Source organism: Solanum stenotomum, chromosome 8 (genome assembly GCF_019186545.1).
Source record: "Solanum stenotomum isolate F172 chromosome 8, ASM1918654v1, whole genome shotgun sequence".
Lineage (NCBI taxonomy): Eukaryota > Viridiplantae > Streptophyta > Magnoliopsida > Solanales > Solanaceae > Solanum > Solanum stenotomum.
The window spans coordinates 13,695,229-13,767,317 of NC_064289.1; the positions used below are offsets into that span (position 1 = coordinate 13,695,229).

General features: G+C 32.2%; 8 protein-coding genes and 1 pseudogene across 8 annotated transcripts; 4 read left to right on the plus strand and 5 right to left on the minus strand.

Moving 5' to 3' along the window:
• The first annotated feature begins 7,943 nt into the window (after window positions 1-7,943).
• On the plus strand, window positions 7,944-12,988 carry LOC125873507 (uncharacterized). Its single transcript, XM_049554433.1, has 7 exons — window positions 7,944-8,000; window positions 10,177-10,262; window positions 10,984-11,345; window positions 11,584-11,698; window positions 12,352-12,576; window positions 12,696-12,817; window positions 12,897-12,988. Exons 1-7 carry the CDS (start codon window positions 7,944-7,946, stop codon window positions 12,986-12,988), a joined length of 1,059 nt encoding a protein of 352 aa, XP_049410390.1.
• A 2,141-nt stretch (window positions 12,989-15,129) lies between these two features.
• LOC125874034 (mitogen-activated protein kinase kinase kinase 20-like) lies at window positions 15,130-16,234 on the minus strand. Its single transcript, XM_049554844.1, has one exon. The coding sequence runs from the start codon at window positions 16,150-16,152 to the stop codon at window positions 15,130-15,132; it is 1,023 nt and encodes a 340-aa protein (XP_049410801.1). The 5' UTR covers window positions 16,153-16,234.
• Window positions 16,235-19,071: 2,837 nt separating this feature from the next.
• Window positions 19,072-20,634, minus strand: LOC125872045 (uncharacterized). The gene is made up of 2 exons (XM_049552705.1): window positions 19,822-20,634; window positions 19,072-19,791 (listed from the first exon to the last, which is right to left on the minus strand). The coding sequence occupies exons 1-2, from the start codon at window positions 20,632-20,634 to the stop codon at window positions 19,072-19,074; spliced, it is 1,533 nt and encodes a 510-aa protein (XP_049408662.1).
• Window positions 20,635-24,315: 3,681 nt separating this feature from the next.
• LOC125873254 (bifunctional pinoresinol-lariciresinol reductase 2-like) lies at window positions 24,316-26,426 on the minus strand. Its single transcript, XM_049554154.1, has 4 exons — window positions 26,036-26,426; window positions 25,271-25,511; window positions 24,746-24,949; window positions 24,316-24,592 (listed from the first exon to the last, which is right to left on the minus strand). Exons 1-4 carry the CDS (start codon window positions 26,363-26,365, stop codon window positions 24,429-24,431), a joined length of 939 nt encoding a protein of 312 aa, XP_049410111.1. The 5' UTR covers window positions 26,366-26,426; the 3' UTR covers window positions 24,316-24,428.
• A 5,195-nt stretch (window positions 26,427-31,621) lies between these two features.
• On the plus strand, window positions 31,622-36,700 carry LOC125874732 (isoflavone reductase homolog). The gene is made up of 4 exons (XM_049555743.1): window positions 31,622-31,996; window positions 33,363-33,603; window positions 34,392-34,595; window positions 36,531-36,700. Exons 1-4 carry the CDS (start codon window positions 31,667-31,669, stop codon window positions 36,695-36,697), a joined length of 942 nt encoding a protein of 313 aa, XP_049411700.1. The 5' UTR covers window positions 31,622-31,666; the 3' UTR covers window positions 36,698-36,700.
• Window positions 36,701-36,795: 95 nt separating this feature from the next.
• Window positions 36,796-39,057, minus strand: LOC125874733 (myb family transcription factor PHL11-like). The gene is made up of 6 exons (XM_049555745.1): window positions 38,808-39,057; window positions 37,867-37,943; window positions 37,717-37,780; window positions 37,455-37,530; window positions 37,261-37,330; window positions 36,796-37,087 (listed from the first exon to the last, which is right to left on the minus strand). Exons 1-6 carry the CDS (start codon window positions 38,962-38,964, stop codon window positions 36,800-36,802), a joined length of 732 nt encoding a protein of 243 aa, XP_049411702.1. The 5' UTR covers window positions 38,965-39,057; the 3' UTR covers window positions 36,796-36,799.
• Window positions 39,058-48,846: 9,789 nt separating this feature from the next.
• On the plus strand, window positions 48,847-55,201 carry LOC125875017 (uncharacterized). The gene is made up of 4 exons (XM_049556070.1): window positions 48,847-49,148; window positions 49,571-49,683; window positions 49,766-49,850; window positions 54,710-55,201. The coding sequence occupies exons 1-4, from the start codon at window positions 48,930-48,932 to the stop codon at window positions 54,797-54,799; spliced, it is 507 nt and encodes a 168-aa protein (XP_049412027.1). The 5' UTR covers window positions 48,847-48,929; the 3' UTR covers window positions 54,800-55,201.
• A 1,192-nt stretch (window positions 55,202-56,393) lies between these two features.
• Window positions 56,394-57,197, plus strand: LOC125873508 (mitogen-activated protein kinase kinase kinase 20-like). Its single transcript, XM_049554434.1, has one exon. It carries the CDS (start codon window positions 56,394-56,396, stop codon window positions 57,195-57,197), a length of 804 nt encoding a protein of 267 aa, XP_049410391.1.
• Window positions 57,198-57,583: 386 nt separating this feature from the next.
• On the minus strand, window positions 57,584-64,088 carry LOC125873509 (uncharacterized; annotated as a pseudogene).
• Between the last annotated feature and the right edge of the window lie 8,001 nt (window positions 64,089-72,089).

Genomic DNA, 72,089 nt, shown 5'->3' on the forward strand with positions numbered 1-72,089 from the left:
CCTCTTTTAGTACCACGCCCAATAATCTCCTTGCTGTTGAGGTCCTGAAAGATGCAGAAATGAGGATACATTAATACTAGACAATTTAATTGTTGAGTTACTTGAGACACAGATAACAAATTATTGGATAGTGAAGGAACAAATAATGTATGCTCTAAAGACAAGGAGGGAGTCAGAACGACAGTTCCAGCACTAGTAACTGGGGATGATACACCATTTGCGTTGGACACATGTGAGCGATGTGATTTATTAGGAGCTTGTAGCAAGGACTGATCAAATGTCATATGATCAGTAGCTCCGGAATCAATAACCCATCCAGTGTCTTTATCAGAATCCATTTTAATCAAATTTGATCCAATATTACCTGATGAGTGTCTAGGTATCGCTAAATCAGAATCACCAATTTCAGTTGAAACTAAAGCCGTTCCAGTAGTTGGCAGTGATGTGCTAGTTGAAACCATAGCAGCAACTTTCCCATCATTTTTATCACCATCCTTTCGATTTCTCCGTTCCCTGGACTTTTTTTCATTTAAACCATCCCACCAATCTGGATATCCATGTAACTTAAAACAATTCTCAACTGCATGTTTGGGATTACCGCAGTGAGTACAGCCCTTTTCACCATTGCTACGAGCTTTTGAATGGTAATCTCGATTCTGGACAAAAGAAACCTTTGCTGCCATAGCCATGCTGGAATTTGAATTATTATTTAGCATTGCATTCCTCCGTTGTTCTTCACTTCGAACCATAGCAAAAGCCGATTCTGGATTGGGAAAAGGGTTTGCGCGAAGAATATCACTTCGGACACGATCATAAATATCATCCAAACCAGCCAGAAAGAAATACACACGCTCTTCTTCAATTTCCTTCTGTCGAGTCTGGACAACATCAGGTTGTGTGAAAGGGATGGGCTTACGATGATCCAGTTCCTGCCATATTTTGCGCAAATCTGCAAAGTATGTAGAAACTGTTTTCCCCTCTTGTTTCATATGCATTGCTTGACAAGAGAGATCGTAAATAACTGATCGATCAGCCCCTTCATAATATGTTTGAGACACGGTGTCCCAAATACTCTTGGCCGTCGGAAGACGTACAAATAAGCACATAATGTCGGGTTCCATGGCACAGACGAGCCAACTTTTAACAATAGCATTATCCATACTCCACTTTTCATAAGTGGCATCAGTAGCGAGAGGCTCTTTAACTATTCCTGATAAGTATCCCATTTTTCCACGACTTGCAACAAACATCTCAACAACTTGAGACCAAAGAGAATAATTCTTTCCATTGAGTTTTACACCAAAGGGAATGGCTATAGGTTCTAGAATGGTGTTTGTATTTTTAGAGGATTCTCCCATGGTAGAATTATAGGCTAGGATAAAGAAAAGAAATTTTGCTTTGATACCAACTCAAAATAGATGGAAAAGATACATTCATTATGTATCAACTATACATTATATAGAATTACAAATATATGGGAAGATATTTACAATCCCAAAGAATATGCTACTACAATCCCAAATGATATACTACACAATCAATAAGATATTCTAATTGATCTTCAATAATTAGGAACAAATCTACCTATTAACTACTTTTCCTAACTCATGCTAACACATATTACCAAGAATCATAGCAGAGGCCACAATTCTAAAAAAAATCATCTGCTCTCTTTTGCCAAGCCAAAAAATTGTCATTCTCTCTTTTATATTAACAGAGTTTTGAGCAGAGGTAATACATGCTATTTTATAGCAATAAGATTGCCGGAGATAGAAAAATGATTCAGGATCCCTCAATCTACACTTCTTGTTTACCTCCATGGGTGTCTCACAGAGAAGGAAGAGATAATGATGTTTATGTTCCAGAATTATAACAAGATGGGCTCGAGAGCTTGCAAGGAGAGAGGTTCTCATGGCTGCACCAGATGCTTTTTCAAGTTCTGCAAGTTGAATCTGTTGTGCTACGGTGCGCTCTTCAACACTTCTATGGCCACCGAAATGGGAAAGGTAACACATAAGCCTTGTTATAGTTTTAAACTTTCCACAACTAACCAAGATAGAAGTGTTTTTACTCTTAACGAGCACTGACTTGTGAACAACATAAGCATCAGCAATTGAAGCACCTTTAACCAGCTCAACCTCACTATAAATCATAGCCAAATTCCGATGATTATTTTCACAAGCTTGTAGTGCAGCAAATTCATACAGTGAAAAATTGGGAGGGAAGTCAATAGTTTTATCACCCAATTCCAAAGTGTCATGCATTATCAAAATAATGAATTCATCAGCACCATATCCAACAAGAATATGCTCAAATTTAAGGGTAGGACCTGTAGCATAACTAGCTAGTACACCTGAGCGCCAAAGAAAATCGTGATATCCTCAAGCGTAGAGAAATTACGCAACAGATGCTCAATCAACTTCATCATGGACTTGATGCAACCTTGTAACCCTCCTGTGAGTTGTGCCAATAGTCGTAGAAATTGAAATAACTTTGGAAGACATATAATATCCAAAGGTACAAGTATCTCCCGTGACGCAACTCTTACAGAGCTGTCATCACACAAACGATTCACCTCAGAGTATATATCATGCACTTCTGATTCCATCATTACCATCTCATCTGCAACATCCCACTTAGCAACACTTTGTTGTCCGAGATCCCACACTTGAGTCAGAAAGTTAGCATAAGCAATGAAGCAAAACTTGTTAGTATATCCCAACAACTGTAATGGATTCACATTCGTTGTATATGTATAACCTGTTGGATCCATGAAGTTGAAACTAATTCCCGGATCCCATACACAACGATTCGTCACAGTTCCATGAACAAAAACAATAGAGGAATTCATATTAGGATTGAATGAAAATTGACACAAAATATTGTGAGCATTGAATTCTTCAGTAGATATTCCATGCTCCACAACAAGCATCATTTCATTCGAAGGCATGTTACTTGGTGGAATGTTATCCTCAATTTTTAGAAAAAAATTATCGAGATGTAGATCATTAATAGTCTCAAGCTCCAAGGGAAACTTTGGAAGATATTTGTCACCAAATGTCTCAAATGCTTTATGTTTACTAGAGCTATGATCCAGCGAAGTAGCAGTAGTATTGTACCTCTTTGACATCTCTTTTGGGGAGCATTTTTCGAACACTTGGACTTTGCTGCATTCAGGGCCTACAGATTCTTCATCAAGCCTTTTGATTGGAGTCTCGGTTTGCACCTCTGCAACTACCTTAGGGCAGCAACTATGATAAAATTCTTTGAGAGACTTGAGTGGCTGAATATCTTCCAAATCAGCTACAAATCTAGAGGCGGAAGAAGTTTCCTGTACTTCTTTGGTGAATACTCTGGTAGACAGATTGTCCCCAAGACTTGAATGTTCCACGATAGAAATGCCAAACAATTCTGGATGACTCTCGACATTATCAACACGACTTGAGTTTTCTTCAGCCAAAGGAGAAGCAATCTCATTGTTAAGGACTGTAGCAGCACTAATCCCGGCATCTTCTACTAGATACTGTACATATATAAATGAATATTTGTCCTCGATCTTCTGTAGCAAGGCAAGAATTCTGGTAATTTGAACGTCCACCACAGGGCACTTTGCACAGTTGGTTTCCAAAAACGCAGGGATAACTTCTTCTTAAAATGATTCCAATCAAAAAATTGTTTGTTGCAAAACATCCAATGGAACCACTCAAGGGCCTCACCATCAAGATAGAAGGAAGGAAGAGGCAGCCAGTGTTCCTCAGAGAAGCCTAGGAAAGTGAAGTACCGCTCCGCCCTATAAATCCAATCCTCTGGATCAGCGTCGCCACTAAATCGATCTAAAACCACCACTTCCATTAGAGTACGATGAAATACAATGGAAATATTGAAATAACAAGTACCTAAAGATAGAGATAAGAATGGGGATGAGAAACTTAGATTCTAGAAGAAAAGGAGAGGACAATCATTTTCTTCAATCGATATCATCCCTAAATCAGTGACCGCTGCTCCTTTTGATTGAACCATTCTCACATCCACTACTCGGCCCGGATCCCAAATTAACCTGGCCCTATTGCTTGTTCTCGGCCCAATAGCTCTTTCCAGCCCAATAACTACTTGTGTGACCTTGGTATTCATATTGGGTTGGACTTGGTTCATAACATATTCTTATAAAAACAAAGCAATTAGCATATACATAAGTGAAAGGAATGACAGATTCTTCAATGTCTTTCTACGAATCGCCACCATTTCATCATCAAATGTGACTCTATCTGGATCCATTGCATTTCCCATTCATGCTGGATCTGTACCAAACTCAGATGGAAAAAAATTCTGTACATTTTATATGTCTGTGAGTAAGCATATCAAAATTCTTCGATCTAATAGAGTGACGGGCTTAATTATTCAGAAACGTCACTCAACTAGTAGAAATTATCTTATCGGATAGGCTAGGGACTCCAAAGCTAGTACTCTCAAGCGCTAGAGAGAGCACAGTGTGATAGGAGTGACCAATTAAGTTCAAAAAAAGGTTTGTTAAACAAAGGTAAAACAGGATTGTCAATCTGAGTACTGCTTCAATGTAGACTAGGTAGCAACAATCTCGCATATCAAAAACTCATTACATCAATGGGATAATCATGTTTTATAACACAAATTTCAAATTGATTCAAGATAATTTTGAAATTTAAATGAGATAAGGCAAACTTTGAAATTGAAAGAGTAGCAAATGGATCATCATACAAATGAATCTGCAACAGAGTTTGCAGTTATTTGAAATTGAACTAGCACACCTAACACTAATAGATAACATAAATGAGAGCTGTGCAATCATTTTACTGTGGCAAAATATAGATAACAACTCCCCTAATTTCTTCATAAAGAATGTTGATCAACTATACAACTTTTTTTTAAAGGGGCTGCACATGAGATCATCTTCATCACACGCTGTCTACATATAATTCACTACAAAAAAAAAAAAACGGTGTAATTACGGCGGTTCTAATGGTGTATAACAGCGGTTTTGAACCACCCCAATATGCATTTTTAACGATTTATGGCGTCTTCTGAAACCGTCGTTATCCTGTCTGTCACAAATGTTAAACTGACGGTTTTCACTAAACCGCAATAATCTTAAATGATTTAATATGGTGGTTTCATTTTACATATTATGACAGTTTTAAAAACCGCCATTTTAATACATGATGATAAATTACGACAGTTATAACAACCGCCAGTTTTAACTGCCACTATTACAACAGATATGTTAACCAAGAAACTACTTCTGTTTTGATACAACAACACCCTGTTTTGATCAATTTCTTGAGTTTCATTAACAACTCGTGTTAATTTTTAACTACTAAAGTAACCTATTGAATTTGACATAAACACCTGACGCGGATTAATTTTTAACATCCCTCTTACTATCATCTTCTGTTTTCAGAAAAGTTGAATGACAAACTAAAAGATAGCTAGTTCTATCACACAACAACAAAGAGGACTTTAGGTCTTGGTACTTTGTAGCAGAAAGTTCTAGGAAGTACAAGCTTGTACTCTTGAATTCTTCGAAATTTTTTATTATGTATGAGTCACAACCAGTAATAGTTGTATGAGGAGATTATTTTATTGATATTATATTCTGACGTGTGGGATCCATGCTTTATTTTCCTAGGTGGCCTTTGTTTCTCTTTGTTACTTTTCTCTTTCCTCCTTTTTCTCATTTTTTGTTTTCTCTAAATCTAATTTGAAACAAATTTAATTACTCCCTCGGTTTATATAATGAAAATAATTTATCTTTTTACTTATTTATTTTAACAAAAAATATTTTTTAAAAATATTTATTATTATCATTAAATACTACATAATATAAGATATTAATGATAAAATTTTAAATTTCAAAATATAATTAATAAAACTAAATTAGTAAAATGATTCTCTAATATAAATACAATTGAATATAAAATGAAACACTTATTATTGTATTTACCACATTAAATACTTAGATGTTATCAACACATAAATCATGGTTATGATCATTATTATTAGGCATTTGACTATAGAATTCATATATATATATATTTTTATTGTATTTGAAATATTTGGAGTTAGAGTTGAAAATAGAGTTATGTTTTATTTTTGAAAGAAATTTATTCAAAATAATTTTCATGTTATACTTATATAAAACTTCAAAAGTAAAAAATGAGGTGAACGGCATACTATACTAACATATTTCCAAATTTAAAATATACCTTCAGAAACAAAAGGTTGTGTTTCAAATGTTCATGGTAAAAATATATTTTCAAATAAAATAAAAATTATTTTATAAATAAATAAATATTTTTTTATGTTTAAATGGGTCCGAAAAGTAGAAGTTACAAAGACATGAAATATAAAGGAATTTTTTTTTTTGAAGTACAATAAATGAAAAATGGGAGGAAAAGAAACAAAAATAATTTTAGTGGTCAATTTTCAAGAGATAAGTAACCATTTAAAGAAATAACTTGAATTTATTTATGCTCACAACCTTTAATTATATAATAATAAAAATTATAATTTGAAAAACATTTTCTGTTAAAACAAATAAGTAAAAAAATAATAAGTATTTTCATCCGAACAAATTAAGGGAACAATCAAATTGTTTTCCAAATAAGATTTAAATTTTAAAAAAATCAAAGGAAAATGAGGAACAACTAGTACTAGTTGTGCCTCACACACAATAAAAATTTTCAAATAGTTCCTGTATTGACATATGTCTGTGTATATATAGATAAACATATATATAGTATATACAAAAATATATTTTAGACTAACAAATTATGTTTGAAATCATATTTTTTATTATTATTTTTTTGAACGCAAATATAAGCTCTATATATAAATACATTAGTCAATATATAAGACCTATCGTATTTATAAAAATAATATGCGATAAATAGCTAAGAACATAAAGTCAATAATGTACAAATTTTATAATGTGGTAAGATACAGAGACTAGTAAAAGAAAAAATTACTTAAAATGTTGGATTTAGCTTTGATTTTCATGTTGTGTGTTGATATGAGTTAGACATTGTATTTATGCATTGTTGATGCATTTGTGCTAGTTATACCCCTAACAACATGTTCTATCTATGTATCTATTGAAATTCATGATCAAATATAATGTGTTAAAGACCGAGTGATTTTCTCATATGTGATGTTGTGGAGTTGAGTTGTGAAGGATTGAAGATTGAAATATGATATATTGATATGGACTACGTAAGTCTGAGATTGAAATATGAATGAGGATCATATGTGTCCACTTTGATACAAAAACGATTATTGAGTCGGACAACTATGACGATATATGAGGACCATTTCATGAACTTATTGATATGACCAATTACTGATATGCATTTTTAATAAAATATTTTTTGTGGAGCTTATTTTCCTTAATACCAAACACACCCCAACTTTTTCCTCATAAGTTTTGGCTTTGACTTCTTAATCATATAAATCAACAATTATGTACTAACATATAGAATACATAAACTCCTCATATTTAGAGCTAAAATGCCAAAATATGAGTCATCTTTTATTTTATTTTTTGAGACCCACAACGATATTGCCCAAAGTTTATTATGTTTTCACTTTGTTTATATTTGTTTAATATTTCAAAAATAAATTTTTATTTTATTTTTTTACTTTTAACAAATAAAGAAAAACAATAACATTTTTATATGTCTTAATTTCAGCATTAATTCTTCGTTGACCAAATTATTTTTCAAAATCTGATACTCCACTAAACATTAATTAGTTGAAAAAATCTGGTAAAATAATGAGTTTGAATATTTCAAATTCATATGTAATTGGTAAACGTGAGTAGAAAATAATAGCAAAACGTACAAATTGAGTGTTGAGTAGGACCATTTGGGACATTTTTTCTCTGTTTGCAGGTGTGCCGCCGTGGAACTCAAATGAACACTCTTTCTCCGATGCAAAAGGAATCAAACAACATTCATCAGCCCAACATGGTAAAACAACCAATGATTGTATTTTTTCATAGCTAATGTTTATGCGATTCTACAGTCATTTTTATTTTTATAGCATTTTTTTTCTCTCCCTAAAAATGTCTGAAAGAATTGATCTGTTTTTTTTTTTGGGGCGCCCGGGGGGGGGGGGGGGNGGTATGACTTGAGTCAGTGTTGCTAAAACTTTACTTCTGTGTAGCATTTTAAAAAATGGTTTTTTCTAGTTTTGAGTTGAAATTAAAGGATATCTGAAAAAGCTGTGTATTATAAAAAAATTGATAATTGTCGTTTCATCAAATTTAATTTATTGCAAAATATCCTTATTGTTCAAATTGATAGAGTATTAGCTAATTAAAATGCTTAAAGAGGTGTATAAAGTAATTTAGATTAATGCTCTATTGAATATCTTTTTGAAGGATGGATAAAACTCAATACTTAGCTTGTTTAAGTTGGTTGAGACACTATGATTATAAAATACAAATGAAAGAGTGTTAAACACTTAAAATGAAGGATAATATGGAACATCAGAGTAGAAGTAAATATCTACACAGATAGAAAGTTTCACAGGATATATATATAGATATATACACCACAGTGACACATTATAAATTCATGGGGGCCTAGGCCCAAAAGCGAACAATATCACTAGCGGACTGAGCCATTATATGCCTCCTCTCCTTGACAACAGGCCCCTCATTACACTTTCATTTCATTCTTGAGTCTCATGCCTTACTAACAAACACTTCACAATCTTACCCAATGGGCGGTATCATCATTGCTCGAGTCTTCAATTTCTTGCTCATCACTTACTTATTTGATACATATGAAATTTAATAGGAATTGGAACAAACATATAAGTTCTTATAGGTATGTATAGCCTCTCAATTGTATATATGAACACCAACAAATCCTAGTTCTCTAATACCACTTATGAACATGATAGGTACATAGAAGAGAAAGACAAAGCATCTCATAAAGTATTGAGTGATTCATTTAGTGGAAAGTTGAAATAAAAAAACAATACCGTCATAAAAAAACCATGCGAGGCTACATTAAGAATTTTACAAAATAAAACATGACATGTATGATATTTATGGAACTTCTAAATCACACATGATACAAGTCCCTAACTATACCCAAAATATAGAAAATGTTACTTCATAAGCAAAAGTGCCTCAATAATAAATAGGGTTCACCACAAGCCAATGGAATGATCAGCGTGCCTAGCGAGGATTCGTGCCACCTTGAGAGTCCATACATGCATCACAAAAGAGATGCAGTAATTGACAAAAGAGAAGTAAGTACATGTGAGATAGTACTTTTGTGATGAGGTGAATCCAAATATGAATAATATAAGTTGTACTAGCACCAACTTATTCAACATACTTCGAATAGGCAATATTAACTTCTAAAGTTCTCAACTCTAAAGTAAGTTTGTCTAGTATGGTTTCCTTTTATAAGAAGGTTGAATTCTGTACAAGTTTTATTTATAATAATATCTTCTATATCATTAAGAGACATATATATCACCGTCTCATAACTATTAATAACTTCGATTTTATCTCCATTAAGCAATTGGAATCAATACATTGTTGTTTGTTTGGTGTTTTTTCCTAATTATTTTGTGTGCAGTTTTATTGTCTCAAGTCCTTAATTTTTTCACTCTATACTTGCCCCGTATTAGGATATTGTGTTTCTCTTTCAGTACTAAGGATGTTTGCTTTACTCCAAAGTCACCTTACTGATTTGTTAAAATTATAGGTTGAAAATAGTTTTACATCAATGCAGATTGCACTATGGTTGTGCTTTTTTCTTTTTCATTTTTCTGCAAAGATAAAGATTATATGATCACATTGCTTAAGATGGACAAATAGTCTGGAGAGATTTATTTTGTGCATCAAGATTTATGCTTTAACTACAACAAGTTGTGTTTGTTGCTCTAAAGTCCATAAGAAGATGTCGAGGATAATACTTCGAATGTATTGGATATATGTCCGTTGCAAAAGTGGATTTATTACATATGTAAGCATGTGAGCTAATGAAAAAAGGGGATGAAACATGATTTTTCTTATTATGATTTACCTTTGTGTAACTGATGACATTTTGTTTCCTTATTCTTCATTCTATTCATATGGTAATGTTGGTTATGAATTTCTTGTCTTTTCTTATGAACTTGCAGAAAAAAATTTGTGAAGTTTGTGGTGATTTTGGTATTCAAGAAGCAATTATTACATGCTATCAGTGTAAGAATGTTGATGTGCACCAGTAAGTTCTCTCTCTCTTTAATATGACAGGGCAGTCAAGTGAGCTGAAAGTCATGACTCTCTGATTCGTACTTGCTTTATCACCTTGTGCATGTGTGTGTGTGTGTGTTCTTTGAAAATTGTAAACATTGTCCCAATCCTAAACCCCTTCTGTTTTGGTTGACTTGCCATTTCTAAGGGAAAAAGTGATCTTTTCACACAAAGGGCTACTTATCTCGAAGAAAATTGCTAGTTGATTACCAACTTTGTCCCCTTTTTTGGTAATTAATTAGGAATAAAAAGTAGAATAGAATTAAAAGACTATATTGAAGTGATGTTACCTCTTAGGGAGAGTAAGGACTTCTTCGAGTTGTCTAATCTTTCTGGCATTTTTCACAACTGTCGAACGCTAATAGTATTGGATATTGGGTTCCACCTAAAGGATACACTTTTTTTTTTGTTTAGGTTTCAAAAGGTAATTTATTTATAAAAGCTTAAGTAGTCATAGGTTGTAAGTTGCTAGCTCCTGCTATAAGCATCTGATTAGTAGTAGCGTTTATACGTAGGTTGTCAGTTCCTGCTACAGGCATACATGTAGAACTAGTTCTAATGCAAATATTAGTATAATCTATTATTTTATTAGCATGTTGTGGCATTTAATTCTTTTAAATATTGTGTGTATCTTTTATGCATACATAGTCATCTTCTTGTTCTAATTTTTTTTGTTTTTCTCTTCCTTTAAGATATTGTGTTGTGGGCTATTGGGAAAATGCACCAGTGGATTGGCGTTGTGAAGAATGTGATATTCGCAAGGGGGTAATGTTTTCACTGCATGGACTAGAAAATGAGCGTTTTAAGGGACCCAAGTCACATGCCTCTACAAAAATTTGTCAGAGTACTGTACAACCAAAGAAACATAGTAAGTTTCCTCGGAGGCAACATATTAACTGGGAAAAGGAGGTACAAACTGGAAAAACAAGATATCTACCGGTTGAAGAAGCACTTGGTTTGCCATCACGTATCAAGAAATATGGATCTGCACCGATAAATACTATCTCCTCAAGAGTTGTGTCAGTCAAATCCCGAAAATTTAGCAAGCCTAAAGGTTAAGTATTCACCACCATATTTCGTATTCATTTACTTGGTTTGATTTGTCCTCTTCTTATACCTATATTCTTTAGAAATTTCATTTTCTATCATATACTCTAATTAAAAAAAATTCAATGATGTTGATATTATCTTTCAAAATGATTTTCGTTACATTGTCAACATTTGTAAAGCTTTCATAGCAAAATTAATTTACTTCTATACTTCTATTCAATTTGATGTAGCCTATTTTTTAGGTCCGGGTGCCTCTACCATTCTTGAGCATAGGACTCGCGATGTTGTTAACGAGAGTCGCATGATGAATTCACCTATGACACACCCTTGTGATCCTGCTCTAGTTCCTTCCTGGAAGTAAGTACCCTTCATGAATGCACATTAATTACTGACATAGGTTAACACAGGGTACACTGAGCTCCAAAAATGTTTAAATTCAGCTTATCTCTGTTTTTGCATGCTAGCTTTTTGGATTACCCATCTTTGCTAGGTTGCCCATAGAATTAATGGTTACCCAGGGATGCTATTAGTATCACTAAAAATTGAATAGGACACTGTAGAATATATGTCTAGCTATGAAAAAGAGTTCTGCTCATTCATAGTTGTGAGCCATGACATAATGATACTCTGAATATATAATGTTTAATGAGATGGTAGTGAACTTGATTCCTATTATGTATAAATTCCTTGAGTAGGTTATATGTGAACCATACATTGTTTGTTTTCTATTTTTTCAGCTCTGTAACTTAATGAGATTTAGAGTGAAAAACAACGTTTAGCTTTATGTGAAACTTTCTCTGTATGTTGTTATGTCTGATAAATTGCTTCATGGATCTTTTTGTGTGCTTGAAACTCGAATATGCTTTTGTTATGCGTCAAAAAGCAGAGAAGTTTCCATTTGATTATTTTATAGACTATATATATATTGAAGATTCTTTTTTTACTTGAAGAATTTGCACCACTCAACTTCGCTTCCCTATAATAATTAGTCTTTTTTTGTTGCATTTTAGGGGAAGTTTTGACATCTTAGGTGCTCTAGAACTTGCACCTGGGATATTCCAGGCTCATCCTCCTTGCAGAGTTAGTCGTAAAGTGTATGAGTTCTTGGGACTATTGCCCGATACTCTTAAACTTGAACTAGTTCCGCGTGGGGATATCTGGCCAAGTTTATTCGACAATCATTGTCCGGGTAAAAAAGACATTGGACTGTATTTCTTCGAAAGTGAGAAAAAAAGGTCAGATTTACCCTATATATCTATCTTAAAAGGGATAAGGGTTGCAAAGTAGGAGTGCACCCTTGCCCAGGATTGTTTTTAATTACTAGAAATTGATTTGCATTTCCCATTATATGTAGATTTGAGGGATATATCGCTTTGGTGGAGTTCATGCGCAACAAGGATTTGGTGATGACAACTCTTATCAATGATGTTGAGTTGATCATACTTGCATCCACAGCCTTGTGCAGTGATTCTCAAAGTACATTTATAATCTCTATGTTCTTTTATCATTTTCTTGTACTCTTTCAATGCATCTCACCTTGTGGATGTTTTTGTAGGATGGAACAACGAGCATTTCCTGTGGGGATTATTTTACCGCTCGAGACTGGATACAGACAAACGTGCTGAAGGGGGAAGCCGTGATATCTGAAGGAATGTTGAACATTGTTGTCTCGACAACTACCAAATTAGTATAAGATGGCAAAAAACAATAACAAGGGAATTTGTGGCCAATGCAATTTTCGAGTTGTTCATTATCATAGTTAACCATATAAAATCATTACAAATCTTGATAAATGAGTTCCCCTTTCTGCTTTTACAATGAATTAATGCTGCTATTCATTTTTATGAATGAGACCCACCTTTCTATTTTGAATGAAATCACTTTACAATGTAAGTATATGCTTTGTTGACATTTAAGTATGTATCTTCATAATAGTTGGTTGAAATAATTAATTACCTCTCATGACGTCTGGAGGGGGTACTCAAATAGAGAGGCAAAAACATGTTTTCGGATATCTTACAACTTATGTTTCCCTCACAGATTCAGGTGCCATATATCTTTTTATTCCCTTGATAAGTCCCTGATAGCCCAAAATCAGCAATCTTGACAGTTTTGGCGCCTACAGGGAGAATATCGCCAGCAATCATGAATATGCAACAGAGTTTGAAATTGAACTAGCACACTTAACACTAATACATACGTTGTTCTCTTTATCTATTTTGGTCCTTTGAAATTCCACCTTTAGTGGATATTTCACCTAAATATTACATTTATTTATTATTTTCCTTCTTCATTTTTTAAAATATTACCTTCATAACTTAGGAGTCCCATAACTTATACTATCTAATTTACCTATTCAATTGCTACTCTTGTCTCTTAATATCCATAACTTCCATGTTTTTAAAATGAGAAAGACGTTTTAAACATTAATTCTTACTATATACCCAACAACTTTTTGGACTTGTCACCTGTTTATGCCATCTATATTGTCTGAAAAGAGGGCAGTAAAAAGCCAAACAGTCAATACTCTTGTATTCTAAACTCTGAAAGCATGCGTAAACATTAACACAAACGGAGCATAAGAAATTGAAAATATTCCTCTACTCACAATTATCGAACAATCAATTACAAGGCAGGATAAATCATTTTTTACAAATCATTTTTTTTATGGATCTATCTATTGTCACACAAACCAATTCAGGTGCCATATACCTTTTTGTTCCCCTGATCATCAGTTCCTTTTTTTCTTTCATGCCCTGTTCAAAAGTCATGGAGAGCCCAAAATCAGTAATCTTGGCAGTTTTGTTGAATATTGTCAAGTTTGATGTCGCAGTGAATAATTCCATTGCTGTGAATGCAACTGAGCCCTAAACGAACATTCTTTGTTTGTTTTTTAACTTCAAACTCCGGCAGTGAGTTAAAGTTCCAAAGACGATTGGCAAGGCTTCCTCCGGATGCAAGGAGAGATTAGCTCCAAAACAGCGAATAATGCAAGGAGAGTGTTTGAACATTATTTTCTAATAACTCATTAATCTTCTCTTCACTTGATGAAGCCTCTTGAATTTACTTGGCTGTTTCAATCAAAATTGCAGATGCGCTATCTACTTGGGAAAAACCTGAGAGGAAAATCATACATGATTGGTTTTGGGAACAAACTTCCAATTCAAGCTCATCATAGAGGTGTCTCTGTCCCAAAAACGTCTCCAAACAAACTGGTGGACTGCTCCATGAGTTTCGTTATGGTTACGAAGGTGTATAAATTATTTTTGCAGATGAATCGAGAGTTTATATATACAATGTCTTTGTAGGTCCTAAATAGTGACAGGCTGAGTAGATGGCTGCAAGGGATCGAGAAAATAAGCTCGAGCTTGTCTCTCTTTTGATGGTCTAGATCTGCAATATTGATTAGTACAAAAGATTAAAGTGTGTACCCAAGAAGTATGGTGGTTTTACATATGAATGTTGTGTATGGTTGTATCATATTATTAAGGAAACCATAGAACTCTAACCTATCAATTCAATCATAATAACAAATTCAACTTTGCAACACAGATATAACAACTCGCTTTTCTTTATAAAGAATGTTGATCACTTATACAGTTTTTTTAATTTATTAAACTAATAAGGGGCTGCCCGTGAGATCATCTTCGTCACACGTTGCCTACATACCCCAAAAGAAATCCTAAAGAGGGATCAAGCCCATACATACTTATCTATATATATACAAATCAATTTTTATTATGTATCTATCTATTGTCAGTACCCAGTATTCTTCCACAAGTTTCATTCTATACTTCCTTCAGATCTGTCAATTGCCTCACGAATTTACGATTGCCGATCTTGAATATTATCTTCTTTATTGGTTTGTCTAGAAGCGGCATCGGGTCCAGCAATTGCCTCGAGAATTTATGATTGCCGATCTTGAATGTTATCTTCTGGATTGGTTTGTGTAGTGAATCACTTTTCTTCTTCCTTGTTATTGCTGTGTTGGCTACTTTGGATGAATTCTGCAGAAAAGTATGGTTCAAGAGCATGTCTGCAGTCCAACGCGAGCTCGGATTCTTCACAAGACATTTTTCCAGAAAATTTTGAGCCTCATTTGACAACTTTGAATTCTGAAACTTTGGTTCCTCAAACTCAATTTTGTCCAACACATCATCACCGTCTGCGTCTTCCCACAGCGGTGTCCCCGTAATCAGCTCATAGACAGTGCAGCCAAGAGCCCAAATATCAACTTGTGGGGTATACTCAGTGTTAATCACGGATTCAGGTGCCATATACCTTTCTGTTCCCCTGATAACTCCCTGTTTTTGGTTCATGCCCTGTTCCAAGGTCACGGAGAGCCCAAAATCAGCAATCTTGGCAGTTTTGTCCCCGCCTACAAGGAGAATATTTCCAGGTTTGATGTCACAGTGAATGATTCCTTTATTGTGTATACAACTGAGCCCTAAAAGAACATTCTTCGTGTGTTTCTTAACTTCAAACTCCGACAGTGAATTGCAGTTCTGAAGACGATCAGCAAGGCTTCCTCCTGAAGCATACTCGAGCAATAAGTTGTAAAGATTGACGTTATCTTCAAATGAGACATTAGCTCCGAAACAGTGAACAATGTAAGGTGAATGTTTGAACATTCGGAGGATTTCAACTTCTTCTTTCAACGATTGAGAAGCACTGTAGTTGGATGATTTGAGGGCGATGAGAGAGGGAAGAGTAACACCACGAAATAGAGCGTTAGACGTAGAAGCTAACGAGACAACACCGAATCCACCTTGACCAAGAGTTGTGCCTCTCTTCCACAATAATCCCGCCATTGGAAATTAAGAATTGAATGGGCAGTATGGTTGTAGTATATTATTATAACAATACATTAGATAGTAATTTATAGATGATATGTTTCCCTTTCCTATACCTAAATGGATTCTTACAGTTTCTTAAAAGATGAAAATCCTCCAGAAAAAAGATTTGTTTCCTATTTTTTCCTTCTATACTATTCTTCTCCTGTGTTTTCCTATTCCTTCAGGATTAATTTAATTCAATTTCGTTTTTATTTTCCTAAATAAAATTTAAATTTATTCTTTATTAAAAAAATCCATGTATGGGTATGTTAGATCCTTCTAGTGAAGTTCATGTTTATTTTTAGTTCACGGGTATTTTTTATTCTTTTCACACGTGAATTATTTTTCACTTCTTTGATTCAATGAATAATTTGAATTTTGAATATCTCCCTTAAAAATCTATTTGCTTATCATTATTTGAGGTTCTTATTCTTATTTCATTTTAGTGTGAAAATATAAGAAACAAAAAGAAAAAATTGTAAATGGAAAAAAAAATTAAGACTAATTTTTTGAGATTATATTGTAAATCAAATTTGATACTACCGCTCACAACTCTCTAATTGTAGTTACTCCGAGTAACAAATTTATTATCCATTTTCGGTCAACTTGATGAACCCAAACTTCTTAATTCCTTGGTAAATAGTTTTTAATTTCTAAGAAACTTAACCAAACATGCAATAACGTTTAAAATAAACTATGATGAAATAAAATATGCCAATTTTTTCAGCCAGTTGAAGAGAGAAAAATTTCAAAAAAAAAAAAAAGCACGACTTTGCTAATATTCTTTTAAAAATATAGCAACTAGCAGATACATAAGTGAAAGGAATGGCAGACTAAGTTGCTTGGACTCGGGTGTGGATGTCTGATACAAGTGCTGATCTAAAGGTCAAATTTTTCATGATCTAACTTTTAAGATTCGTGGATATGGATCCATGTATGGATAGTTGGATACGGGTGCAGAGATTCGCCTAAAAATAATTAAAATGTTTTAAAATAGAGTTATAAAACCTATTATGAGATATTTTATGTAGAACTTGATGAGAATCGTGGAAGGAGATTAAAGGAAAAGGAGTGACATAGAAATTTCTATAAAAATGTATTCCATTTTCTTCATTTCATTTTAACTTTTGTATTGAAATCATTAAAACTGTCCAGACTTTCCCATCAATTTTGGTCAAAAAACCCAAAATTGGTTGACCAAATCGAACACGGATCGCACACCCACACCACACCCTCGTGTCGACACGGGTGCGGCACCAAAAGTGAAGAGTCTGAGCAACTTAGATGGCAGATTCTTCAATGGCTTTCTTCGAATCGCCACCATTTCATTATCAAATGTGACTCTACCTAGATCCATTGCATTTTCCGTTCTTGCTGAATCCGCTCCAAACTCAGATGGAAAAAATCTCTGTACATTTTATATGCCTGTGAGAAAGCATATCAAAATTCCTCGATTTAATAGAGTAACCTGAGTGGTCGGCTTAATTATCCAGAACGTCATTTAACTAATAGAAATTCTCTTATCGGATAGGCCAGGGAAACCAAAGCTAGTACTCTCAAGCGCTAGAGAGAGCACAGTGTGATAGGAGGAGTGACCAGGTTCGAAAAAAGGTTTGTTAAACAAAGGTAAAACAGGATCGTCAACCGCGAGAGTGAATAATCAAACAAGCTCTTCATCATATATAATGTCACTCTGGCTTTTACTACTAACAAATTGTATGCATTACACATTCTGGTAAACAAAAGAGATTGGAAAACCTGAAATTCATAATGCTGGCAAACTTTTAATCAACTTGAAACACATTAAATCCGTGGGAAAATCATGTTTTTTAACACAAATTTCAAATTGATTCGAGGTGGGGGAAACCTGTTTCTAGATAGATCACAGAAAGATAATTCTGAAATTTAAATGACATAAGGTAAACTTTGAAATTGAAAGAGTAGCAGATGGATCACCATACAATAGAATCTGCAACAGAGTTTGAAATTGGACTCGCACACTTGACAGTTGACACTAATACATCTGCATGTGAGATCATCTTCGTCATACGCTGCCTACATACCACAAAACTAATTCTAAAGAGGGATCAAGCCCAGACGTACTTTTTTACAAACCAATTTTATTTATGGATCTATCTATTGTCACAGTTACACACCAATTCATGCCCTGTTCAAAAGTCATGGAGAGTCCAAAATCAGCAATCTTGGCAGTTTCGTCTAATATTGTCAGGTTTGATGTCACAGTGAATAATTCTATTGCTGTGAATGCAACTGAGCCCTAAAAGAACATTCTTTGTTTGTTTTTTAACTTCAAAATCCGGCAGTGAATTGAAGTTCCGAAGACTATTGACAAGGCTTCCTCCAGATGCATACTCCAAGTTACAACAATAAGTTGTAAAGGTCGATTTCATCTTTGAAGGAGAGATAAGCTCCAAAACAGTGAATAATGCAAGGAGAGTGTTTGAACATACCGAGAAATTCCTCCTCTTCTTTCAATAAAGGTGACATAAATTTGGACATTGATTCCTCATTACTACATTCGTACTTCAAATTGACCACATAAAATTGGACATATAAATTTAAAGAAAACCTAGATAAATCGATCAGCTAGCAATACCCATATGTTTGAATGAATGTAGATTTGGTTTAGACAGAAGAAAATTTTTCATTTAGGGGAGACTGTATCAACTTTTGTAACAAGTGATAAAACTTATAATAACAGTTTCTTTGTCAAAATAAGAAATTGAACAAATAGAATTTACATAAACTATAAGTAACATCAAACAGAAGGACTAAGAAGCAGGCACAAAACTCCTGATAATGTTTTAAAAACTGAACCTAGCTAGTTAGTGTTGTCCACAAATTAGCTGAAACTGTCCAGGTAGTACCAATTCTTCAGAGCAGCATATCTTGTAAATGCGCCTTAGACTGCCAAGATTGTTGGTCCAACAATAATGTACTCCTAATTGCATCTGATATATCCTTCAAAGGCTCATAATCTAACAAGGCTTCTGTAAGGTCTGCAACAAAGCTGGATTCTTCTGTTTCACAAAGTGTCTCAGATTCTTCTTGTGGTGTCTGGTTTATCTCCAACAATGTATCACCCATATCGAACATTTCAGGCACATTATTTTCTGCCATAACAAATTCTTGTACTTTGGAAAAAGGCGACACAGTTTGCCCCAACAGACCATTCTCTTCACCAGCAGCCTCTTGATTAGATTCTACTATTGCTCGTTTAGAAATATCAAAAGGATGGATCAGCAGCTCATTGTTCGGATTCATCAATACATCGACACCCATATATTCAGCCAAAGTATCATATCTTTCAAGCATAGTTATATTTGACTTCACATTCGCAAAGTCAGGAATCATAGGTTGTTGTATTTGAGAAAAAGTATTTAGCTCCAACTGACCATTCTCTTCTCCGGGGGCCTCTTGATTGTTCCTGATAGCAGAGTTCCCACAACCAGATAGTAGTCCAACAAAGCTTGCAATACGGTCCTCACTAACACCAAAAGGACAATCTTGCTGCAGGTGTGCTGGTTCCTTAGGCAGATTATTTTCTGGCATTGTGTTCTCAAATTCCAAAACACCATTCCATTCACCAGTAGCCTCTTGAATTTGCACCTCAACATCATCAACTTCCATCGCTGGATTTTCAACGACATTGATAGGATGATTGATCATTCCATAGTCCTCATTCCGCATAAGCATTATTTCAGGATCATCATTTTCTAATAGCTCTTTGATCTTCTCTTCACCTGATGAAGCCTCTTGAATTTGCAGCATTGGTTCAACAATATTGATAGGAGTGACGTCCTTACATTCCTGATCCATCCGTGGCACAACAGAATTTACCCCTGAAATCACCTTTGTATCCACCTTCTGTTCATCAGAAAAATCCATAACAGTTGTACTTACATTACTACTTCGAGAACAACTAGCAGAATTTTTTTCGGGCTTCATTTTTATTGCACAAATACAATAGTCTTTAAAATTAGAGTTTTCGAACTTTCTAAGAATAGCATCACAAAAAACATATTCCTTCATGAGCCACTTGCCATCATCAGGACAACACATGTTAGTATCATAATAGAGACTCTTCTTGAGTCCCATACTCAAAGACTTGTTATGTTTACTCACAACCATTTTCCCCTTATCTTGTTGCTTCCAAGTCCCAAGATTTTTACCCACAACTCTGCAAAATCTATCGTTAGTTTTCTTTTTTTTATGTCTGGGTGAAATGAAGTATCGAAAAATACTAGTATCCCCATCATCTCCTCCTCCACAATGACGCCCACGGCTATAAGTTAGACAAGGTTCTTGTTTGTAAACATCACACTCAGTAATAAAACCATCGTCATGCAAATCTTTTTCAGCGATAAACCTGAGAAGGTATGTAAGTAACTCTGAATTCTCAGGGCGAAATCGAAACCCTTCTTCTTCAAACTCCATCACTCTTGAATGAATTAAACTAATTTTATGAGTTGTGACTGTTTAGAAACAAAAAGTATAAAGTTGAACGCAATGGGGACAATTTTGGAATCCCATATTTATAAGTAACTTCAATCCCCTTGCCTTGCTGGGAAACCCAATTGGTCGAAACTTGGGAAACTATAGTTAGTAACTTACCAGTTTTTTTCAACAATAAAATAATATTTATAAACTTGAGTTTTTTTTTTTCAACTTACAATTTTCAACATTAAAACAATATTTAGAAACCCAACTCGTAACAAATTAGGAAAATAAAATATTTTCAAACTTACCATATTTGACAATAAAACAATATTTAGAAACCTACAATTTTTTTGGGAAAATGCATAAGTACCCCCCCAGCCTATGCCCGAAATCTCAGAGACACACCTAACCTTTACTAAGGTCCTATTACCCCCCCAAACTTATTTTTTAATTAATTTTCTACCCCTTTTGATCCTACGTGGCACTATTTTGAAAAATTTGTCAACACGTGCTGGGCCCACAAGAATAGTGCCACGTAGGACCAAAAGGGGTAGAAAATTAATTAAAAAATAAGTTCGAGGGGGTAATAGGACCTTAGTAAAGGTTAGGTGTGTCTGTGGGATTTCGGGCATAGGCTGGGGGGGTACTTGTGCATTTTCCCAATTTTTTTCAAAAAATTTTAACTTACAATTTTCAACAATATGGCAACAATATTTAGAAACTTGGGATATTCTATAGTAAAGCAATTTTTAGAAACTTACGTTATTTTCACTTAGATTTTCAACAATAAAACAATATATTCTATTTATTCATTTATGGGAGTAATCTTTTGTGTTTTTATAAACAAAATAGTTTAAACGAAAAAAGATTAAAAATTCCCTTAAACCATGCGAAATTGAATAAAGATACCCTCAGTTTAAAACAAAAATAGTTTAAATGTTTAATTTTGCATAGTTCAAAGGAATTTTTAACCCTTTTTCATAGTTTAAAGGGAAAATGCATAAGTACCCCCCCAGCCTATGCCCGAAATCTCAGAGACACACCTAACCTTTACTAAGGTCCTATTACCCCCCCGAACTTAATTTATCTATAATATTCTACCCCTTTTCGGCCTATGTGGCACTATCTTTGAAAAAAATGTCAACATGCGATGGGCCCACAAGATTGTGCCACGTAGGCCAAAAAGGGGTAGAATATTACATATAAAATAAGTTCGGGGGGGTAATAGGACCTTAGTAAAGGTTAGGTGTGTCTCTGAGATTTCGGGTATAGGCTGGGGGGGTACTTATGCATTTTCCCTAGTTTAAATAAGTTATTAGTTTCTATTCTTGTAACACCACAAAAAATTCTAACTTAAGATCTGAACCATTCTTCATTTGTGTATAAGGTTGTGTGGGTGATTCTCAAATTGTTCTTAGGTGTTAAAGTCAATTCTTTAGTGTGGGAATGAATTTAGATATGAATTAAGATCACAAGAACCACCTAGCACAACGTTGAGTTGTAAGCTCCCTTATCGACTAAGTTTTATATAACATTCTACTTAGGTCAACTTCAAACGATCATATCTCTCAGCACATATTGAATTAGATGGTCAATGACCTATGAAATTAAAGGTCTATGAGTCCCCTTTCCAACACTACCAAGTTTGCCTCATTTCGAGTAAAAATTTACGATTGTTTTACCAGAGACTACCACAACATAGTTTTTTGGGTCAGTGACCTACGAATCCCTTCTACAAGTCGTAGAAAGAGCTACGATATGTACTATTGACTCGTGGAAAAAGTATCGAGGGTCAAATTTTGGGGTCTGATTCCTACTGACCCATCTACGGGTCGTAGGAACCTCTAGCTACGAGGCGTAGTTTGAACCCGTATAATGAACTTTTCAGCCTTAAAAATTCAATATGAATTTCACGGCTAGGATCAACGGTACGTAGATCAAACCACGAATTATAGATGGCCCCGTTTTTTACAGCTTTTTAAGTGGGGTTTCTTTTGTCCTTTCACATTTTTTCTAAGCCCAAGCCATGACGTTTTAACTTCAATTAGGGGAATATATTCTACCAAGTACTCAAATTTCTTTTATTTTATGCTCTCAATTCCTCTAACTCAAAGAAAACCGCAAAGAAGACAAAAGTTAGCTAGGGTTTCAAGGCTTCCAATCAAGTTCTTCTTCAAACTTCTTCAAGAACTTTGTTCTTCCAGGTATATAAGGCTATTCATAGTGATGGACTGAGTTCGTCCTCACGCCTTATATCTCAATTTAGTTAGTAAAAATTTAATCCAAGGTTATACCCTTAGTTTCGAGAATTCTTGATATGAGTTAAGTTATTGATTCTGAGTTCTAAATTCTTGATATGAGTTAAGTTATTGATTTTGAGTTCTCAATTCTTGATTATAAGTTGCGTTATATTATGCATTGTGATCTTTGAGTTGTTATTCATGTTTATATTCTCACATGAACCCTAATTACTAAGTTTTGATTGAGAATCTTTTCTAAAGTATTTTTCCATACATTGATTTTTAAATGCTAAAAGTGAGTTAAAGAGCAAGTTAAAGTACAAATTTCTTTTTTCTTAAGAAGAGTTTAATTAAGGGAACTAAATGATTCTCAAATGTATCATTACTTGTAAAAACAATTTTAGATGTCTTATATATGTTTTCAAAAAAAATTATTTATAATTTATTTATGCAAGATGAAACATCAAAGACGAGAACATTTATCTTATTGGTTTCATTTATATGAGTGTCTATCACAATTTTTGGTGGGACTAGGAATGTCACTGTCTCTTCCTTCTAGGCAAAATGATGAATGTAATTGAAGCTTTATTTACAGCAAATTCAATGATCGAAAGTTCTCTAATGTTAGTTGTTCTAATTATTTTTCGTTTTGAATGATTGTTGTCTTTTTTCCCTCTTTTGAATGAATAGTTTTTAATTTTTGTGTATGGTTAATAACCGAATAATCGAATCAAACCGAACCGAAATTGATAACGACCAAACCGATAAATGTATATTGTATTTGATTTGGTTTGGTTTTGATAATTTAAAAATCAATTAAATTGGTGTGGTTTTAGTTTTAACCAACGACCGTTCCAAACCGACCCGTGAACACCCCTGGTACAGTGATTACCCACTCATATCAGTTACATATCTATCAGATACATATACATGTTATATATATGTTATATACATGCTAGGATGTTCTTAATTGGACTAGGAATAGCCAATTAGGTAGTTTTGTTACAGCTTTTTAATATTTTTTTTCAACTTACAATTTTTAACATTAAAACAATATTTTGAAACTTACGATTTTAGTTTAATTTTAAAAGAAACATTTTTTCTAATAACTTACGACTTTTATTTTATATTGACAAACAATTTTTTTAATCTTTTTTTTCTCTGTGTTAAATTCTAACACTTACTTCATGTATGCAAATGTGTTTTTACTCCAATTCTTTTATCTTGCAAGAAAGTTTACAATGATTAGTGAGGTATTAATGTGCATTGCACATTTGTAAAAACTAGTGTTGCACCAACTCTTCAAAAATGTTGTCACATTGATCCTCCAAAAAGTTAAGGCACTACATCTGAATGTCTATTATAATTGAGTACTTTGGACGTTTTCTAATCGTGGCACATTTCTGATAAAATACACAAATGTTCAAAGGAATGGTAGCAGATGCAACTTATATATACAATTATTAGAGAATAATCAAATAAGTTTATTACAAAGCCGAAGTTAAGAATTACAAGACGCATATACATATCGTGCTTGCTTATTAATTAGAGTTATAAATAACGCTTCATGTATTGTTCCGCGGTAGTGTACTTAACCTCTGGATAGAGTATTGATGCTTCTTCTCCGTCTTCTCCTATTTCAAAATTTGCGAGGCATCCTTCATAGCATACGTGATAATAGTGACACAAGCCAACTTGTTCTGCATACTCAAGCTCTGTTTTTTTATGTTTCACCACAATAAAAATTCCGATTTAGTTTTGATAGTTCATTAAATTGACTCTCGATAAATGAGAAATGGCATCAAATCAATTGGGGAAAAGGAGTACAAACTACAAAAATATGATTTGTTAGATAAAATGGTTCTTACCCTTCATGGGAGCCAAAAATTCTTCTTTGGAAAGAGTTGATTTTTTAAGCTCTTTGCCTATGAGCTTTTCCCATATTTGAACCACCTCTCTTTGAGAAAGTATGTTTTTAGGAGGCCTAAGGTAAAGTGTTTTATTGAGTGTCCTTGGATCATCTATGGCCTTGATGGTATATGTTGCGATATCATCTTCGTTAACATAAATTGCTGCAAAATTAAACAAAAAGATGTAGTTACTAATACACATAATCATATTTTTAATATTAACCGTCCATCATTTTTTAAGAAGACTTACATGTAGATTGAGGTGGATCCAGGATTTATATTTAGTGAGTTCAACTTTTAAGATTCTTAGTAATATTATACATACTATTATGTAAGTAAAAGTTATGGGTTCAGATGAACTCGTAGCTGAAAGGCTACATCCACGGTCCACCCTTGTTGTGGATATTCTTCGGATGACATGATAGTGTAATTAAGAAATCATTTACGTTAATGATATATATAACTTAAACTCGGGAGAATTACCTTTCTGATTGCCATCTCCAAGCAAGACAACAGAGTCTGTTGAAGGAAGGATATGACCAATTTGACAAAGGCCACCAAGAAAGTAACCAGCAAAGCAATTAGCAGAGACATAAGTGAAAGGAATGCCAGCTTCTTCAATTGCTTTCCTCACCACCATTTTATCATCAAATGTAACTCTACCTGGCTCCATTGCATTTTCCATTCTTGCTGGATCCGTTCCAAATTCAGATGGAAAAAATCTCTGTACATTTTATAAGTTTATGTGATATCGCATACCAAAATTCTTCAATTTAATAGAGTCATCAGCTTAATTATCGAGAACGTCACTCAACTAGTAACTAAAAATTATGTAAAAAAAAGTTACTTTGCTTCGTTTTGTAATAGAAAGGTCACTTTGTCCCAACTTTAGGAAAATCAAAAGTTATTCAAATAATTGCTTCAAGCAAGTAAAAGGGCAGCCATGTGTACTAAAACTCTCGCTATGCGCAGGGTCCAGGGAAGGGTCCAATCAGTGGCGGGACCAGAATTTTCATCAAGGGGTTCGAGAAAAGGCCAATTTAACGGGAGACTTACAATCATAAGACATTTTATCTTTAAATGTATTTTAAAATTGTTTTACTCTTTTTAGATAGGAGATTCAGGTGCCCGACTACAAGGACCTATTATATTTGTACGCAGTCTTATCTTGCATTTCTGCCAGAGGCTGTTTCCAATACATAAAATAAAAAAAAAACAGAATTGCATAAAAAATTTAAGACAACGTACCTTGATATTTCCAGCTTCTTTGATGGCATCCACAAGCTTGAGTTGAAGCAAGATATGATGGCTACGAATATGGACACCGGAGATGGCACAGATTACAACGTCCACGAGTTTAACTGCATCCACGAGGCTTCGATGATCGTTGAAAGAAGCAGTTACAAGGTGAGCTCCCTGCATCTTAAAAGAAATAAACATTTCAACTTTTTCAATATCAACTCCTATTTGTGGACGTTGTAAAATGTATGTATCATGTCCATTTGCTAAACTAGATTTCACCAATCTCTTTCCAAGGTATCCTGTTCCTCCCACTATCAACACTTTGCTTTTTTCCATCTCTCAATATATTTCTTCTTTTTCTCCTGGGATCAATGGATATGTAGTTAGTTAATATATGATAGATACTCCATATGTTGTCTATTTAAAGAACCATCTTGTTTCTTGGAAAATAAGCGAGTTTCTTATTTATTTTCTAGTACGATAATAAATATCTAAAAAGTATATTTATGTAATCTGGTAAAATATTATGGGGTGATATTGGGGTGGGGGATTCGGGGAGGGATGGTCAAGGAGTGGAGGTTGGGGCATTGGATGATATGGTGTAGCTATGTAGACTCAAGAGTGGTTAATTGAACACCATTCGTCGAAAAATTATATTATATATATTGAAAATAATATTGTGTATACAACTCGAAACATCTTTTTAAAGATATTTATTAAATTTTTGAATACCCTTAGAAAAATTCCTAATTGCCATGGGTGAGATCAAGACACAATGAACCTGGAATGTCACTACTTATGAAACTTGTTTTTCTATATTCATTAGGAAAGTCATTTTCCTCATTTTTCAGAAATTTGTTTTCTTAGAGAAAATATTTTCAAAAACATTTTGAACAAATCAAACATAGAGAAATTAGAAACCGTTTTTGAGAAAATATTTTCCTCCGTATCAAATACACCCTTAATTAATTTGTTTTTCTTTTCTTTTCTGTTATCGGTTTTATCTTGAAGTATAGGTTTTCTTTTGTTATTTATAGATTTTATTCCTTTTTGTGGGACATTAAGATGTTTCTTTTCTGCTGAAACTAAGACACGAAGTTACGATAACATAGTTTTCCTTGATTTTAATTAAGCTTTTCTTTGCTTATTAATTTGTAAGTTATTGTGAAATCGAAGAGATTAGCTTGGTTTCAATTCTGATAATTTGATTGAAAAATTTATCCGCACCGGATGTATACACCAAATTAATGCAATTTTCATTATTGTGTGATTTAATCAAATAAAACACAAGATAATTAATTAAGATTTAGTAAATTGAACTAGTATAAATTTAAACACATGACATGCATGTATTGGATTGGTGTATACACCCGGTGCAGGTAAGTTTGAATAAAAATGTAAAGAGTGATTAATGATTTATTAATTATTTTCAAAAATATTAGAAGTATTTGAAAAAAAATATTGTGTAGCCTAACTTGTCATTATCTATCTTTTATAAACGTCAAGTATGAACAAATATGAGAAGGCAACTTAAGGAGATGTATGACTTTAACTTGAGAAATACTACAGTATTTGGTAGGGCAGCCTCTAGCTTCTCTTTAAAATCAAGAAAGTCTTATTTAATATATTTCATTTGTAGACTAAATTATTTCGGGATATAGTATTGAGATTATAATTTTGAAATTAATTTATCTTATTTAGGATATGGGATAAAATTATTCAAAGTTTAATGAGATAAGATGGATATTTCAGTATTAAGGTTGGGGTTGAATTTATTTTGTATTTGATTGACTAGACAAATTTATCCAATGTCAACCAAACACAATATAAAATGATCAATCACAACATTATGTTGAGATATGACATTTTATTCTGCTTACCAAACAACCCAATACATTAATATTATTTCTTGGGTCGTATATTCCCTAGGAAATTTTTATATACTTTATAAGTATTATTTTTCATCTTTTCATATTGGAAAATTTCAGAAAAGTACAATTACCTAATTTATATTGTATAAATATAGCCCAAAACTCAATTTAATATACAACAATATACATCCGGTATACATTAACATAGAAAACTTTCATATTTTATTTTTACCAAAATGTTTAAAAACATGATATACAACATTATATACCCAATATACAGTATTACAAAATTATAAGAGGTAATTATGCACTCATATACAATAATATACGATCTTATACACTATTATACAAAAAATTGACTTCGTATTTTTTCTTAAATTCAAACATCAGATTCATCCAAAAATACTTCAGAAACTGCACCAAATCATCCAAAAAAGTTAGATTTAGGCTCATCAGTACGTAACCGATCTTTTGCAACAATAGCCACTCGAAACAGAGCTTATTTGCAAAAATAATAATTTTCCAATTTTGAAATTTCTAACTTCAACAATGCATGGTTGAACACTAATCCTATATTGGGTTTGTGAAAGAAACATTTAATAAAAATATATTATCAAAGCATTACATTTAGTTAAGTATAATTTACATAAATCTCATAATGTTAAGAGCTAGCTAATTACATTATTTCCTTATTGTTTTTCAAATTACAAAAATCCCTTAAAATTTATGAATTTCGAATACATTACTAAACTTCTAGATACATACCTAGACTTCCGGATAAATCACATGACATTAGGATACATAAGTCAAACTATTATTCCCTCCATTCCATATTAGCTGTTCATTTTTCTTTTCACATGTTAATAAGATGATCAACTAATATGGGGGAGTATTAACTAATTCTTATTTATTGGTTTTTTTCTTTTTTCGAGGTAATACCGTTTTGTGGCAGGCTGCTATAATTACGATGTTAACCAATCATTTCATCCTCCAAATCATTCTAATGAAAAGGGTCAACGGATGCTTAATATAATCCACAAAATCTTTCCATAACATTTGTAAATTCATGAAAATCAAATACTCAATTATGTCGAGTAAGCAAGATTGGGAGAGAAAATTTAAATAAATCCTTATTGCATCTTGACATTAGGGGTGTTCATGGTCGGGTTGGTTCGGGTTTTTCAAATATCAAACCAAACTATTTGTGTCGGATTTTTAAATTTATAAACCAAATCAAACCAATAAAACTCGTGTTTTCCAACCTCGGGTTTTTTTAGATTTTTTCGGGTTTTTCCGCTAAAGTATTCATACAAACATATAATTTACTTGTACTTCAAATATTTCTTCAGTCCTACCAAAATACAACTATCTAAGGTGTTTCTTAAAAATATACAACACAAACAATGATATGATTAATGACACTAAAATATCCAAAATAATAATAATGGGATCGCATAAAACAAATATTGCAAATTAACAAGTCATAATGAAAATGATCATAATTTAAAAGTACTAAATCATGCTAAAATAAGTTTAATAAGTATTAGTTGCATGGCTAAATATTAAAGAAAATTAAAATTAGATTATGTACTTTAATTGTCTAAACCAATGTAAAACCAAAGAACAAATATTCAATATTATTGGCATTCGTAGTGTTAAATTGATTTTCTTTTTTGCATTAGTATTAATTTGATTTTGATTTAAGTTTTATTATAATTACCAACATCTATGGACTATAATCTTTATGGAACCATTCAAAATTCTAAGTTTCAAACTTGAAATAATATATTAAAAGATAAAAACTATGAAAAAGTATAAGAAATATTTAAAAATTATATCAAAGTAAATATTTTTATGTATAAAATAAAATTTTAAAATTAGATATATAATGTCGGGTTGATTTGGTCTCGGGTTGGTTTTTTTTAGTTAAACTCAAACCAACCCAAATATAGTCGGGGTTTTTTTTTCAACACCAAACCAAGTGAAACCAACCAGTGGTCGGGTTTTTTTTTCGGTTTGACTCAATTTGCAATTTGATTCAGTTTTCGATTAGATTTTGTACACCCCTACTTGACATAATTAACCATCATATCAAAGTTGGTATGAGTTTCCATAGTGGTTATAATCTTGGATAATTATCACTTCAGTTAAATTTTAAGATGGATTAGAGTTTAGGTTCCAAATATATTTATTTCTGTGCCTTATCTCAAATTTTAGTTAATTCGATATCGAAATTCAATCCCCCGTATTCTATTATAAAATTTTACTCGACAATATAAATAATTTTATTTAATTACCTAATTTAACATAATTTTTTAAAAAATAATAGGATTTAGAAAATTATAAGTGTCATGTAGGGAGGGAAAAGGTAGGGGAGGGGGCGAACAAGATTGGAACTCAAAAAAAGGAGGGGATACTCTTTTTATACTTTCACTAACAAGTGAATGTTTAAGTAGTTAATCAACTGAACCATTAAAAATTCCCGTTCAATTCATATCTCATACAGGGAGAGAGAGAAAATAAATAGAGTAAATCTCTCATTGGTTTGGAGATATTATAGATCACATATATATATCTTAATTAATCAGTTAAAAGCATGTAAAATTATCATACTAGTAACATACATTAAATTGGAAATTGAGCTAATTAGCAGGAGGTGTCAAAATTGAATAGATTTTAGAATAATGTAAAGTGATCGATGCAACTGTCACGTTTTGGTTAGTTTGGACTTTGGTGCATGCACTTTAACTAATCAAAATGTGACAATTGCAGGTTACTAAAACGACTTTCTTCCAAGACAAATACCTAACCTTGATCTCTTTGGTTTGTTGAATCACCAAACAATTAATGTTTTACCTGTGAAGATGTTAGTATCAATATAATTTGAGATGGAATTTTGAAAAGTCGAAGTCATAATTCTCTATTTTATATATATATATATATATATATATATATAAAAGTTAAAGTCGATCCTTTCGTATCGCACAATATCAAAATCAAATTGTAAAATATCAAATCATACTGAATTAATTTAGTATAATAATAATATAATGTTTTTAAAATTCAAAAACTAAAATTACATAAAGTACCATACCACCCCTAGTTGTGAATGTCGTGATTCTTACATTTTACAGTCTCTACCTAAAAACACATTAATAAAAGGAAAAGAAAATTCAAATACCCATTAATGATGTCTTTATTCATATAGTATCGCTTTATTTAATTTGTTTTTTCCTTAATACTATCTTCATCCAATTCACTATTAATTGTCATAATTTCCTTTTTTAGAGTTAAACTATAAAAATTTTAACTAACATATTACGATGTATTTTTTTCATCATATTGATATGCAAAAAATTACAATTTATAGTACTTTTCATATAGTTTTTGAATATCTAAATTTTTTGTTTACAATATCGAATTAATGTAATCTAATTTAACTTTAAAAATTAGTCAAATTGACTTTTGAGAAGCATCAACATGACAAATAAAAATGAACCGAGAGATTAAAAAGTCTCGTTTCTTGTTTGTGCGTACAATATCATTAAAGTAGACAACAATAAAACATCACTATTTAACAAGGTCCACAGTAATGACAAAGACAGGTTGCCTAATTACTACGGTACAACGTATAATTACAATAAAATCTTATATCTCATCTACATTTTCAACCACACCTTTGAAAAAAAATATGAAAAAAAATTAGCAAATTTCACAATATAAATAGTCATAACTTAGTTTCTCCAAAATAACAACATTTTACACAATGGTAAAAAGCAAGGTTCTTGTTGTAGGTGGAACCGGTTATATAGGTAAGAGAATTGTGAAGGCTAGTTTAGCTGCAGGACATACAACGTATGTCCTGCAACGGCCGGAGATCGGCCTCGACATCGACAAACTACAGATGTTGTTGTCGTTCAAAGAACAAGGTGCTCGACTTGTCGAGGCCTCGTTCTCCGACCACCGGAGCCTAGTAGAGGCTATCAAAGGGGTGGATGTTGTTATATGCACCATGTCCGGTGTGCATTTCAGAAGTCACAATATATTGTTGCAACTCAAGTTGGTTGAGGCCATTAAAGAAGCTGGAAACATTAAGGTACTCATATTAATTATTTATAGACTATAGTTCAATTTCGATATCTCGATGGTCAAATAGTGAATCTATGTATTTATTTTGTAAATCTAGCCAAGGAGAACAAAGGGCATATAAGAGAGAAAAAAAAAATATACTCCAATAGCTTGTCTTAAATTATGTGATGTTTTTCGATTTTCAAAATTCAAATTATGGACTTTTAATGTATGTTTTGAACATACATTTTTTTAAATAAAATTTATATATTTAAAATTTACATAAAAAGTGCTATAAATTACAACAATTTAAAATATTTAACAGGCATGTAAAAAAAGTATAATTCACCTAAATCCTATATTATTAAGACTTAATTACATTATTTCCCTACTTTTTTCCAAATTACAAAAATCCCTTAAAATTTATAGATTTTGGGTACATCACTAGACTTCCGGATACATTAATTAGTAGACAACCGTATACATAGATGAGAGATGTATTTGAGAGAGGACTGGGGAGGCATGTATCAGTGAAGAGATAGGACATCTGGATACATCTCTGGACTGCCAGAGGACATCCGGATACATCTCTAGACTTTCGGATACATCAGCAGTCATCAGGATACATAGGTGAGGGGTGTATCCGAGAGGGGGGTAGGAATGTATCAATGAGAGGAGAGTGATGTATCCAATAGAAAATTTTGAAAAGTTTTTAAATGATAGGAAATTTCAAAGATTATGGGAAAATAAGATGTGTATTTAGATAATTTTTCCAAAATAATTTATCAAAGAACAAGTAATCATCATCATATAAATTTGGACTGAGAAGTAAATTCAAAGACGAATCTAGAATTTTTAATCCTCCAAATAAATAACCTTACAAGTCAATCAAATATATTATTTAGTTTTCTTATACCATAAATATAAGCAGATAAATTTTAAAAAATATATACATGAAATATCTAAAAAGTTGACAAGAGACCACTAGAAGAGGTGAAGTTGGTGGATATTAGTGATGAAACTTTGATTTGACTCATAAGGATGGCTAATTAATTAATTACTAATTATTTATTCACCCTTAATCATTCTTCTCTAATTTGTAGTCTACAGTCTACACTCTTCAGTGACCACTTTGTAATTCTCCCAAGCTTCTAGATGAGATACAGTTTAATGCTTTCATCACACTTAAACCATTCTTACGTCATGCAAACTTAATTAAGTTATCAATAATTATGCTTTAATTTTCACATCCACAAACTATTATTTGTACATATACTTTTTTCATGTTCACTTTTGTTCGTACCCAATGAACTTCACACATAACTTAAGAAACAATAAATAACGTACGTATGTACGTATTTTATCATGATACTCATATTAATTAAAATTGACAGCGATTTTTGCCATCGGAATTTGGTATGGATCCAGCACTAATGGGAGATGCAATAGAACCAGGAAGAGTAACATTTGATGAGAAAATGGAAGTGAGAAAAGCCATAGAAGAAGCTCATATTCCTTATACTTACATTTCTGCTAATTGCTTTGCTGGTTATTTTGTTGGCAACCTTTCTCAACTTGGAACTCTTGTTCCTCCTAAACACAAAGTGTGTCTCTATGGAGATGGCAATGTTAAAGGTACTATACATTTTACTTTTCTTAAAATAATTATATCTCCATTTTATATTTGATATGACGATCGATGGTGTTTGATTGAGCACATAGTTTTTTTATAAAAACTTTTGATTTATTAATATTTGTAGAACTAATTGTGATATATATCTTAAATATGTTATACTTTCTTTGGCTTATATTACTTGTCTTTTCTTTGACAATTTTCTCATATTAATTACATGTCCATTTTAAAATTTTCTTGTCATGTTTTTTAAGAAATCATCAATAAATTAAAAGTGAATTTTTACTAATCTACCTTTTAACTCTTTTAGATACATATACCGTATCCACCAATACCAAAATTTAGACATAGAGCAACTCTTTTGGAACTTTAAAATATTTATATAGGGGATTGATATTATTTACATTTTCAAAAAGAATTATTTTTAATAGTAAAATTAAAAAAACAACTAAGAACATATTAATTTTATAAGTTAACAAGTAATTTGAGATATATTTTAATAGCGTTGACAAATAATATATAATATAAGATATGAAAGTAGCAACATTTCTATATACCGATTACGGATATATAAAAGAAAGTGCCTTTAAAGGGTGGAGTGGGTTGTCAAAGTGAAATAGTTTTCAAAATATAAAAAAGTCATTATTCTTTTTAAAAATAAATAATATCTTATAAAATGGAACGAATGGAGTAGCTTTTATTATAAGTAAAGTACTTATAATATAGTTTTTATATTTTGTAAAATTTGACTCTCTTTTTTGTCTTTCTTATTTGGGTTAATTTTATTCAGTGGTGTACATGGATGAAGATGACGTGGCAACATACACTATAAAAAGCATAGATGATCCAAGGACAATGAACAAGACAGTGTACCTTAGACCACCAGAAAACATTATGACTCAAAGGGAATTGATAGCCAAGTGGGAAAACCTTAAAGGGACACAACTTGAGAAAATTAGCATATCTGAACAAGATTTCCTATCTTCCATGAAAGGTACTTATAACTACTCAGCCTTTTAATTTATGTGATAAAGTTTGGTTTAATGAAAAAATTAAGAATGAAAATCATTTTTAAAACTTGTGGTGTTAAATATATGATAACATTTATATAATAAGATTTTTGTTGGGAGTGTGAACCAAGTTCCACATTGATAGCTAAAAAGATTGAGAAGTTACATATAAGGTGTATAATCTATTAATGTTGTGAAGCATTTTGAGGAAAAGTTGTGCAGGTTTGATCAAGGCAAACAATATTATATCATGTTAAGAATATCTTTAAATTGATTTGGCATAACAGTTAAAATTTGTTTAACATGAAAGAGAAAAAAAAAATATATACATGCTTTAACTGTAAGAATTGGTATATATAGTAGTACATCTTATGCAGTGGGCGGCTCAACAGATCTCGTGGCCTAAGGCAAAATTATATTAAGAGGCCCTTAAATTTATTTTATAAAATTTATACATTAACAAGAAAATCTATTTTCTACACAATAGATTAATCATTTAAGACAAAAAAATATCAAATTTCACACAAAAAAAGAAATGAAGAAGAGTACAAAAAATAAAAGTGATGGATTATCGATGTTAAGCATCAAAACTCAAATTGAAATTTTAATTTGGCTATCATCACAAATAATAAAAAGAAAAGAACATACATAACTTAATAGTTGAAGTTTTGAGCATGGATAGTAACAAAAATATTCAAATTTCTGATCAATTTAAATGATATAATTCTTTTTAAATGATATAATTCATTCCATTAAGTAGCACTCATTGGTGAATATCTAAAACAAATTATAAAATTTTCATATAATATACTCCCTATGTTCCTAATTAGTTGTCCACTTTTGAATTGGCACACCTATTAAGAAATCAATAATTGACATAGTGAGTTTACCATTTTACCCCTATTAATTATGAAGTGGATGAATTAAAAACATAATATTTTCAAGAAGTTCTATCTTTTTTCAAAGTAATTAATTTAGGGTATAATAGGTAAAAAAATTATCGTTTCTTGATTTGTCAAAATGGACAAGTAATTAGGGATAACTAAAAAATGAAATATGGACAAGTGATTAGGGACAAAGTGAGTATTAAATTAAAATGAAAAGGAAACTTGTGCATGAATATTTTTGTGTTCACGTAGTTTAAGAAAAGATTGAAAAAAAATAATTATGTTATCAATTCACGTAGTTTAAGAAAAGATTGAAAAAAAAAATTATGTTATCAATATATATAACTTAGTTCCAATATAAAAAGGATATACTAATTTAAAATTGGAAGTTAAAACAAATATATCAAATAATGAGTGAAAAAACTATAAGAATTTATAAACTTATTGGTAAAAAATACTCTCAAACAAATAAAAAAAAAAAATATACCATAACAATTTTATTTATATAAATTATATTAATATATAATAAAATTATTAATAATAATTTAAACAAATTTGGGGCCTTCAATTTTTTGAGGCTAAGGCAATGGCCTCACTGGCCATGCCTTAGAGCCGCCCCTGTGCAGTTGAATATGTAAATATAATAATTTCAAGAAGATCTTAGTATAATATATATTTTACTAGTAGCTGATTGATGCTTGCAAAAGTCTAAGTGCATTAATTTAGTTCAAAAGAATGTAGTAAAACTACCCTCTGAAAATTGTTCCCTCCTAGTTATGCTTTTCATTTATTTAATTTTTTGTACTAAAAAGAATCTTTACTCACTTTTTCAAAACAATATCTAATAATTCAAAAACATTCGCTCTCACTAAAACAAAAGAACAAGACTCATGTGCAATAGTGAAATGTTATTACAGAGAACATATAATATAACATTAAAAATCATTTCCACAAGAAAACTTAACTATTATAGTAAAATGTTATTGTCAAGAATGATTGTTATAGAGAGACCTGACTTGGTATTTGATGCAGAAATGGACTATGCTGGGCAGGTAGGAGTGGGACATTTCTACCACATATTCTATGAAGGTTGTTTAACTAACTTTGAAATTGGACAAAATGCTGAAGAAGCCTCTGCTCTCTACCCTGAAGTTTGTTATACTCGTATGGACGAATATCTAAAACGCTTTCTTAATTAGCTTCAATATGATTGAATTTTGTGTTTCTTCAATGAATGAAAAATTTGAGCAAATAATGTACTCTGTAATAATCTTGTGTGGACAGAACAATTATTGATAAAATCATATATAGCTACTTCTGGAGTTCAAATCGAAATTAATGGAATCTTCTTTGAGCTTATAAAGATTCATATCCTTCTTTTGCTCTATGTTGTTGTCCCGGTTCTCTCCATGTACCGTGTAATCCATTAAATTTGACAGAGGTGAATTGAAAGCAGTGAGATGAGCTCTTGTTGCTTCCGGTGCACTAGGAGAGTTCATGTTATCTGGAAGGCTCTTCTGAGCTTTATCTAATATTGCTTGCAAATACTTACCCTGTGCTTCTATTCTCATTTGCAGTTTCTGTTGCACCTGGTTAGCGAGAATTAATCTTGCTATTAGAATGGGTGACCTAAAGCCAATGAATGTTGACTAAACATAGCTAGAAGAACAGGATTAGGATCATCACATCAAGTGTTTGTATGTTTTCATGATTTACGCACATTAGGAATACGAATGGTGCTAGTAAATAAGTTTATGCATACCTGAAGCTGCTCCTGTAATCTTTTCTGAACTTCAATCTGACACATTACTGCTTCAGTGGTTGGGACTTCTCTGTTTAGACAGAGGTGCCATTCATTAGCAAGAAGTCAACAGATTAACCGAGTAAATTTAAGCCTAATAATAAGGTCTATTAAGGCATTAGCAAACCAATTGCACACAACATGTTGTTACCTACCCTTGCATAAAGTTCATACTTAATGAAGAGGTACTGGGGCCTGAGGAATGCAAACCAAACTGTCCAGAGGAGTCCCCTGTGAAATTCGAGAACACAATGCAATCATGATAAGATTTCATCATAACGAATCTACACACGAGAAGCCTTAACGAACATACAAAGATCATACAAAGTTGACTATTTCTACAATCAATAGGCAAGGTTTTATGTAGCACATTATTATGCTCTTTGTTGGAAATTCTCAAAATTATAGTAAACTCACCGCTGTTCTCTTTGTTTGCCTCTGCTGCATTTTGTTTCTTGGCCAGCTGTCCAAGTCTATACTTCTGAAAATACAAGGTAAAAGACATCCAAAGTGGTTATCAGAGAAAGAAAAAATTGAAAAAAACAAGGCATAGAAACAAACTTTTACCTGCAAATGACTCTTCAAATGGTATAGTGTCAAGCCCTTCAAGCCCATCAACCTCAGTACTAATTTGGGAGTTGCTTCTGTAAATCCAAGACCTTCCATCAAACATCGCCGTGCGTATAACAAAAAATGATTCCAAATGCAAAAATTCACTTAGCACAAGCAAGTGAAGGCATGTAAAATTCATATTTTAACTATCTAGTTTACCCCCTGAAGCTAAATCTATCTAAGTCAAAGGTGGACAAAGATATCTCAAACAACAGAAGTAAGAGGATACTCCAATTAATAGAATTGACAGCCTTGACATGATTTTAGTCCTTTCCACATATTCCCGAGTTAATTTCTCAGACAGTCACTCAACCAACAGCTTTTATCTCAAAAAGGACATCGATCTAAAAGAGGATCAATGAATAGCAGGATATCCAGAAACAAAATTGGGGTCAATCTAATGGTAGACTCATTGAGATTAACCAAATAGCATAGAAAATACTCATTCAATTGATAAAGTAATAATCAAGAGCTAAAATGGCTGCAAAAAGTATTCTTTTTCAAAGAATACCTCTCTACTACATACATAACACCATTCCAAACCAACTTGCAAAATTTAAAATGAATCAAAGAACCACTCGAATCGGATCAGAACAACTGTTCATTACTACTTAAAAGTTGCACTACTGTAAGTCTGAGAGAAATAATTTTGGAACTACAAATGAATTCAGTAATTGTCTTTTCGAAAACAATCTCTCTGATCTGCCTTCACAAAGTATAGAAGTAAGGTCCGCATACACACCACCATCCACAAACCCCACTTGTGGGACTACACTGAGTATATTATTATTATTGTTGTTGCAAGTGAATTCAGTGATCCCCAACACAGAAAGTAGAAAAAGATGGCCAAACATTTATTAGCACAAAATGAAACAAGATTAAAAGAGAGTACTGACTATCAGGACCACCAAGCTTTGTGACAGCATCAACAAATTGTTGATGTAATTCAGCAGTCCACCTCAATCTTGGCTTTGGGTCTGTTGTCATCATCACCCCATCATTCTCATACAAATAACTTCCCCCTCTTCCCACCCCATCAATTGCATTATACATAAATACTATTCCCACAAACACTGAAATTTAAGCAACAAAAATAGCTCAAATTTTAGTACAATGTTCCAAGAATCCTCAATGATCACAAGGATACAAATTCAATAAAGAGAAGAAGAGAATCAAATGGAGTTTCCATTTGACAAACTTTAAATAAATAAATAAAGATGTCTCTTCTGATGGTTTAATATTTTTAAATGAAACAGTATAACGTATATATATAATATTAAAGTGAGGAGGGATTCTTATTAGTTTGTCTCTAATGAAAAAAATATCAACTAACATAATTTTACATAATTATGAGTTACAAAAGAATCGAAATAAAGTGTATACGAAATGGAAAAACTATCTAATTAGACAAATAATACTACTATATTTATTAATTCTCCCTATAGTTTGAAATAATTACATATTATCTCATTAATTAATAATTTCATTACAAATATCTAGTCAGATATATATATACATGTATTTTTGCTACCAGATACACTAAAATAGAGGAGAGGCGAACGAGAAAAATTAAAGGAGAGAGGCGAGCAAGATAGTATATGTGTCTTAAATACAGAGTTAATATCATAAAAGGTCATTAAACTATGAGAAATTATCTAGCAAAGTCATTTAACTTTGTTTTATATCAACAAAATCATTCAACTTAAGGTCTTTATCTATAAAAATTATATTTATCATTAAAATAAATTTGATAGTATATGTATCTTAAATACAGAGTTTAGAAAATTGTTTATTTATGACATTCATGTTTATAAATCATAAATAATATTTTTTTTTTTTGCTATTTCAAGTTTATTCTAATGATAAATGTAGTTGAGTGATTTTTAAAGATAAAAACTTCAAGTTAAGTGATTTTATTGATATAAAACAAAGTTCAATGTATTTACTAGATAATTTCTCATAGTTCAATGACCTTTTAAGATATTAACTCCTTAAATACATGTGAATCACACTAGATACATGTATCTGGAATACCAAATATAGGGAGAGAGGTGAGCGAGAGAGTCAAATACATATGAATTCACTTAGATACAATGTATAGATCTAAAACGAATTACACATAATTTTGATTCTATGTATTTGGATGTAATTAACTGAATGCGCCAGATACAATGTATCTAAAATCCAAAATCTAGTAAAATTCATTATATTATAAACTAGAGTAAATTTAAATAATTAACTCTTGAACTAGTAATTTGATTTGACTCTTTAAATTTAGTGTACTTTTTTTAAGAAAAAACTCTTTAAAAAAGAATCTTTAAACTAATAAAATTTATGTAAATTATGAATACATGAAGATATAATTGCGGTATCAATTTGGATAAAGAAAACGACAGGGAGAGGGAACATCGGCGAGGAATCTGAAGAGACATGAGCGCCGATAAATAATTTATTTTATATTGATTTAACGGTGACACATTCCATCCACCTTTTTCTATTCTATGAAATTCACCATCATAAATTGATACCGCATCACATCAAATTAACTTATTTATTATAGTAAAATATATAAGAATAATACTATCAATTAACTCTAATGAAAGAAACATCCTTTTTTGGTTGTCAATAATTCAACATTCAGGGGTCGTTTGGTGTGAGGGATAAAAATAAATAGTGATGAGATAAAAAATTTGTGGGATAAAAAAAATAGTGATGGGATAAAAAATGTGTTTCTTATTTGATTGTCATGTTTGGGATAACATATCCCATCATTTATACCATAATGATGTAATAAGTTGTCCCAGGATAGTTAATCCATGTATTTAAAAATCCAACTTTTTTTTTGCGACCATTAAAATATCGATACTTAGAATACTACTGAATTATTGAATAAGGTTGTATACATCAAAATTTTGTTGGAGTAAGTCCTAGATTATGTCTATAGAAAGAGGAATATATTCCTTCAAAAGCCTTTTCGGCTAGGGCATTTCTTTTCTCAGCGATTCAGTTGAGTTGTTTTTCCGTAATACGTAAAAGCTTTTCGTCTGTGGTGCCAGTCCAACAATCTGGTGGTCCAGCAGCCTCGGCTCGCCTTGCGCTACTTTTAGAAAAGAAAAAAAAAATAGAAAGTAATAGAAAGTAGAATTCATGAGCCTGGCAGAAAGTAATTCGCTGTTTTCTGTAGGCAAGTCTTCAAAAGTCAAAGAAAATTTGTTCAATTGGAGCTCAAAAAAAGGAATTTATTTTTTGCTTTTAAACCTTTTTGCATAGGCTCGTTAAGAGATATTTCAAAAAAATTCATAAATTCATGAAATATTCACAAAAAATATTTTTCTAGACAACTAAATACTTCAAGAAAATCCACAATATCCTCTTTATAGGAGATACAAAAAATCTCAAGGAAATCCAAATAAAAGAATCAACAAAACAAACAGATTTATGTTTACAATATTTTTATTAATAAAATTATATTTCTTTATATTTTATTGCAAAAAAGGTATTCGACGAAATTTGATTGAATTGATATTAGAAGAAAAAAGAAGTGTTTAAACTATTAAGGTAAAGGTTCAAAAAGAAAATTTTAAAAATTTATGATGTTTTTGTTACTCCACTTTATTGCAGCGTGGAATATTCGCCGGCAAACGAGGAATAGAATTATTTGTGTACTCACGTGCCACGTCCTCCTAATTGCTCAATATTGACAATCCACTCTTCTATCAAAGAGTGGTCAAGACTAAATCAAAGAATAAAAAATAAATATCTTTAAAAATAGTATTTTTCACTTCACCATAATTATAATATAGTAATATGTAAGTTCAAGTTTACTTCTAAAATGCCTAAAGTTAATCGTTTACTTAAATGTAAATACTAAATATAGATAAAAAATTTACCATAATAATATGTGAATGAAGAAAGATAAGATTTAATGAAAAAGTAAAGACGTGACACTTAATAAGATTAAGTACAAAAAAATATTTATAGTAACTCTTTGTACAACTTCAATTGTTTAATGAAGTGGTGATTTTCCAAATAAATAAATAAATATAATATGATGACAATATCAATAGGAGTAATATTTTATTCGTGAAAACTATTTTTCAAAATAATACTGTTTAGGTTTGGATATACTTTATTAAGGTGGTAAATTATTGCGGCGAATATGATAATTGTTTGAGTTTGATATACTTTATTAACTAGGTAAATGTTGAGGAAAAAAAAGTTTACAGATGAAATGAAAATAAAATCACCTTTAATTTCGTGTGCTTTATACATGTGATTTAAAAAAAAATAATCTGAAAGATATATTATATTAATATTAAAAATTGTCGTATACGTATAATAAGTGTACGTGTTTTGCGAATACGAATATTGAAAATGGCATTTCCTTTCCATGTATTGTAATTAAGAGAGGATTGCCGTTAATATTACTCCCTCCGTCCCATATTATAAGTCACCTTTTTTATTTGTACTTTCATTAAGAAATAAGGTAATTTTATCCTTATGCCCTTATTTAATGTTTGCTTATGACAACTTTGAAATAAATGATGGAATGCTAGATTTCAAAAATATAAATGCATTTAGATGACTGTTTAAATTTTACTTTTTGGAGCCAAAATTTTTCACCAATTGATCCAAATTTTTTAAAAAATCAAGTTTTTCCCACCTTAATTTTCCTATATATTTTGTGTAAAATGTTTTTTCATATTTTTATATATAAATTCTTAAAGCAAACTTGAAAACATCACAAAATATTCAAATTCCACTACTTTAAATTGATCTGAATTTTCCTGCTGAATCTGATGTTATTGATAATGAAATTAGACGACAAATGAATTTTAGTTTAGTTCGACAAATCATTTGTTTATTTATTTAAATGGTGCATAACTCCTTTATTTGGATCTTGATTTTTCTCAATTTGGCCTTCACATGTTTTGGTTGAGTCTTCTATTTTTACATCCTTTGAACTTTTTGAAATATCATCTTCCTTGATAAAATTTGTTGAAGCTTCAACTTTCAAGACTATTTTAAATTTTTTTTCATCTTTTATTTTTAATTTGTTTGTTGATATTTGTTTTCAAAATTAAATTTTATAGAATAAGTAGTGAATAAAGAAAGTAGTTAATTAATGAATGAAGTACTCTCCCAATGAAATTAATTACTTGTAGATTTCCTAGGTTAGTCAAAGTAAATACAATTTCAAGATTAATTAATTAATCAATCAAGGATATAATGGGCAAATATATGGTAATTTATGCATAAATTTTATAAAATGACATATATTGTGCTCTAGCTATTTTTAAAAAAGGGTGACTTATAATATGGGACGGAGGGAGTACAAAATTTCTTTAAAACATATATTACAGCCAACATATAATTTATGCACTCACCTAATCATATTTAAAAGATATATCCATATACCAATCTTCTGCTTTGTATTGTTTGTTTTTTTTTTTTGCAAAGATTTAACGAAAACAACCTTTATTTTCAAACTTTTTTTTTGTAATAATATTTATACACCTAACATATAAGATTATACAATATCATGCACTTATAATATATTAATTTTGTATACAAGTATATAATTGTGTATAGGAGATATTTATATATATTTTTACATTGTTATACCAAATTATGAAATATTATAAGGATCCGTTTGGCCATGTGATATGGAATCATGATATACTATCATAATATGAAATTATGAGATAAAGTTGAAGTTTTGTTTGGACATGCGATATGAAATTTTTGTGTTGTATATTTTTTCTCATAAACATAAGAATCTCATAAGTTGTAAAACTATTAAAATAACTCCAATTGTTTATTCAATCTTACCAAATAAACAAAAAATTATAAAATCGCATAATAAATTATTACAAAGCTACATGTTCTCACTTATATAATTGATTGTTTCATCTAACTTTAATTGATCAAACTTTAATTCAATAAAAAGAATTGAACATAAATTGTAGTGTGCTAGTCTTTAATATAATCCTCTCACATAGTAAGGACAATCTTCTCACGTTGAACTTGCATTTCTCTATCATATGACCGTGAAGACAAACCAACATTGTTACTTTGAGCCATTTGTTAGTCAATATCATTCGCAACTATGTTTTCATGCTCATAGACCATAAATATTTCATCACCCCTTTGGTATTATCGCAAATAATTATGTAACACTGTACAAGTTATGACAATTTTCAATTGTGTGTCAATATCATATGGTTCATGCCTTGTTTCACTTGTGTGCGATTACACATTTTCAGTGCATTAATTTTGTGCTAAAATCAAACATATTGGAAGTAGTGATTATCAAACATACATCACCAATTTTGTCTTTTTTCATATTAAATTGCTTTAAACATTTTCTTATGTAGTCGAAAGAGAAGTTTTTTTATATGAAAAACCAAAAAAATATTACTCCCTCCGTTAGTATTTATATTCACCAAATCATTTTTACTTTATCATTTATATTCACCAAATTGAAAGCAATAATAAATTTTATGTTGGTGAGAATAATAACTTTTAAAAAGTAATGATGTGATTATTAATTTGATTTACATATTAAATAAATGTTTAGTAAATATAATGAAGGTTGTTTTAACAAAATATAAACTTGTGGGTCAATTTTTGTATTTAAAAAATTCCATATCATGATTCTTGGAGAATATGGTATTCCATCTCATGATATGAAATCATGAGATGGAATCAGTGTAAAATCACATGTCCAAATGTTGATTTCATCTCACGATTCTATATCGTCATATGGTATCGCATGGCCAAACGCCTACTAAAAAATGAGTTTCTCTTCTATCAACTTCAATCCACGGAAACATCATCAAAAAAGCTCAATTTTTCATATTGAATAGAATCAAATTTTAATCACAATCTTAAAATGGACATCTTCAACAAACCTCAACCATCGAATTTATCAAATATTTCAGCAAATCACAAAAAATATTTGTGAGTTTTTTCTAACTTTTAAAACCATAACAATTTTTCACTTTAATTTTTACAATATGCATTCAAAGAGTAGCAATTGTAGTTTTTTTAAATTTTTTTAAAAAATATGTTCAACTTTGTGATGATAGACCTGAATAATACTCTTACGGTCTTAACTAGTTTCTAGCTATGCATAAAAAATAGAAATTATATCACAAATTATAAGGAATTATATTAAAAGAAATTCTAAATATTTCAAACTACATACAAAATGAACAAAATAGAGTGATTAATATTACCCAAAGGGCCGCGACTCCGATGATGATCATAATTTTCTTGAAAAATATTCTTTATTTTGTCGATATTTTTCTGGATTGTGCTTATTATTCTTTTACCCCGTGGAATCGAAATCAAAATCAAAATCAAAATCGAAATTAGAATCAGAATCGAAATCGAATTTAGAATCAGAATCGGAGAATACCACTTTATTATGTTGGCATCCTTTTTATTGTGCTTATTATTCTTCCACCGATTGGACATGAGAATTAAGAAGGCGTGGTGATAGTCGAATTTTTTCAACTGTAGTAACCATAGTCCGATTTCTTTCGACCACAACAACGATAATACATAGAAAGAATGATGAGTGAAATTTGCTTATTTCCAAATAGAAGTATGAAAAAAAGGAATTAAAATTGTTCATAACAAATTTTCGTAAGCGTTGAAAATTTACTGCAAGCAAAATAAATAAATAAAAAATGTGATTTTTATTGATGAATCTTGTGAGTACAATTCTGTTGTCTCTTAAATCATCTTTTGTGAACTTCTTCATGATTCGAGGACCTTCAGTAGCGTATTTCTTGAATATAAGATGATGTACACCTCCTTGAGATGTATTTGATCTCCGAAAATATCGGGAAGCACTTCGTCGTTTAAGTCGATTTCCGGAAGCACTTCGTCGTTTAAGTCGATTTCCAGAAGCACTTCGTTGTTTAAGTCGATCTCCGGGAAGAACTCTGTTGACCACTCCTTCGAAGAACTATGCAATTGGTGTTGTAGCTTTCTCCAATTGCAGAATGCTTGTTGAAGAGCTTTCTTCATCCCCTTAGAATGTCATATTTATCCCCTATTTATAGTTGTAGGGGTGGACAAAATTGCTTATGATTGGCCAAAGGATGTCATTTTGACACTTGGGGAATTGTGATTGGTTCTTACATTTGACTGAAACTACCACCTCATTTGAACATGTGGCATCACCTCGTGGTTTTGTGCCTCATTTGACCACGTGACATCACCTCGTGGTTTTGGGCTTCAAGGTGAAATGGACCTTGGACTTGAATTTAATAAAAGTGGACTTATTTATTTGTAAAACCCAAATTAATCATCCAACCCAAATAACACATGAATTTAATCCAAATTTCGTATGAATTAAATCCAATAAAATTTGTGTGTCTACAAAGATCTCAAAGGGAATAAAAAATAAGATGTCATTTCTATACCCAAAGAAGTTGTTATTGAGATATTACGAAGAGTACCTGGCCATGATTTGGTTGAAAAGTTAAAGATGGTATGTATGCAGTGATGTTCGATTATCTATAATGGGAGCTATGCCTACTTACACATTGAACATAAAATAAAATACTTGTTGTTTTCTCAATTGGAAGCAATTATTGTTGCTTTTGACAAAAATGAAGATCATTTTGTTACAATTTCTTCCTTGAAATGACACAGTAGTTATAATCAAAACAGTCATCAATGTGAAGATTGAAAGACTAAACACTTATGCACAACAATATATGTACTATTATGCCAGTACTTTCTTCCTTGGACGAGGATGATATGAGTCAATTCTGTGAATGGTTTCGTCTGTTTTTGGTCTTTTTCTAATAAAACTTATTTTCATGTCTTCAATCCTGTAAGAATATCTCACAACTGCACCATATACATATCTAAGTATTTCTCTTAGTGTTTCATTGTGAAATAATGTCTCTCCGGAATGACATGATCCACTCTATAAATACTTCTACTCTATGTCTTGTTTGTATAATATTTCCAATCTATATACAAGCAATGATTTTACGCCTTTTCTTGATTCTGTTTTAATTCTACTGGTACTTATATAACATGTGTGCGGGATACTAATTTGGCTACTTACTGCTGTGTGCTTTGGATTTTGTCTACTTTCATATGAATACAAGGTGGGGCATCAAAAACTTGTTACTCCCAATTGCACACGCAAGTATACGTGGTCGCACAAGTAATATAGTGACTCTTAAAAAAAATCGGATCGAACCCAAAGGACTTCGTATTGATTCTTATAAAAAAAAGATAGAATCAACTTATGCTCTGTATTGTTTTCCTTGAAAGAAAATTTATCATAAACAACATTTATCTCCATAACATATGTGTAAGATTTGTATAGACTATATCATTTTTAGGTTTCACTTATAGAATTACAATGAGTATGTTATCATATTGTATAGAGCCAACTTCTTTTTGTAATAATGTTTATACACCACATACAAAGGTTACACAATCCTATGTACTTGCAGTCTATTTATTTTGCACAATTGCGTATAAGAGATATTTATATATGTATATTTTTATATTGTTATACCAAATTATGAAATATTATTAAAAAAATTCATCTTCTATCAATTTCAACCTTTTAAAACATTATTAATTAAATGGGTCAAATCTTTATTGAATAGTTTCAAATTTAACCACAATTTTAAAATGACATCCTCAGCTAACCCTCGACAAATCGCAAAATTTATTTGTGAGCATCAAACTTTTAAAAATTCTAACAATGAAAGTTTTAATTCCTTACTTAGTTTACGTAGTGCATGTTTGAAGGATAGTGAATGTAAATTTTATCCTTATCTTTATGGAAAATTATTTTCGATAAATCCTCAATTCAAATTAATGTAATCGGAGAAAGATGAAAGAAAAATAACGACAATAAAATAACAAGATAAACAAAGCAATTAAAGTAACAACTAACATGTAGTAAAAATGAAGAATACCATTCAATGCAAATACTACGTAAGACTACTAATGAAGAGAAGATCACGAGAAGAGGAGATTAGCCCCCTATTTCTCCTTTGTAAAATTAGTAGAACACACAACTACCTACTATCATTTTATCTCTTAATCTTCAATTTCTAAATTTTTCTATTTAGGGTCACGTCCTTAGTAAGTTGAAGATGTGTCATATCTTATTTGATCACCTCCTCAGTTCTTCTTTGACCTTCCTTTATCTCTCTTAAAATCTGCTATAGCCAAACTCTCACCCCTATATATTGATGCCTCCATATACCTCCTCTTATATGTCGAACTATCTTAGTCTTGCTGTTCTTACATCCGTCACGAAGGTCACTCCCACTTTGTCATGTATAACTTCGTTCCTAGTCCTACCACTCCTAGCTAGTATGTCCGCACATCCATCTGAACATCCTCGTACCTCATCTAATTTTGAACATGTGCATTCTTGACATGCCAACATCTTCTCTATAAAACAATGTAGGTACCACGACTCTCTAGAGCTTATATTTAAGTCTTGGTGACATATTTTTATCTCACATAACCCGATGCGAGCCTCCATTTTTGCCTTTTAGCTTTAATATGATGATCGATATTATCATCAATCTCCCCTTTTCTTAGAAATTGACCCAAGCTACTTGAAACTTCCCCTCTCTCTTGGCTGTATGACTTTTGTATTGATCTTCACTTCCATCTTTGCTTCATGCGATACATCACTATAAAATAAAAAAAAGAAAAAATATATTTTACAAAAATAAAATAAAAATTTATAAATCAAAAACTTTTTACATGAAGAATTAAGTTCTAAAAGTTAATTAATAATTATATAAGAAAGTTTACCGAAGCAAGTAATAAATAATTAAATAATTATAAAACATAACTTCCAATTTTTTTTCCTAATAACTAAAATAATTTCTCATGAAATTTATTTTGTTAAAATATCATAATGACTCCCCAAATTAAAAATGATGGTGTCTCTCCTCTTTTGGCTCTTACAATCGAAAGCAAAAAACCTAAGTCCCAAATAGAGAGCAAAGATGCAGAGATGGTGCTCTAAGCTCCGATCCCTCGCCGCTCTCCGTTCAACTCCAAATACCCATCACCACCCTCTTCCTCCTTATCGTCTTCTCCACACTGCTACCAATCCCATTATTAACAAACCCTTCACACATTCAATACTCTCTCCCACCTTTAAACCCCTTTGCCATGGTGGCCCTGTTTCGTTCCCCACTCACTCGTCTCTCCTCCCCCTTTCTGTAAGTTGCCTTCTTTTTTCATTTTCATCTTATTGGAGTGTGTATTTATATTAAGTTCGTACAATTGCCCAAGAGGAGTAGTGGGTGCAGTGGACCTCCAAACCCCAATTACTTGAAATCTTGGATTTGCCTATGCAGATAATGCTTAGAATAGTATAATGTGCTAGTTTAATTGTTATTAATTACGTAAATTGCCATAGTCTAAGTGCTGGAAAATGAAAGGGAATGGAAAGGGGTTAACAAAAATGTGACCTTGATTTCATATGATTGTTCTTGGGTGGAGCTAAGAATGCTTGTAGCTTATCCTGTTATTTACTTGTTCAGTGTTGATTTCTGCCGTGTTTAATAGTTTTTAGTGTCTGTTGTGTGTTTATTGGGATTTTCTGTTATTTACTTGTTTAGAGTTGATTGTTGATTTCTAGTTCATGCAAGTGCGGTACATCACTGCGAAACAGAGGAAAAGGAAGTTGAAAAGCAGGAAGCCGATGACTCCAATCACATCAAAAGTCAAGAAAATCAAAATGAAATTTTATTCGTATGTATATGACTTAATTTGATTTGTCTTTAAGTTTGTGTTGGATATTGAAGATAATTAGTACTTCTTGCTACTGGATTAGGTCTTATAAGGACAGATTTCGTGTTATGAAGGATGGCCAGATTAGGCGCTGGAAAGAGGGGAAGAGACACAATGCACATTTAAAGGTCAGCATTTCTCTTTTTCTTTTGGAAGCTTTGATTAATTAAGCGAAATGCGGTATACATGGACACTCAATTGTTGTTAATATTACCTTAATGCATGTGAGGTGGTGTTTTAGGGTATAATTTTAATCACTTATGTGTTTGACTTGGTACTTGTCTTATTGTTGTTAATAGAAAACTGCTTGACTGTTCGACTAATAAGGATCAATAGCTGATCCTCCCTTTTAACTGTTTGCCAGAACTCTTCCAGGGTTTTAGGGGAGGGGTGTTGTGAAAAGAAGAATGTTTCTCTGTGAAAGCACTCATCTTTCTTCCCACCATGCAAGCTAATTAATTACTGTTTAGCAAGGAGTTGGAAGGTTCCTAGCTGTTATAGTTATTGTTACAGTCAAATTCTGTACTGTATGCTTTGCTTAACAACTCCCAAAAAGCATCTCTGTTAAAAATCCAGCGATGTAGGAGTTTGAAAACTTATTGACTGTTCTAGTGGGAGGTAGTAGGTACCCCGTGGAATTAGTCGAGGTGTGCACAAGTTGACCCGAACACAATGGTTTATAAAAGAGAAGTTTGTAAACTTCTTGAAATTGTAGGGTTAATTTTGCTCAATATAGTGAAATGATTTAGCAATCCAGGACTGATTTAGGGTCCAAAGATGTAATGAACTTAAAGCTTACCGCGAATTTTGCGAGGTTTATTTCTCTTTAGTTGATAAATTGTGATTCCTACCTAGGAGAAAGAAATTAGGGAATAGGGAGTTATCCTCAAAAAAACGAAAGAAATTAGGGAGTACAGAAGTTTGGTGTGAGATCTTCAATTTGGAGTTTCCAAATGTTGGAGCCTAAACAAATTAGGAATTGTTTCAAGGAGAATTCTGGGAAGTGAATCTAGATATGAATCAAGAATGAGAATAGTTGAGGTGGAATAAAAAGGCAACTTGAGGTGCTTGAGAGGACAAAAAAGATGTCATCAAGAAATGACTACGTAATTGTGGTTGACTAACAAACTACTTGAAAGGAAGTGAAAACAGCTAGGAACCAAATAATAAAATGTAGCCTAGAATAAGTGAAAAATAAAATCTGAACTAAGAATCCAAGCCTTACAGAAGAGTGCTATAGGACCACAACTATAATGCTGCCACAGTGGTGAATAATGATTCTGCCGCACTTCTTGTCTTCGCATGTGTTCTTCTATCAGCATTCAGTTGTCCTTAGGTTGGAAAAAAGAAGCTGGTGCTCAAGTCTTCGCTTTCCATGCTGAGTAGGAATTAGGGAATGCCCTTGTAATCCTTTCCACCCTTTCTTCCTTTACCTTTCGTTGGCTAGCTGAAACAACTTTATGTTAGTCTTTCCAAAGTTACATCTACAGCTCGTCGGGTAATCATAACTTTTTAAGAACACTTTCTCCCCTTCCTGTGATAAATGATAATTTGATTTGAAGGTATCATGCGTGCAAGGTTTTTCATGTCTTCACCTTTATATGATTATTCCAGCTGAATATGACTTGATGTACATAAAGCATCCCCAATTAAAATTATATTTGTGTGCTTCGTTGATGACATATTATTCTTCTTAAAGATTAACTCCGACCGGATAATTGAACCTTATACAAACTCATACTCGTTACTGAGAAGCAGGTTTTTTTCCTGCCACAACTCGTATATTTTAGTAAAAAAGGGCATGACCACAAGTATTTCCATCAAATTCTCCAGACATGTATATTATTCGTCTGTTTGACTTGTAGAACTTTTATCAAAGAGTTGGAGAGCACTGGTAGTGTCTGAAAAGTTAAATACAATCTTATAAAAATAGGAAGTAGATCATCTTTATGGGGGATGAATATCATTAACTGGAGGATTATTCTGATTCCCTGATCTAATCCTGATGTATCAAAATCAAATTCTTGAAATAGCTCGTTTGATCTTCATCACTACTTTTCATAGTGCTTGAAATTATTAAGATAACTATCTTTATTTTCACCATTAATTTCTTACTCCATCTAATGTGTTCATTAGGATGTTTGGTTTGTCCATCAAGTTTTGTAATGATTTCTTCAACTCCTGTTTCCCGACATGTTTGTGTAGGCCGTCTTTAGTTATGATTCCAAGTAATACATACGGGATTGTGGAAGTAGGAGTTTTACTTTGATTCATGTGAAAGCCCTCATTTCCTAAAGGCAAATAAGGGGAAATGCTTAAAAGGGTTGTTTTTAGCAAATAATTCAACTGATTCGGAATAGAGGCTTAGTTGATTGATTGAAAGAAGTTCTGGGATACAACATCAGGACCAGAGGCAAAATATCACAGATTTTTTTCTTGATAAGTGAAACTTTATTGATTGCTCCATAAAGTGCTTATGCATGTACATTAAAAGACTTTTCATCCCCTTTATAAAGGGGGGGGGGGGGGNGGGGGGGGTTCCAGAATTTGTCTGTTACCTTGTCAAAAAAAAAGGGGGTTCAAGAAAATTGATAAAATATCACAGATAATAAGTTGAGCGATTACAAAGCTATAATAGCTCTTTTTTTAATTTTGAAAGACAGCCTTTATCCTGAAAAAAAACTGTATTTCCTAATTCTCAAGCTAATTTGGACGAAAGATTAAGGAAGAAGATGTTTAAGAAATAGGAAACAGATAATAAAAGTTACTTAAATAATCGAACCCAATTACTTATCAAAAATAAATTCATCCCAATTAATATGCCATCCTCTGATCTTAAAGGCACTGTCATTGTAAAAAATTATCTGATCTATCAACCCAAAGAAAAAAAACCCTCTGATAGCATGCTGCAAATCATATGCCATGTGCTGCTATATACCAGCTTGAAAAGTGCCAGGTGAATATGATTCCGTTGCAGTACTTGTTTTGATGCATCATTTATCCTCTAAATTCTTTACTAGAACACTTCTGTATTCCTTTATTTTTTAGGAGACTTGACTGAATAAGCATTTTAGAAATTATTAAAAATCTTCTTCACCCTGTCTTCTTCCTTTTTTTTGTTCTATAAAATCTTTTCACTTCTTACTGTTTCATTTTCTTCTTTGTCGAGCCCTAAGCAAATTTTAAACACCACTATTCCTGTAGCACTTTCAGATACATTGCACCCATTCATCATTAGCTCTATGTGTTCAAATTGTGCACCAAAATACAAATTTTTAAGTCTTGGATATACTTGAATAGAACAGAACGGAGAAAGAAACTTCATATATCTGATTCAACTAATTTGAGTTTGAGGCGTGATTGATTGATTCATTGGTTGTCATTTGTTTCTTACCTATCATCTGTCATGACTTTTTCCCTAATTAGATATGGTTGCATGTAAATAATATAATCAAATGCAAAGACCAATTTCTTATGAGGAAAGGGATTCTGTGCATACAAGCACTATACGAAAAAGTAGGGAATCTACTTTATAGTTAATTGATAGGTGAGTTTCACAAAGTATATCCGTCCCATCCCTGGATAAAGGAGAAGAAATGTGGAGGTTGACTGTTGATGTTGACCACCAGTGTAAAACTGTCTAACTATGATATATTCTCTGATATTAGCATTAGTAATAAAATGAATCTGAATAGAGAGGGCATGGATAAATAAGATTTAAAAAGCATAGACTAGTTAATTTTGGATTGAGAGACAGTCCATTGATTGTTTTTGTTAATGTACACATGTAGCTTGATATGGTAGAAGTCTGCTAGCCTTTAATTGTTATGAAGTTGTGCATTTTTCCTTCGGTGAGTAAGGGCAACATCTGAAACCATTTTTTGGGGTGGGTTGGAGGAAGGGAGTGGGGCAGAATCTTCCTGATGTGGAAAGTGGAAACTTGTGTATTTGGCAAAACATCTTTTTTTGTCGTTGATAATCTTTATGTCCGGGCCAACTTGCGTACACCTAGATTAATTCCACGTGGTACTTGCTACCTCTCACCAAGATAGATATCAGGAAACTTTGACATACGGAAGAAATCACCTAGTGTTTTTGCCTCCTCTGGGAACCGGAGACCTCATGATTCTCAGTCCTCTTCATTGAGCACTAGACTGTTATGCTACTCTCTTGGGTGCGGCAAAACAACTTTTTTTTAAAAGTGCAGAAACGTAATTCCTGCCTGCCCTCTGTGCTAGTTATTTATTTGATAATAATAATTGCTTGGACCATAGTAAAATAGTTAGTAACAATATTATGCATCGCAGCTAAATGCAACTCTGGTGCAGTAATAACTAATAACAACATTTGATACGAGAACTTAATCTTGCGATTTTTTAGGCTGAACTAGTCTAACTGCGATTTCACTTATGTTTAACTATGTGGTAATTCTTCTTGTTCAGAGGAATAGGAAGTTCAAAATTTCCTTAGCAAGGTGAAGTCTGTTGTGAGATCGCAACTTCTCAATCACTTTCTTTTATGCCTTCATTGAGTGGATTAGGAAGCTATAGGTTTTGAGATCACTTGATTTTGGAAGGCAAATCTTTGGATTTTCCAGGACTTTTGGCCTTCTAAAATTAGTTCCAGCCTAACAACTTTTTGGAGGTGGCCAGCATAGCCCTTGATGCTGAGGAATACAAAATGTTACCAGTCTAAAAAAAAAGAGTTCGAGGACTCATGGACTTGATAAGTTTGATTATCTGGTAGATTCTTGGTTGTAGAAATATAGAAAGGTCAAAATGTTCTGGAGTAAACTGCCATGTTTTCTGTTCATATAAATAAAATGACACACTTATCACTAAAAATAGATTCTTGAGCGCTTACATGAAGTTGAGCTTCTTCAGTTGAATTATCTGCATGTTGTTGTGTTTGTACACTTGCATTGGTCATGAACTTCAGTAATGACTTCTTCAATGTGGTGCTAAATGGGTTTTATTGTTTGGTGCAGTCTAAGAAATCAAAACGTCGGCTCAGGCAACCTGCTACGGTCCCTTTGGCTTATGCAAAAGTGATGAAGAAGCTCAGTTTCTGTAGTTAAAGCATTTTTACTCTGATGCTCTTACTGCCACTCTCACTTGAGTGGCGTTTCTTCTGATCTTGTTGGTTGTCCTCTTGAATCAGTGCAGTGTAGAAGATTTTTTTCAAGGCAAACACGTAACAGGTTTTGTTTCAGGTCTTTTGTGACAAAGCTGTTATTCTATTTCTCTGGCAAAATGGATATGGATTTTGATTGTTCTTGTAAGAACAAATAAAAATACAAGAGATGATGTAAGGAGAAAGTTGCATGGACAAAAAAGTTGTATCCAAGTGAAGTTGCCGTCATGTTCTTTCTTATGAATTAACTTATCTTTATCAAGTCATATGTTCTTAATTTGAACTGATTATTTTACTTCTTTTTATTGATTTGTCAGGAAATGAGATGAATAAACTAGTTTGATTATGTGTTTTTTTCTTCTTTCATATTTTTAGGTATTTAGTGACAAGGTGGCTCATTAAAATAATGTGTAAATGCGATTCTAAGAAACATATGGACACAATCAGGTTTACCATTTATTCAAACTAATAATGTTTGTAAACCATTTATCATGAAGTTAATTAAGCTAATGGAAAATGGCCAAAAATACCCCATCATATGAAAAATGGTTCACAAATACCTTTCATTCACCTTTTTAGTCTAAAAATATTTCAAACCTATTTTTTCGGCTCAAGAACTTCAGACTAACCAAAAAATAATTATTTGCAATTTAAAATAGCTATGATTGCAACTCATTTCTTAAACAGGACTACCCAAAGTTATTGGTGTATCTTTTTCACTATGTGCTCTCACATGTCCAGCAGCTTTAAAACCAAATCTGAACCCACTATGCTCATCATGGATTTCGAACAGGGCACCATGAACCAAAAAAATTAGTCGTCTGTATATATAATATATAATATTGTATAAATAGTATGTATGCACGTTGTTTATGCTGACTGATTTTCCCTCCCGAAAATTATGCTCTTTAATTTGATTAATAATCCTTTTTAAAATCTATTTATTATTATTAATGGAAAAAAAATTAAAATATATTGATTTTCCCGCCTTTAAATTATGCTCTTTAGTTTGATTAATAATTTATTTCACAAATATCTTGTTTAAGAAATTTATTAAGGAAAATAAAAGCAAAAAACAGACGAGAAGAATAGTGTAGAAGGAAACAAACCTATAGTTAAATTTTGAAACTATTAGAAACTTTCATCTTTTAAGAAACTTTGAGGATCCATTTTGGTATAGGAAAGGAAAGGTTTAATCCAAATGAAAATATACTGATTTTCCCTCCCTTAATTATGCTCTTTAATTTGATTAATAAATTATTTCACAAATATCTTGTTTAGGAAAATAAAAACGAAAAGAATAGGAAAAGAATAGTGAAGAAGGAAACAAACCTATAGTTAAATTTTGAAACTATTAGAAACTTTCATCTTTTTAAGAAAATAAACTTTGAGAATCCATTTTGGTATAGGAATGGAAATGGGAAAAGAAAGGTTTAATCCAAATTAAAATAGGAACAGAGTAACATCATCTATAAATTACTCTGCCTTAGTATGTACATTTACTATACTATACTACCAACAAATTGCACATTCAATATATGGCGGAATTATTGTGGAAGAGAGGCACAACTCTTGGTCAAGGTGGATTTGGTGTTGTCTCGTTAGCTTCTACGTCTAACGCACTATTTAATGGCGTTACTCTTCCCTCTCTTATTGCTGTCAAGTCTTGCAACTACAGTGATTCTCAATCGTTGAAAGAAGAAGAGGAATTTCTCGGTATGTTCAAACACTCTCCTTGCATTATTCACTGTTTCGGAGCTAATCTCTCATTTGAAGATGAAGTCATCATTTACAACTTATTGCTGGAGTATGCATCAGGAGGAAGCCTTGCCAATCGTCTTTGCAATTGCAATTCACTGCCCGAGTTTGAAGTTAAAAAACACACAAAGAATGTTCTTTTAGGCCTCAGTTGCATTCACACTAATGGAATTATTCACTGCGACATCAAGCCTGACAATATTCTCCTGGTGGGCACTGAAGAAACTGCCAAGATTGCTGATTTCGGGCTTTCCATGACTTTTGAACAGGCCGTGAAAGAAAAACGGGAACTGATGATCAGGGGAACAAAAAGGTATATGGCACCTGAATTGGTGCGTAACTATGACTATGGCCCACACGTTGATATTTGGGCTCTTGGTTGCACTGTCTATGAGCTGATTACAGGGACACCGCTGTGGGACGGAGATGATGATCATGTGTTGCACCAAATCGCGTTTGAGAAACCTAAGTTTCAGAATTCAAAGTTGTCAAAGGAAGCCAAAGATTTTCTGAAGAGATGTCTTGCGAAGAATCCCAGCTCGCGTTGGACTGCCGANTTGATAATAAAAAAGTTGTATAAATGATCAACATTCCTTACAAAGAAAGACGAGTTCTATTCTATATTATTCATTAGTGTTAAATGCTAGTCCAATTTCAAACTGCAAACTTTATAGCAAATTCATGATTATTCATTTAAATTTTGAGAAACATCTTTCTGTGATCTGAAATATATAAAAAGGATTTTTTAATTCTTTCATTTTTCGGGCATGGATGAGTGGCATATCATCGATAAAGTGTCTTCAAACATTTCAGAATGCAGAGCATATCACAAGGAAACATATCTTTCCGATAAAATGTCTTCAACCATTTCAGTTCCAGTGATATTTGTTCTTTAATTTGCAAATGTTGAAGATAGTGAAGGCTGTGCCATACCAACTGAGTTGTTTTAAGCAACTTGTTCCGTTTTAAATTCACATACTGACCATAACTGTATCAACGATTAAAGAGCTCAGTACTCACATATTGACCATAAATCTAATTGTTGATTTGTATTTGTGACAAATAGTATGAGGAGTCTAACACTAGAGTCGGATGATATAACCAAAAGATACGAGTCAGATAGATGATGCAAGCATTGAGATAGACAGAAGAAGCTGGGCTAAAACAGACTGAAGAAGATAGAACTGAATGAAGAAAACTCGTTGTGAACAGATCTACAACCATGAGTGGAGCACAATGTCCAGCGTTCCTACATCTTCTCCAGCTATCATGTCTATCTCCATATCCATCACTTTGTTGCTGCCTCTTTCAGCACATCCATCGGTGTCTTGTCCCATGCAGTAAAATAATCCCCATAGGAAGTGCTTACTGTTCCATCCTGCAAGAACATCCACAAGGTGAGATGCAGCTCCAGAATTTGAACTTACATTCAAGACACACAAACTACAGATAAAACAATCCAAGTTAAATATTTTTCAGCTCCCGATTGTACAATCAGTACTTCTACAGCTTGGCCTGATGACTTACCGCATTAAAGCATTTATATTCAAACGAAACCAAACAAGTATTGCTAACTTAAAAAGGAATAATCTTCTGGATAGACAGGAAAATTGATCTTCTACAGAGCATAATTGAATATACATATTACCTAAAAATTGATGGAAGGGAATAAGAAAATGAGAAAAGAACATAGAGATTATAAATGTACTTTGAGAATCACTGCACAGGGCTGTGGATGCCAGTATAATCAACTCAACATCATGGATAAAGAGTTCTCAACACCAAATCCTTGCTATGCATAAACTCCACCAGGGCAATATATCTCTCAGACCTACAGATAATGGGAAATTCAAATCAATTTCTAGTTAAAATAATCTTGGGCAAGGGCGCACTTCTACTTTGCACCCCTATCCCTTTTCGGGATAGATATATAGGGTAGAAGCTGACCTTTCTCTCTCACTTGCGAAGAAATAAAGTCCTATGTCTTCTTTATCCGGAAAATGACTGTTGAACAGACTTGCCCAGATATCCCCACGGGGAACTAGTTCAAGTTTAAGAGTATCAGGCAATAGCCCTGAGAACTCATACACCTTACGTCTAACTCTGCAAGGAGGAAGAGCCTGGATACAATTATTGAATATCCCAGGTGCAAGTTCCAGCGCACCTAAGATGTCAAAATTTCCCCTAAAATGCAAAGACGAGAAAGACTAATTATTATAGGGAAGTGAACCTGTATTCCTGTTGAGTTGTTCCAATTCTTCAAGTAAAAAAAGATCTTCAATATATATATATATATATATATATATATATAGTACGTAGAATAATCAAAGGTAAACTTCTCTGTTTTCGATGAATAACGAAACGCTTATTCGAGTTTCAAGGACACAAAAATATATAGTACGTAGAACTCTTTCCCATAGTTAGGCATATATTATACAATGTCCTATTCATTTTCTTTAGTTATACTAATGACGTTCCCAGAGCTTGCTTACACCCCAACTAATTTTCTGGGCAACCTTTCCATTCCACAGGGGGAATTTCTTAAACTCATTTGCAAAAGACTAACTTGCTGCCATAAAAAAAGTCACAAGGTAACCAGGGAGAAATATGCAAAAGACTAACTTGCTGAATTTAAACTTTTATGGAGCTCAGTTTACCCCGTGTTAAACTATATTAGAAATTGATGCGCATTCATGAAGGGTACTTACTTCCAGGAAGGAACTAAAGCAGGATCACAAGGGTGTGTCGTAGATGAATTCATCATTCGACTCTCATTCACAGCATTGGGACTCCTATGCTCCATAATGGTAGAACCAGCAGGACCTAAAAAATAGGCTACATCAATTGGATGAAAGTACAAAAGTAAATGATAGAAAATGAAATTTCTAAAGACTAGAGGTATAAAAAGAGGACAAATTAAACCAATTAATGAATACAAAAGATGTTGGTGAACACTTAACCTTTAGATAATTGCATTGCGCTCTTCTTAGGAAAATAATTTGAAATTTGAACTCTAGGATTGCTAAAATGCCCTTGAGTCACGATTGCCATGGATTCGGCTGACACAACTCTTGAGGACACAATAGTTACCAGTGGTGATTCATATTTCTCCATGCCTGATTGCAGACCAAGTGCTTCTTCAACAGGTAGATATCTGGCTTTCCCAGTCTTTACCTCCTTTTCCCAGTTAATACGATTCCTACTCCCACGAGGAAACTTACTATGTTTCTTTGGTTGCACAGTACTCAGACAAATCTTTGCAGAGGATCCCTCGGATTGCACATTTTCTAGTCCATGTGATAAAGATATTATCCATTTGTCAGTATCACATTCTTCACAACACCAATCCACTGGTGCATCAACATAATAGCCCGACACGGAATTTCTGAAAGGAAGAGAAAAGCAGAATTTTTAAAAATAAGAAGAGAACTATGTACTTAATAGAATTAAATGCCACAACCAGTGGCGGCTCTTCCCCTTTGAGAAAAAAGCAACCGCCTTAGGCCCCAAAATTTGAGGGGCCTCATTTAAAAAAAAATAAAATATGTTATGCATATTTTTTTTAAAAAAATATTGAGTATTATTTGTAGAAAATATAAACTTTTCATAAAAGAGCAAAGAAGTAATAGAAGTTTGATAAATTATGAGTACTATGTCTCAAGAAAGATTAAATAATTGGCTATAATAAACTTCATAAAAAAATATATTCGAATTTAAGGCCTCCATTCGAATTTGGCTTTAGGCCACCGATTTATTAGAGCCGCCCCTGGCCACAACATTCTAATGAAAGAATCAATGTATCCTTTAGGTGGAACCCAATACTATTAGGATTCGAATGCCAGAAAGATTAGACAACTCGAAGAGGTCCTTACTCTCCCTAAGAGGTAATATCACTTCCATTTAAGCTTTTAGTTCTATTTCACTTTTCATCCCTATTTAAGTTTCAATAAAAGGGGAGCAAAAGCTGATAATCTAACTCGCAATTTTCTTCAAGAGGAGCAGCCCCTTGTGTCAAAAGATCAACTTCTCCCTTAGAAATGGCAAGTCAATCAAAAAAGAATGGGTTTGGGATTGGGACAATGTTTGAAGTTTACAATGAACATATAGATATGGCACAAGGTGATGGAGCAAGAATGGATAAGAGATCATGACTTTCAGCTTGCCTGACTGCCTTGACATGCTAAAAATCGAGAGAGAGAACTTACTGGTGCACATCAACATATTTACACTTATAGCAGGTAATAATTGCTTCTTGAGAACCTATATCACCACAAATTGTACAACTTTTTTCCTGCAAGTTCATAAGAAAAGACAAAAAATTCAAATTAAAATCAACATTACCATATGAACAAAATGAAGAACGAGGAAACAAAATGTCAACAGTTACACAAAGGTAAATCATAATCAGCAAAATCATGTTTTCATCTTTATTTAGCTTAGATGCTTATATATGTAATAAATCCCCCTTTTACAGCAACTCATATCCACCACATTCCAAGTATTATATCTCATCTAGACGGAAATACCTCCAGTACTCCTAAAGAAGCACTTCAAGGAGGTAAAGAATAGTAAAAGTCAATGGTACAATACAGATTTTCTTGCTGCCATTGTAAATACATGACAAGAAATTTGTTTGTTGGTTTGTACTTTAGTATAGCAATAAGTTGGTGCTAGTACAACTTACATTCTCTTATATTTGGGTTCAGCTCATCATGTGAGTACTATTTCACATGTAATCACTTCTCTTTTGTCAAGGTACTGCATCTTTTTGTGATGCACGTATGGACTCTCAGGGCGGCACTAATCCTCACAAGGCACTCTACTCATTTCATTGGCTTGTGGTGAGCCTTATTTATCATTGAGGCACTTTTGCTTATGAAGTGACTCTTTTTGTATGTTTTTGGTATAGTAAGGGACTTGTCTCATGTGTGACTTAGAAGTCCCATAGATACCATACTCATGCCATGTTTTATTTTGTAAGATTTCTGATGTAGCCTCGCGTAGTTTTTTTTTTTTAATCGATCTTTTTGTTAACTTTTCACTTAATGAATTACTCAATGTTTTATGAGTTTCTTTACCTTTCACTTCTATGTACCCATCATGTTCATAAGTGGTATCCGAGAACTAGGGTTTGTCGACGAACACATAAATAATGAAGAGGCTACACAAACATTAAAGAAGTTGCATGTTTTATTCTACCCTTGATTGTGCAATTGAACTTAAAGTAATAAGTTCCAATTCCTGTTGACGTCCATACGTGTCAAATGAGTAAGTGATGAGCAGGATTTTCAAGGCTTGAGTGATGACACCACCCATCGGGTAAGATTATGAAGCATTTGTTAAAAAATAATGAGACTCAAGGATGAAACTGGAAATGTTGTGAGGGGCATATGTTGTCGGGGAGGAGGGATATAACAGCTTAGACCGTTAGTAATATTGTTCGCTTTAGGCTTAGGCTCGCACGACTTTAAAATGCGTCACTATGGTGTACAACTTTCTTACTTATATAACCAACATCTTCACCGAGGTTTTCCCTGTCTTACCGAGATTTACCTAAACTCAATTAAACTCTGACCCACTTCGACAAGGTTGATACAAGAGTAGCTCTAGTACCATCTATAATGGCCCATCCCGTTAGTGATATTGTCCACTTTGGGCCTAAGCCTGCACGCTTTGAAACACGTCGCTATGGTGTAAGTCCCTCTTACTTATATACCCAACATCTCTCTCTAATGTTTTATAGATGTAGAGCTTTTTATCCTAAGCTAGCTAGGGTGTCACATACACCCCCTCTTAGGGACTCAACTTCCTCACCGAGGTTTGTCTCACCACATGGGATTTTCCTAGGGTTGGACCCGCCTCTAGCCCACATCGACAAGGATGATACAAGAGTGTCTTTGATACCATTTATAACGGCACAACTCGCTAGTTTCTTAAAGAGGAGGATGTGATGACATAATTAATTATTATTGGATGAAAATTAAAGTTTGTGGAAAGACATACAAAATGTTTTTGCGTACAAAGGATTTTCCTAAGGATTGAAATTCCTTCGGCAAAGGACAGTCCGGTGCACTAAGTTTCTGTAGGCGTGGATTTTGGTGAAGGGTTGGACCACAAGATTCTATTGTATGCAATCTTACTCTACATTTCTATAAAAGGTTTTTTCCACCGCTCGAACCCGTGACCTCCTCGTCATGTGGTAGCAACTTTACCAATTATGCCAAGGCTTTTGTTACGTTACTAGAACACGTATTTAGATTATTTACACATAATAAAAAAATATTATTTTTCCTTTATAGTGCCATAGTACCTTCTTGATACAAAGAATCTATATTTAGAAAGTAAAAAGGCAATAGATATAAGGTTAGTGAATTTAAAACATATTTAAGTTAACACTAATGAGTATTTATCATGGCAACTGCTAATCAACGTTAGTGAAACTTTCTATCATTGTAGATATTCACTACTACTCTGATGTTCCATATATATTAATCTATACCACTAGACAGAGTGTCTAGTGGCCTTTTATTAACATAAAAATCCTCAATAGGGATAAGTACAAGCAAGGGGGTTAGGCTTTACTTTACCAATCCTGATACGGTTATGAAGCTCTACTAATTAACAAGCATGAAGAAAATAAGAACTAGAGAGAGCTAGGTATTCTGTAACCATAGTTTGTGATACACTCTATGATGATATTACAAATGAGGATACTTAAATAATGCACAAATATAAAAGCCAAGAAGAAAGTTGAGTTATCAACCTCAATCTTCCTTTTACAAAGGTATGAATTTAAAATAATAGATTGTCCCTCTAAATTAACCTGAAGTATCTTCCTCTTGTCTTCTTCTTCAAATTTGTCTGACAAAACACTTGATAGTTCATCACTTATTCTTGGGTTTATTGGATCTTGTTAAATCATAACACTGTCATATAATCTTGTTTTGCCAGTCACATTGGTATTTGACTTGGAACGAACTCCCCAGGATTTTACCATCCCAACTGTGTTGCCTACCATGTGTCTTCTTTTTTACTTTTGTTGCTTCCACTTCTTTGATGCCAAGATGAAATATCCTCATCCCTAGCCACTTTATCAAAGCATATGTCCAACGTATTATCTTCCTCATCCTCATCAAAAAAATCATCGCCCATATCAATAGCTTAAGCATCAGTGGGACTAAATCCTAATGCTAAGGCATCTGATTCATTCTTCTTTGCAATCACACTTTTAGGCAAATTTCTAGAGCTTGTGGACTTAATTTAGCATTCAAAAGAGGAGGTGAAACCTGCACATCTTCATCAACCAAATCAGCCCACCTAGGAGCACTCATCTCCGCTTTTTCCTTCGAAATAGTCAAATTATTTGTGAGATTAGCTTGAGAAAGTGATGACATAACTTTCACCAAATCTTTGTCATTCCCTTTGGACAAAAGGAGCTGCCCCAGATTCACCTTGATTTCCAGGATCCAAACCATTCTCAATGGTCTAAGCAGAATTGTTCTTCAACAAAATTGAAGCTTCAGGGGTTATATGATGGTCTGCAACCTTTTTTACTGCCTCCTCGCCAATCCGAGTAGATTTAGGAGTTGAATCTACTAAAATATCAGTCCCAAACTTGTAAGGACATGTACCATGCAGATTTGAGACTCCGTTAACTACACCAGTTTTATCCGCAACAATAACCAAAGAACTATGATTTCCAGCCAATTGTTGCCCCACATTTAGTTTGCCAATTAGTTTTTCCATATCTTTTTCCGCAACTCTCATAGAGTTTCAAAAAATCATGTGCATCTACTTTAATCTTTCCATACTGTTAGCCTCAAAATCAGGTTGCATAAGTGCAACATCTCGCCCTGCAGCTTCATCGGCTAAACGATTACCTTGAGACAATGTCTTCCCTACTAACAAATGACATTTATTTTCTTCATGTTCTTGGTGTTTACAATGAGTACAATACAGTGGAAGATTGTCATAGACAATTCTTTGATAATGTTCAATATACCCGATTCTTTCTTCAAAAGTTGTAGTCTTACATGAATTAGATGCTTGTCTAGTAGGTCTAGAATTATCTTAACCCTAGTCATACTTGGCCTGGTGCGATCTTGCGTTGCTTTATCAATTGCAATAGGCGTTCTTGCAGCTGTTGCAATTGATAATAAAGACCTCCTTGCAAAGAGATATGTAGGTAACTCTTGCAATGAAATCCATACCCAGGTTTTAGGTGTTTCGTCCTTGAGGTTGAACGATGGCGTCCATAAAAGGGTTCTAAACAAATACTCTTCGCCATCTAACTTAAAATAGCCCTAAGAACTTGACAGAACATGTGCATAGTCCTCATATAAATCAAACCTGATCAACAGGTGATGAAAATCAAGTTGTCCAATATTGCAGTTTCCTTTAACATCAAATTGCCTTGGTAAAAGCTTTTGTAACTCTGATAACACTGGTTTTCCATATGCAAATTTGATAATCACTGTTTGATGCAAATCTCTCCCATAGGAAGCAGCCATGGCTACTATCACGTCTCCATTGAACACTTGAGAAAGAGGAAAGGAAAGAGCGGGGCTAATGATTTGGAGTTTCCATGTTATCCTTTATTTTAAGAGTTGAATACTTTTTTTTATAATCTAAATATCGAACTTTGTCTATCAAGATATTTAATAGAGTATTAATCCAAATTACTTTATACATCTATTTAAGCATCTTAATAAGTATCAAACTTTTTCTATCCTTGAACAATGAGGATATTTTGCAACAAACCAAATTGATGAAATGAAAATTATCACTTTTTGTAACATATTTTTGCTAGATATCCTATAATTAAAACTCAAACTAGAATCAGAAATCCAAAATATTCTGCAATAAAGTAGAGTTAAATGAAACACACATCTTTCAAATAAATCACTAGTTAAATTAAATACTCCACATTTACAACTTTTCCTTTTATATTTCCATAAAAGAGAAAAAAATACTTAATGTCAATGTTAGTCATCATTCCAAAAAGATTATCTGCCTTTGCCATGAAAAAGAAACAAGTGTAGAATCACATAGGCATTAAAAATGGGGGAAAACAAAGAAATAGTTACATAAAATGAGTAGAATTTTACCATGTGTGCTTGATGAATGTTGTTTGGTTCCATTTGAGCTCCAATGCGGCACATAGACAAACAAAGAACAGAAGGTCTGAATTTTTTTCAGAACACAACACACAACTTGTATGTTTTGCCACCTTTTTTTCTCCGCCAACTTTTACTCGCTATATTTGGATTTGGATAATCTAGACATGACTATTTACTACACTATATATTCCAATTAATTAATATTTAGTACTCCCTCTATTCCATAGAAATTGAATTTTTGAGTCTTTTTTCATTTGTTCAAAGTTCAAAAGGGATGTTTTAATTTTTTTTCCCTATTTGCAATTTCCAAACTTCAAGATGGATGTTTGAATTTTTCTCTCATATTTGCCCTTTCCTTTAATGAAGTTTTATATTTTCTTGGAAATAAATTGCACTATTGACGAAGTTATATTTTTTATTTACAAAGGACAATAGTGGAAAATATGATTTAAATTATGTCCTTGATTTTTTTTTCTTAATTAGTGTGTATTGCCTCACAAATTCACTTAATAAGGACAAGAGGGAGTATTAGGTTTTGGAAAATGATTTGGAGAATAAGTTATTAATGCTAAAATTAAGACACAGAAAAATATATGTGTATCAGTATGACCATAGATTTTCAGAGAAATATTTAACTTTTTAAAGAAATTTAATTTGTACCCACAAGTTCTAAAAACTATTAAAAATACTCATAAGTTTCTATCATCATTCTATAATGAACCTGTTCTGTGAAAAGACGTGATAACGAACACAACTAAGATGAATTCGAATCAAGAAGAAGAAAACAAAAGAAAAATATCATTAATTTCTATACGAAAAACTACTATTACTACTTATAATTGAAAGCGAATTTAGAGAGCAAACGAGGATAAAATTGTATTATATATATATATATATATATATAACCTTAAAAGCATGAACTCCTAACTTGAATGTTAAATTACTATAATATCCCTAACTTATTAGGTTGTGACGTTTTCGATGAGTTGTGACTTTTCTGATAAGTTGTGACTTTTTCATAGGGTTGTGATTTTTCGATGAGTTGTGACTTTTCCAAAGAGTTGTGACTTTTTCAAATAGTTGTGATTTTTTCAATAAGTTGTGACTTTTCCAAAGGGCTGTGACTTCTTGGAAAGGTCATGACTTTTCAAATAAGAAACAAAAAACACTTGTTCATTTGTTGACTATAAATAAAGGGGTTTCCTCTCATTTTTCAACCACAATTATTTTGAATCTTCTACTCTTCTTCTTCTTCTTCTTCTTGCATTTTAAAAAATTTCATGTGATTTATTGTCGTTGAGTAAGTTCAAAGTTTAGCGGAATATGATGTACCACTATTTTGATGTAGTAAATTGTTCTATCGTAAGAGGGTATATTTCTTAACCTCGAGAACTTAAGGAAAATAATCTGATGATATAATAATTATTTTTTTGCTTAGATAGTACGTAATGTTTCAATATATGAAGTTAACATGATGTAGTCTAAACTCATTTATTTTTGTTAACAATTTCTCTTGTGATGTATATATGCTTCTGAATATCTTTTTCAAAAATTATTAAACTTCTCAAGAGTTAGAGAATTGTCACGATTTATTTTTTGATGCTCAAGACAAATGAATGACTTTATTTATCAATGCTACTTATGTGATTTAGTTTGTCAGGAAGTTTGCTTCAAAATAGTTATTAGTATATAAACATTGCCTTTTTGTTAATATAAACATTAATTGCCCTTTTGTTTTATTGATTTACTATTTCTTAATATTTAAGCATTTTCGACGAAGAAAAGTTTATATGACTTGTAATAACACTAGTTGAAGTTTGTATTAGTTTAATTTTTATTGTAGTCTAAATTCATTTGTTATTGTTAACAATTTCTCTTGTAATGTAGATATATGATTCTCAACATCTTTTTCCAAAATTATTCAACTTCTCAAGAGTTAGAGAATTGTCACGATTTGTTTTTCTGAATCATTTAAAATTTATATGAATGTGAAAATATGTGAATATAAATGAATCATTTAAAATTTATGATTAACATAATTAATTTTATATTTAGTAATATGGAATAAACATTTTCATTTTGTCCCTACACTAAATTAAAATCTAATAAGAATTAAAAAAAATAGTAACATTAATTAAAAGTCCTATTTATTTATGTAAGTATAAAGTTTATTAGAAATTCATCTATAATTCTTTAGTTGTAACATTATAAATTATCTTAGTTATTACTAATTATTGCAAATGTTATTCACACTCTTTAACACTCTTTAGTTATAATATTATGAATTCACATAGTTATTGCATTTATTATTTCTATCTTTCATCTTTACTTATATTAACTTTTGACTAATAATTTTTCATATTATTATACCGCCTCTATATATGTGATAACACCGTGTTGTTATTTTTCCTTGGACGAATCATGCTTGGTTGAATAAATTGAAAATTGTTTACAAGTATATGAACTATATCTTTGCTGGGTGTAAGATAAACAAGTGATTATATATATGATTTCACAGATAGAATATATTCTTTAATTTTAGTTTTTAGTTTTTTCGGTAAAAAAAAAAGAAAACCTCTCTCAGTTAACTATGGACAATCAAATAACTATCTTTGATTTATGTACATAGTCAATCGGAAAGTCAAATATGAGAGCCAACAAAAAGAACGACATCTATTATGTTATAACTTATAAAATAAAAATTACAAAAATAGTTCTAAAAAATAAAATGATGTTGTTCTACACATGTTCATATGACATCTAAATAGATTAAGTGGAATACACGTGCAAAACACATCTGGATATATGATAAGAAAAATACACAACAAATATCGTCTATAAGGTAATATTAGTGAGATACGACTAATTACATGATTGAACCTCATCAAATTGAAATAAATATATACATTATTGAATTTAACTAATAAATTTTTTCATTGACCATCTTTATAGGTCCGTGTGGATAAAAAATATATATGATGATCCACATTGAACATTCACAAAAGAATCTGCAATATTATTTTGTGCAAAGCTTATTATTCAAATCTTTGCTTAAATTTTCTAAATTGATAATCATGTGCAACGCACGTGTCAAAAAACTAGTATATATATATATATATATATATATATATATATATATATATATTATTTACAACAAACTATGATTGAAATTCAGTCTAAAACTATAAATGATGGATATTTTTTTATAAAATGAAAAAGTTAGGTATACTTTTTAAATTTTAAATTTTTTCCAACTAATAGAATTTGGCCCAAATATTAGTCTTTTCTAGTATTTGGGAATATGACATATTTTTCAAAAGTATTTGTCAAATAATGACAAATTGTATGGTCAAACACTATTTTCTAAGTTTTTTCCAGATATTTTTGAAAATATTTGTGGCCAAACGGCACGGTCAATACCTTTGTAAGTCTCAAAAAAAAGAAGTTGATTCATAATTTGACTTTTTTAGCTCTAAATGTTTGGAGTTTATGTATTTATTCTATATGTTAGAGTAAAATTATTATTGCTTCATATGATTAAGAAGTCCACTTCAAAACTTCATTATGAGGAAAAAATTAGGGCGTGTATGGTATTAAGGAAAATATACTCCACGAAAAATATTTTCTTAAAAGTTCATGCTTGTAATTTGTCATATGAATAATTTCACGAAATAGTCTTCATATACTGTCATAGCAGTCCAACTCAATAGTTGTTTTTGTATCAAATTGGACCCATACGGACTTATTCATATTTCAATCTCGGACTTACGAAGTCCACATCAATATATCAACATCAAACTTACAGAGTGTCTAACAAAGAAGATCTCCAATCCTTCACATCTCAGCCCCACAACATCAAATATGATGAAATAACTCGATCATAATACATAATATTTAAATCATGAATTTCAATTGATACATAGATAGAACGTATCGTTTGGTGTATAACTAGCACATATGCATCAATAATGCATTAATACAATGCCTAACTCATATCAAAACACAACATGAAAATGAAAGCTAAAATCCAACATTTAAAGTCATTTTCTTTTTATACTTGATCAAAAACTTGTTGCTCCCAATTGCACACGCAAGTGTATGCGGCCGCGCAAATAATATAGTGGTTCTAAAAGAGCCGAATTATCGAACCCAAAAGACTTGTCGATTAACTATTTACTAAATTATACTAATTCTAGTTATTTATTCAAGGAAGGATTTCAAAGACGAATATATATTAAGTAAACTAAAAATAAAGATAAAATAACTAAGAAACAATTAACTAATATTATTATTTTCTCTTCTTATCCTTTTGTCCCCCCCCCCCCNACACACACTCACACGCACATGCACCCGCGCACACACACCACACACACGTGCACACACACCACATGCGCGCACACACACACGTGTGTGCACGCGCACACAATCTATATTTTTGTTGTTCATTTCATATGTGCTCTTTAACTTTATTTTAATTGAAATTCTATAAAAAAAACTTCGTTAATTCACATGTATGTTCTCTTAGACCTTTTTTTCAAAAAATAAAATAAATATAGTCACGATTAATTTATTTTGATTTATTAAATTTATTTCTTTGGCTGTTGTGACAACTCTAATCACATACAAAACTATCAAGCATGAGTCATTTGTTATTATGTAGGCGTTTGATCATGAAGATTTTTTTAATTTGGATTTTCAAAGTTGAAGCTAAAAGTATTTGACCAAAAGTTATGTGATGTGTAGGATCCGTTCGGATTTTTTTCTTTGTTGGAGTGCCGCTATGGAGCGCAAATGGTCACTCACTTTCCAAGGCAAAAGAGACGACAATCCCACAAGGTAAAACCTAGCTTTTTTTAGTAAGTTCCTACGAACCTGTGGCACAGTTAGAATTTCGAGAGATATTTTTTTTTACTTTTGACTGAATATCAACATGAAAATTTTATGGTCTTAAAAATAAAAATTTACATATTTTAATTGTATAAAAAGTATCATAAGTTATAATAAATTATAATTCAAAATATTTAAAAGACATAAACAAAAGTTATGTCAAAAGAAATATTTGAATCTCAAAATTTAAAAGATGTTATATAGATTGAGATGAAAGAGTATATTATACTTTTTCTTATTCGTATTTGCACCTGCAATGTTCATTTGTTGTTTGTTAGAGTATATTAGACTTTATTTTCTAGTATTTACTCCAATTTCATTTGTTGTTTGTCTTATTTTGACCTGTGACAGAGAGTCTAAGAAAGTACAAAAAACACATTAATGCTGAAAGTATACAAATACTCATTAAATTAAAGATTTGTCAAAATAAATAAATAAGTAATCTTTTTTTCTAAAAAGAGCTAAAAATAACAATAAATCAAATAAATTGAATGGAGGAAGTATTTGTTTTATCCATAGCGACTGTTCAAGCGATCAATGCATCTACATCTGTCTTCTTTTTTTCTCTATGGAAAAAGAGCGACATTCTTTTTGGGATGATTAGAGTGGGTTAAGCGTGTGTCTTTTCTAATTTTTATTTAATTTAATCTTTTGCCCCCTCTTATATGCAAAAAATAAAAATTCAAAGTTGTTAATAAGCTATTTAACACATGAAAGGGTGACTGAGTTGGTGTGGTAATATCCCATTTGTAACGACCCGTTCCCGTCGTTATAGAAAAGCCAATGGGGAAAGAATTGGGGCCAGAAAACTTTTGAGTAGTAACTTTGGATTTCCCAACCTAGTCCAGATTTGGACAAAATCAGAGTTATTAAGGTGTAGGGAAATCTGGTAACAATCGGGTGACTTATTTATGATTTTGATTACATGAGTGGTTAGATAAGTTGTTCAGGAACCCGTACGACTTTATGAAATTGAATTCGTGTGAGTAGAACTCCCAGAATCGATCTTAGCATGAATGGTATTTCCTCAGCGTCGTCGATTAAAGGTGTGTTGTGAAATGGGGGTCTTGGAATTATTAAAATAGCTCACTGTTTTGTGCAATCCGCTTTGGCGGGGATTTCGGTCGCTCTGGCGGGGCCGCTGTGTCGGGCAAAACGCGACTTAAAGTCGTAAATAAATCCCAAAAATATTTTATTCTGCACTTTTTGACTTTGAGAGCTAAGGAACGACCCCAAGTGTTTTCTTGAGCGTTTTCCACCATTCTTGAGGCTAAAGGTAAGATTTTAACTCCCCGAATCTATTTTTCGATCCATAGAACGTAATTTAATCGGTAAATATTGATGGGGGAGGGTTTTTATCTAGAATCTATGGTGGAAACAACCCTAATTGGGATAATTGGGATCATGGGTTTGATCTAGGGTTCATAGAATTGTTAGTAATCCGGGTAACTAGTGATTGTTTATTGATTC

Excerpts from the sequence above, each read along its gene's own strand:
- LOC125873507 (XM_049554433.1), top strand. The coding sequence starts at position 7,944 with ATGAACACTCTTTCTCCGATGCAAAAGGAATCAAACAACATTCATCAG. Across the intron at positions 8,001-10,176 it reads ACATTCATCAGCCCAACATG|AAAAAAATTTGTGAAGTTTG; the intron begins GTAAAACAACCA and ends ATGAACTTGCAG. Across the intron at positions 11,699-12,351 it reads GCTCTAGTTCCTTCCTGGAA|GGGAAGTTTTGACATCTTAG; the intron begins GTAAGTACCCTT and ends GTTGCATTTTAG.
- LOC125874034 (XM_049554844.1), bottom strand. The coding sequence starts at position 16,152 with ATGGCGGGATTATTGTGGAAGAGAGGCACAACTCTTGGTCAAGGTGGA.
- LOC125872045 (XM_049552705.1), bottom strand. The coding sequence starts at position 20,634 with ATGGAGTTTGAAGAAGAAGGGTTTCGATTTCGCCCTGAGAATTCAGAG. Across the intron at positions 19,792-19,821 it reads TTGAAAATCCAGCGATGGAA|GCTACTGGTGAATGGAATGG; the intron begins GTTGATGATGTT and ends CAAATTCAAGAG.
- LOC125873254 (XM_049554154.1), bottom strand. The coding sequence starts at position 26,365 with ATGGAAAAAAGCAAAGTGTTGATAGTGGGAGGAACAGGATACCTTGGA. Across the intron at positions 25,512-26,035 it reads AAGAAGCTGGAAATATCAAG|AGATTTTTTCCATCTGAATT; the intron begins GTACGTTGTCTT and ends TAAAATGTACAG. Across the intron at positions 24,593-24,745 it reads ATTTTTGGCTCCCATGAAGG|AGCTTGAGTATGCAGAACAA; the intron begins GTAAGAACCATT and ends ATAAAAAAACAG.
- LOC125874732 (XM_049555743.1), top strand. The coding sequence starts at position 31,667 with ATGGTAAAAAGCAAGGTTCTTGTTGTAGGTGGAACCGGTTATATAGGT. Across the intron at positions 33,604-34,391 it reads TGGAGATGGCAATGTTAAAG|TGGTGTACATGGATGAAGAT; the intron begins GTACTATACATT and ends AATTTTATTCAG. Across the intron at positions 34,596-36,530 it reads TTTCCTATCTTCCATGAAAG|AAATGGACTATGCTGGGCAG; the intron begins GTACTTATAACT and ends TATTTGATGCAG.
- LOC125874733 (XM_049555745.1), bottom strand. The coding sequence starts at position 38,964 with ATGTATAATGCAATTGATGGGGTGGGAAGAGGGGGAAGTTATTTGTAT. Across the intron at positions 37,781-37,866 it reads ATTTGAAGAGTCATTTGCAG|AAGTATAGACTTGGACAGCT; the intron begins GTAAAAGTTTGT and ends TTGTATTTTCAG. Across the intron at positions 37,531-37,716 it reads GGCAAACAAAGAGAACAGCG|GGGACTCCTCTGGACAGTTT; the intron begins GTGAGTTTACTA and ends CGAATTTCACAG.
- LOC125875017 (XM_049556070.1), top strand. The coding sequence starts at position 48,930 with ATGCAGAGATGGTGCTCTAAGCTCCGATCCCTCGCCGCTCTCCGTTCA. Across the intron at positions 49,684-49,765 it reads ATCAAAATGAAATTTTATTC|GTCTTATAAGGACAGATTTC; the intron begins GTATGTATATGA and ends CTACTGGATTAG. Across the intron at positions 49,851-54,709 it reads GACACAATGCACATTTAAAG|TCTAAGAAATCAAAACGTCG; the intron begins GTCAGCATTTCT and ends TGTTTGGTGCAG.